This window comes from Corapipo altera, unplaced genomic scaffold (genome assembly GCF_003945725.1).
Source record: "Corapipo altera isolate COAL_440 unplaced genomic scaffold, ASM394572v1 0, whole genome shotgun sequence".
NCBI classification, from domain to species: Eukaryota; Metazoa; Chordata; class Aves; order Passeriformes; family Pipridae; genus Corapipo; species Corapipo altera.
The window spans coordinates 4497964-4554331 of NW_020884872.1; the positions used below are offsets into that span (position 1 = coordinate 4497964).

The window sequence follows — 56368 nt, forward strand, 5'->3', positions numbered from 1 at the left end:
CCCGGCAGGTGAGGAGAGCAGCTCTCCCTGTGCCAGGTCTTCCCAGAAAGGGATGCAGCAAGAGGCCCAGACACAGACTGCACCCCCAAACCTTGCCACCTCTGTAGGGAGAGCCGGGTGCCAGGGCAGGGTGGCACCAGGCAGGCAAGGAGCGGGACAGAGCATTGCCTACGTGGTGCCAGCAAAGCCCCACGTGAGGCCAAAGGGCAAGAATTGAACTGGGAACTTCCTAAGAACTACAGCTGTTGTTGATTCATACATGGACTTCCCCTTTGCTGTCTAGATAAGGCTGCTGGGTTTCCCAGTGAGCATAAACAAAAGCAGATAGAGTGAAAAAAAACTCTTGCTTTTTGATTTATTCAACCCATTTCCAGTGTCTTCCTAACAATACCCACTGCTTTTTTAGAGTAAATGAAAATGCAGCAGCAGCTTTTTCATGCTGGTGCCTGACACATCCAAATGGAGCTGCTACACCTGACCACCTGAGTGCTGTGACTGTTCAGGGGACTCTAAAGCTGCCAAGGTGAAACAAAAGGATTTTCTTTTTTTTTTTTTTTTTTTTTTTTTTTTTTGTGTAGATTATGCCTGTTTTGGGTTACAAAACCAAATCAAAACAAAGAGTGGCTGAAATTTCCTCCTGGCTGCACCATGGAGAATAAAGAAAGGACAGAACCTGATATGACTACTTCTGACAAAAAATTTGAAATCTTACATAGATGGCTTTATGCTGAGCAGAGGATCACTGGGGTTTTTTGTTCTAAGTTGGCCGTGGGGGTTTTGTTTGGTTGCTTTTGGCTTTTGGAGAGATTTTTCTTTTGTTTTTAATAAAGGCAGTGGCAAGGGAGGGAAAAGGCTTAAAATTCAATCTTATGACATAATGACCAAAGTCCCTTTGTCTCTGCATGAAAACAAGCAGATAGGAACTGCTTTCCTCTCTAAAAAGACTCAAGAGATTTCAGGAAAACTGAGTAGTACTGGTTGATTAGTACTGTTCTTCCTAGAAGTTGCCTGACAAAAAACAGTTCTGCCTCGTTTACAAAGAAGAATTTCTTGGCAAAGTATTCCAGGAAAGCAGAACATGCAAATCTTAAAGACAGTGACTAATTAATACAATCATTATTTCCTTGAAGATGAAGTTTTCACTTTCTAGTGGCTGGTTTATTTGCTGAATACTGTTTGCCTTAGATGAGATGATGAGTTATTGCTTTAGGTAAACCAAAATGTGCATAGATAATAACATGAATCCTTCCATAGATGAGGAAATAGGGAAAAAACCATCACAGTAACGTTACTTTAATATAACTGGTGTGTCACACCCTGCCTTTCTTGAGCTTTGAAATATTAGAGAGCAATGAAATACTGCAGCTATAAAGGGGAAAAGCCAATGGAGAAATCCAAGACAGCCAGCACTGAAGAAAACTAACTAGAATTTACATGGGATGCTGCCATCTTGACAACATGCTGATGAGAAAACACAGTAACAGAGTTCTTATTTAAAAGCACAAAGCCCTGGTGGGAGGCAGCACAGCTGTAAAGGCAGTGAATCAAGCTCCACGCCTGAAAACCTGCACAGATGGGATGCCAAAATGGACGCTTTAATTGTGTTTTCACACTGGATATTGTGTTTCATAACTGCCTTCCTCCAGCAGCCACTTCAGAGAGGATTAACAGCAACAGCTACTTGTATACACTGTACTCTCTTTAACACAAAGCATGTTCTGCTCCCTGGCCCCTGTGCAGGATTTAGGTTGTCCCCTTCTCCCACAGAGGTTAAGAGAGGTGAGGGTCAAGTGCAGTATTGTTCTCTTCCCATGAATAAGTGAAGTTTATGCCAAAGGATGACAGCAAGATACAACATAGGGCAAGGATCTCCTTATTTTGTGTTAGGAAGCAGTTTGGGTGTCCTACGAACGGTTGGGTTTTTTCTGTTTGGTGTGGGGTTTCTTACATATATACTTTTATATTTATATAAATATATATGATTAGGTCTAACAGTCCAAAAATCAAAATTTCCATTCCAGATAGGACTATTAAATTTTTATTATCCCTATGGGCAACATGCAGAAGTACTGTATGTTGCTTGAAGGTGTAAATGTGATAGATCTGAGACAGGTGAGCAAGTGTACAGACCTTTTCCATTGAGAGCTTGAGTCTTGCTGTTTAGAGAAGCAGGGGGGGCTCCATGGCTGTGTTCATGTCCTATTTGCTTCTACCTGTATTTGCTTGCTGCTGATTCTCTGGAGCTAATAATATTAGCTGTAATGTGCTGTTCAAATTAAGAGATGAATCAAACAACTGTACCTAACTCCCATATCCAATGGGCACTGACTCACCAAACTTACCAAAAGCTGTTGAAACTCAAGGCTGTACTGATTAGGAAACGAGGGGCAGCCACTCCTGGATGTTCAGGTTGTGCACATCAGAACATCCACCTCATGCCTATGCAAATTATCTCTACTAATGGTAAAGGGGAAAAAAATACAGTATTAAAAGAATTACATTGCTGATGCTGTGAGCTGTCTCAAACACAAAGCATCAGGTCACACAACACGTTCTTCATCCGTGTTCATGGTTACTCACAGCTGTGGTCCAGCCTCCGAGGCACTCACAGCCAGGGTAGCTCAATCTGGAGATGAGCTCTGATGGATTTTAGCTGCTCATCCCCGTGGGACATGCTGGCCTGGTATCACAGGCTTGCCAAATGTCGTGCACTACATGGGACTTGCACTTGGTCCCTACCTGCAGGGACAGTTCATCTCCTTGCTGCCCCTGGCAGTTCCTTTGACTTCCAGAGTCATAGAATCATAGAATCATAGAATAGATTGGGTTGGAAAAGACCTCCAAGATCATCAAGTCCAACCCCTGATCCAACTCCAATTACTATATCATGGCACTAAGGGCCACGTCCAATCTCTTTTTAAAAACCTCCAGGGATGGTGAATCCACCACCTGTCTGGGTAGGCCGTTCCAACGCCTGATAACCCTCTCTGTAAAGAATTTCTTCCTAACATCTAACCTAAACCTCCCCTGGCAGAGCTTGAGCCCATGTCCCCTTGTACTATTGTTGGTTGCCTGGGAGAAGAGACCAACCCCCACCTGGCTATAACCTCCCTTCAGGTAGTTGAAGAGAGTGATGAGGTCGCCTCTAAGCCTTCTCTTCTCCAGACTAAACAACCCCAGCTCCCTCAGCCTCTCCTCATAGCATGCTAGTCACAGGATTTCTTTCCACACAATCCCTGCTCTGACCTTAACCTGCCTGAGGGAGGGAGATGTGCAGGTGACTGCGTAAAAAAAGTGCTGATGTGGGTTATCAAGCAATGACCACTTCAAGACTGGAAGAGACTTTACTTCAAGTCCTTGAAGGACTTTCCAGAACCCTGGTATTCAGAAGTGGATGATAACCTGTGCAAATACGTTGGGAAACAACATTCAGTCCTCCAGTCCTTTTTCTTTCCAGCCTCTGCATCTACAACTATTGACAGCCTGTTTTTTCCCCATTTGTGAACCACCACACTCCAGGTCATTCTGCTCTCATTCATGCCACATCTCCAGGACAGATGGCAGCAGGGACAACCAGCAAGACTTCAGACTGTAGGGCTTTTCCTTCTCAGATCAAAGCACTTCATACAAAACAGTTCAGCAAAGAAAGCTGAAGCAGATTTTGGAGTGTACTGAAATTGGCAGCAAGTTTTTATTAGCCTGAAGATAAAGAAACTACATTGTATTGGTTTTTTTTTTTCCAAGAAAGGAACATTTTTGTTTACAGATTTTTTTTGTTTATACAATAAACTGGCTTTCAAAGTTTTGTTAAAAATATAAAGAATGTTCTTAAGCATTACTACTGGGCTGTATTTGGTTAGAATTCCTTCCTGTTATGACAGATAAAAGGTCACACTGTTTAACAGTGTGTTCCTCAAGGGGGTCTGGTGAAATCCCAGCAATGGGAGTAGGAAGCTTATGTTTTGGTTTAAAATGCTGAGGCAAAGAAACACGTTATTGTTTCAACTTTTTCCCTACCTGCATTTTTAAAAGCTCCTGGGATTGTCAGTGCTCAGGACAGAAGCAGGGTAGCTGCATAACCACCACAAAAAATTCTAGTGTAATGTGGGGTGAACTCCCATGGCCTGCAAATATCCCTTGCAATGGTTTGAGAGCTTCCAGTTCTGCTATAAAACTACACCCTCCTTGACCCATCCCCTTTTTGCCAGGCACAGATACAGGCTTTGGTTCAAGTTCAGAAAATAAACACAATCAAGTGACATCAGGTTCAACCACTAGAAAGAAATAGTTCAAATACCAGGGAGAGGAGTGTTGTCTCCCTCTGCAGCAGTGGTATTCACTCCCTTTTAATGATCTGCGGGTGTTTTCCAACCAAGGCACATTGGAAAAATGTCTAAAAGAAGGATTTAGACCTTCCAGCAAGTTTCATGGATCCCTTCAAAGCAATCCACAGACACACAGATGGTCTCAGCACCGAAGCTCAGGACCTGTTGTGTGCAGAAAAGGAAACATGAAATGAAATAGGAAAGGCGAGGAAAACTTGCAGGAAAAAAGAACAAAAAGGCCTGAACCATCTGCCAGATATCACATCTCATGTCACTCCCACACACCACGATCTGTCATGAGTTCAAGCACTGGAAGAAATTTTGGGTTTCTTCCAGGACAGCAGGCAGGGTAAGGATCACTGTCAAGGTCTACCCTGTGCTGAGAAAGCGGCTGGGGAAAAATATCCCTCAGGGATAGGAATTGCCATGTCAGTCTCTGACCCTTTAGAAGTGTAATAATATTGATGTTCACGCTGAAACCTCACATAGGATCTGTCACCAACCCACTGAAAACAGTTACCTGTGTTGTCCTCAGACGATTTTCCTCCTCTCTAAGTAAATGGTTTTGTTTATGCATATGGACTCCTAACACTCAACATCAAAGCTGCTAAACACAAGGCAGGATTGGGCAAAAACCTCTGGTGAGCAGGAATGTCACAGAGAGGAGGCGACTTGCTGTGTCAGCCCTGCATGCTCACAGCTTCCAGCATCCCTGGAAGTGTGTCCATGCCCTGGAAGTGTTCAAGGTCAGGTTGGACAGGGTTTTGAACAACCTGGTTAGTGGGAGGTTCCCTGCCCAAGGCAGGGTATTGGAACTGGATGATCTTTAAGGTCCCTTTCAACCCAAACCACTCCGTGATCCCTGCATCTATCTTGTGCTCAGGATAGAGCATCAGAGCAATTCTTGGGACCAGCCCACATGACCTCAGAAGACTTGGCAAAAATAATGGTTTGTTGACACAAAAAAGCCCTGCCTTTAGCTCACACCACCCCCCCAAAAACAGCATACTTGGTGACATGCAGAAGTGATCCAAAACAGACTCCTGCTGCAGATTCAAATTTGTTCAAAAATGTTGCAGCTGGCATTGTACCAGCAGGCTTCATGAGGGGTAAAAATTCATTCCTTTATCATAGCTAGCAAAAAATCCAATCAGAACCTTTTCCTCCTGTCCTGTCTGGTTCACAGGCAGTGTGAATACTGGCCTATTTCTGGTATGATTGTACTGAACCTGCCCAACAGCAAACTCTTCTCCCAAATAATCATGAAGTTTCCTTAATTGACTCCCCAGCTGCTTTCCCTAGAGCTGCTCTCAAATAAGATAGATAAATAAAAGAACTATAAAGCTTTAACAGCCACCATCATATAGCAGGTGTTCCAGTCTCCAAGCCACTGTTCTTACCCACTATCAAGCACTTCAGATTGCAATTTCTCATCCCTTCTTGAGGACCAAGAAAAATACTCGGCACCAGTGTTGTACCCCCATAGTTACTGTTCCAGATACAATCCTAAAGGTTTTCACCTCATACCATCCTGGATTTACAGGGTTTTTAATCCTAGCTTCTCATCAGCGTGGGATTTAGGCAAACTACCAGCATTATCCAGAGCACTCAACTGCTTTTGAGATTCCCAAACAAGATGCTTCAGATCCCTGATACATGGATATTGGACAGAGGGGCTGAATTGCTACACTGGACCATGATCTTTATGGACATGCATTCTTATGTAACTGCATGTAATAGAAACTACACATTTTACTCTTGCCAGGGCAGCTCCTGCCAGAATTGTGACTTTTAACCAGACCTTTACCACCCTTAACACTGCAATTTCTGTCCAAAGAGACCTTTGCCAAGGCAGAACGTTCTTTACCTAAAAGGAGTTACAAAAAGAAATCACACCTCAGAGGTGAAGGAGTGGCTCTGTACTAATGCACCTGACATGCTTTAAGGGGCACTTCCAAACAGAAGGAATGTGAAAATCCATGTGACATCCAACAGCACAGAAGAGTTGTGGCCTCTGGGACACACAGTGAGGACAAGACTGGATTTGAGCAGACATGAACAGAAAGTTCTGCTTCACACCTGACAACCTCAAAACAAGCTACATCTCAAAATGTCTCAAACATTAGTGTAGCTAGAATTCGAGTGCAAAAATTTTAAGTGTCCAGATACTCCAGAGGGGAGAGCTACATAAAGAGACCTACAGAACTATTCATGGTTCATAGGTTCATTCTGAATACTTTTAATGGATTGTACAGATTTCTACACCTGGTTTTGTAAAGTACATTTTATTCCATACAGGACATGATACCATCTGGTAGATGAACACATCTTCTGCCCCATGATGAAGCAACAAGTGATCCCCTAAGGTTCTGGTTGATAACTTTTCAAAAAGATGTATTTCTTGGCTAATTGCAACATGGAAGAGTTCTTGCTGAAGAAAGCAGGATGCACTCCAGGTTTTGCTCACAGGCCTCTCAAATGATTTTTACAGACACAGCAGGATCATATTGCAATAGAAGGGTCTTCCAATAACACAAAAGTTGACTGACACATTTTACTTTTACTTTGTAAATAAAAAATCAACTTTTTCACTTCTTCCTATAGAAATATTTCACAAGTAAGAAGCAATGGATTAGAAACTAGGCAGAATCCCAACCATGTAAACTGAAGGGAAGACAAAGAGAAATTCTCAGCTAAAACTTCTCATATACAGCAAGAATTTTGCTACATTCCCTTTCCCATAGCCAGGTACACTAAGTTAGATATATTAACTAAGAAAACTTTTAGAAAGTTTAAAAAAACCCAAAACCAAACCAAAAGAAAATCACATCAGGTGTGTTTCCACCTGAAGAAGAAAGCCTGGACACAGTAGGCAAAAAGAAGATCCTGTTTCAAGGAAAATACCATCTCCAATATTCATATGTCATGCATCAGAGATTCCCAGGACTGAACCACTAACACTGAGTGCTGCTAAAGCTCAGGCATATTGTAAATGCATTATGTGCTGCAAGCAGGATGTTGTCACATCAGGTTACCTGAAAACCTGAATAAAAGTTTAAACCAGTCTTCTTCCAGAATTCATTTTACATATAAAAACAGTCTGCAGTTGGATCACCTCCTTTCATCAAGGCAAAAGGTACAAGTTAACAACAGTCATAGTGATGACTCTTCAGCCTTCATCTTTTTTTTTGTCTGTCCATTGGAACCACATTGCAGATTCTGCCTTTTCTTTTTCTGCTGCTGTAACCTTTCCTCCTTCCTCTGTAGATATTCATCCATGTTATCAAATGAAGCCTTGTAGAGGTGTCTGTAGTAGCTTCCTGCACCAACAAAACCTGCAGTTGGGCAAAGCAAGATGACAAGTGTTAATTCCCTTAGCAGTCTCATCAATTACTTCCTGCACTGTAACTATGGATAGTGGCATTTCAACTCATTTACTGTGGTCCTACACAGGACCACAGCTTTATCAGTTTTCCAGTACCTATAGGGGGCTTACAAGAATGTTGGAGAAGGACTTTCCACAAGGGCATGTAGTATTAGGACAAGGGGGAATGGTCTTAAGCTGAAGGAGGGAAGATTTAGATTAGATGTTGGGAAGAAATTCCTCCCTGTGAAGGTGGTGAGACACTGGAACAGTGTGGCTGCCCATCCCTGGAAGTGTCCAAGGCCAGGTTGGACAGGGGTTGAAGCAACCTGGCCTAGTGGAAGGTGTCCCTATCCATGGCAGGGGTTTGGAATGAGATCATCTTTAATGTCCCTTCCAACCCAAACCACTCTGTGATTAAATATTAATATTTACCCTGTGTAAGCCCCATTTGTGTTGGCAAGCATCTGTTCAGCATTCACACAACCAGGCATAACCTCTATTTTTAGGCTAAAAAATTCATAGAGAGGCAAGCACCTGATGTGGAAGCAAAGAGAGGATGCAGCTCTCCTCACATGCTGGACACTTGGAGACTTCAAGGCTTCTGTTTTTGAAATGACTGCAGTCCTGATGTCCCATTGGAGTTGTCCCCCAAGACAACTCCCCCCAAGGTCGTTGCTACCTAACTGTGCTCAGCTACTTTTCCCTGGAGTACTAACTTTAAAGAAGCCCAAAGGAGTAGACTTCAAGCAGTTATGTCCTACAGCACACACACATTTCTAAGCACTCACTCCAATGATTTTGTTACATCTTCTGTGAATTCAGTATAATATTCCTCACACTGAGGCTGTAGATTTAGATGAATTTAACAGGGAACTAACTGCTATCCAAAAATCCCCAACCAGATTGTGTCTGTAGAGAATATAGGAAAAGACTATCTGGTTAGGTCCACATTTCTAAAAAAAGCCAGTTACCTCCTGTTCTCTTTGTATTCCCACCCTTTCCCACATACCAAAATTCATGATCTTAAAGGAGAAATGCAGGGAAACCCATGATTTGCTAAGGTTTGGTCCTGAAGCTACTGTAATGTATATACAGCATCCCCCTGTTTCTCGGTAGACAGACAAAGCAACTTTCCCTTGCTGGTTCTCAGACTTTCAGGGGTTTTGCACTCACACAGTAATGTCTTTTTTGGCCTTTTGCCCTGGGAGACATGGTGTGCTGTCAGCTAAAATATTCTTGCTACCCACCACTTGATCAGCCTGCACTAAATCTCACTCTACCTTTTTCTGTTATAACACAATTTCACTGTTCAGTGTGAACTAAAGGGAAATGGCTTCAGACTGAGAGGAGGTTTAGATTAGACATTAGGAAACAAATTGTTTACTATGAGGGTGGTGAGGCCCTGGCACAGGTTGCCCAGAGAAGCTGTGGCTGCCCCATCCCTGGAAGTGTCCAAGGCCAGGTTGGACAGGGTTTGGAGGAACCTGGGATAGTGGAAGGTGTCCCTGCCCATGGCAGGGGTTGGAACAAGATGATCTTTAAGGTCCTTTCCAACCCAAACTATTCTATGATTCTGTGATACTTCCAGACTGACTGATGTATCTTAAATCCAACAGAATCCTCAGCCAGGTTAAACAAGGACAATATGCAGGCATTAAGACTGGATTTAAGCAATGTAAGACTGGATTTAAACAACGTAATGATCACTTTTTTTAGGAGATGTAACTACCTTTGAATCACTAATTATGCACTGGAATAAGTGCTCATCAAGTGAGCCTCCCCTTACTAATTAGCAATAATGAACCCTGTCATCTGAGCCGTCCTCCCTCTCCCAGCTGCAGACACAGCCGGGTACCTCCTATCAGTCATTTGTTCCACGGGCTAATTATGCTCAGAACCTCTTCCCCTGCCTGCTCTTTTTCCTTCTCTGTGCTCATTTTCACTCAGACCTCATACTCCTAATTATCTGCCTGGCTGTGAACTATTAAGCCTGCAACGTCTACATGCAAACACCTCCCTTCTAGAGGAGTACCTGACTTAGATTTCAAAGACTGTACCAACTTAATTACCACTTAATGACCAACTTAATGACAGCTACATGCTAAATCAACACTAGATATTAAGGAGACTTTACACCAGACTGCACATTCCTGCAACTCTTCCATCTTTACATATGGCCACCATGAACAGACCAAAAGACTGGGGAGAACTGTAACACTTTCTTTAAGGAAGGCTCCCAGTCTCCCAGTGAAGTACAGGAGAGAAATTTCAATTAATAAAGTCTCAATACATAATTGAGACTTTAGTATATACCACAACCCTTCTCTACCCTGCACCACCACTGCCATTATTTCAGCTTCTAAATAAAGCTGGGTGTTTTTTAAACACAAAAAAATCCTGGAAACATTGGGTGCTTCTGAACTAGTAAAGCAGGCATTATTTTTTTTTCTGCCAGAGACTGGAAGTGGCGTAGAAATTAAGAACAAAATGAGCCATCCCTGGTATTAATCAATGTCATCTGTGATATCATCCAGGGTCACACCTTCCAGCCACAGCAGGCTCCACGAACTCTGCCTTGCCAAGGTGGATCTGTATGGCCCATTTTTACAGCAAAGCTGCTCCTCCCATGGTTATTCCATTCTAACTGGCTCCACTGTACCTCTGATAAAAGTGTCACACCCAGGCAAGAGACAGGACAAACAACTGTACATGACATGACAGCAGGAAGACAGACTCCAGCAGCTCTGCCACAGGGTGTTGAGACACATCCCTGTGATAAGGTGTCTACGGGAAACACTTATAATCCTGCAATTCAGCTCTAAATCCCTACATCATTTTGTGATAACAGTAACCTGAACACACTTCATGATCTACATTCACTTCCCAGTGATGAAACTGAGAAAACACCTGAACTGACCTCAACTCTAATCTTGTTCCTAAATCATGTTCTTTAGCTGCAAAAAATTGCATTCCCTGGGCCTTCAGGCCAAATTTCTCACCTTCGAACACCGTCCAGTTGTCTTGAATATATTTTGACATCTTCTGCAATCCTTTGTCATCAGTTACAGCCTGGGGAAAGAAGGAATGCTGCATGATATTCTGGGATTATTAAATGATTTAATGTTTCACAGCACAGAGAAAAATGCAACAGCTCTCAGAAGAGTATAGTGACACAGAGCAAGTGTAAGCCCTTCGTGATCTCTTTGGGGCTCCTTTTTCCCAGGACCGGTATTGAAACCCAGACTGAAATCTCGTGTTCTGCTGGGAAAGCTTTGGGGCTCAAATGAAAAGAAACTGGATGCTCACCTACTAATCTGTGAGGAAAAGGAGCATCACAAGAACACATAAGGTCAAAGACCACATTGAAAAGTTTCATTTAAAACCACTTCACAACTAGACCATAATTAGCTGTGCACTCACAAGCATAACAAATGAGTTTCCAGTTGTTTAACAGGCTGTTACAGAGAACCTGATAGCACATCCCTCCAAATTTATTCCCTGTTATAATTCCCTTAATACTCCCAGAATGCCTTGTCCTTCAAAGGATCCCTCAGAGGCAGCCACAAGGAAGGCTGTGTGAAAAGCATTCCTGAGCAAACCAGAAGGGATTTGGTTGTTCCATGTTTTTTTTCTTATCTAACACAGGAAACAGTTTAAAATACTGAGTGCAATGGTTGACAACCACTCTGCTTGATCCTGCTGTTCCAGATGTCAGCTTTGCTGGAGGATACACTGGTATTCATAACAAGCTTCTGACACCTTTGAGTTAAACACAGGTGAGAAACAGAATGAGATGTGCATCTATGGCTTTTATCCTTCTCAGGACATAGAGAAAAGTGCCTTTCATCTTTCATGAAACATAATTAGCTCCATTTTCGTTGTGGTCTCAAGACAACACAAAACATTTAGGATGTTAGCATTAGCAAGGTACCTTCCACTGTCCATCACATGCTCTGTACAACTGAAGAGGAGCTTCCTTGTCTTCCTGCAAAATCCACAGATCTCCCGTTTCCCCAAAAGCAATGTCCCAACCTTTATGCTGCAAAGGGATTTGCTGCTTGTAAACGAGCTGCTGGGCAGTGGCATCGAGCTGAAAGATGTAGACTGTGGGAATGCTTTTGAGAGGGAAAACTTAATTAGCATCATTGCAAAATCCACCTACATCCATCACTTGTAGAGCAAACTATGGACACCCACTCTAATTCCAAGCAGAGCCAAAGCAAAGTCATTAGGAACTGCAAAAAAAAAAAAAAAATACTCTAGCACTTCAAGTGCAGTTTGATTACATGATCTGAGTCAGAAGCTGTAAATACCCAACATGTCAAATGGCTTTTCAAGTGTTACCTGAAAAAAAAGCAGTCAGTGCTGACTTCTGTTTAAAAGAAAAGGTAGTAAAGGGAATTTCATAAGGATTACTAAAGATTTATGTAAGGAAAGTTGTATCATGGCACACTGACCTACAGGGCTTGAAGGAATATGTAGCTGAACACCAGTCAAAATAAACCAGGAAAGGGAGGGGAGGAAGGAATGAAAGGGACAGGACATCTTGACACAGCTGAAGAACACGGCTCTGCCATTGCTCTCTTTTCCACCTCTCCCATCAGCACTCTCTCCTCTAACCACCACAGTCTCCACATGATTCCTGATCTCCCTTGGACAGGCAGGACACTTGAGCTCCCTCCTGAGTGGCCCACCAGGTCCCCATGACAGCCCTGTTTAAAACCACTGGGCTGTGGAGTTGAAAATAAAAGCCTGATGCAGAGCACAATGTGGCCCCTGGCCTAAGGAACAGGGCTTTCCCCTTCCAGGGCCAGTGTGGATGTCCATGCAGAAGGTGCAATGGGAAGCAGCTAAGGCTCCTTACTTTGGCAAAAGAGCAAGGGACAAACTGCCTCTTTCACTGTACAGGCAGCTCTGGCAATCCCTCCCTTTTCCTGTTGGCAAGCTTTTGTCAGGAAGAACACCTTCCTTAGCAGACTTAAGGTGATGTGGAAAGAGGGCTTGTCCATCCCCACAGGACATTGCCCCACCAGATGCATCTGTAAGGCTCCCCAGTGCTCAGGCCCATCAGCTCCTGAGCACCCTCTCCTCACACAGACACACATCTGAACCCAAAAGTCAATGTGGCCTCTCCACAGTTTTAAACAGAATGGCTGAACTCATTTACAGGTAACAGAAGTTTGGCTGCTCCATTGCCACAGCACCCTGAACAAAACGGGACCCAAACCACAGGGTCAGGCACAGCAATTTGGGGAGAACGGGACTCTGGTACATCCAAGCCTCGAGTTTCCTCCTGTGAGGGAAAAGCATCACAAAATCTGCCAAACTGAACCAAGCAGGGTAACCCTTTCGCTCACCTCTGTGCTCAGACCAAGCAAATAAGGACTCAGATGTGCTCAGACCAAGCACAGTAAGGACTCAGAGGCTCCCTGTGAGGCCACAGGCAATGCCTGGGACATTTGGAGATCCACAGTACCAAGTACTGCAGGCTGGGGAAATGCTGGGAGAGCCAGCAGGGAAAGCTGCTCTTGCCTTTGCAGGAGCTGTGAGGATTTTGGGCATTATTCCATTGATTCTTACCTGTCACATAGAATGGCAACATAACCACCTTGACAGCAGTAGGTTATTCTTGACACGGTGTATTTCTATTAGGAATAGAAAAAGAAACATCCTTGTAAGTTAAGACCACTTATGGGCAGAAAATTCACATTCCATTTCACACCTCAGCCTTTAAAATTTAGCAGATGTCTTAATTTACAGCAAGTTAAGCAACATCATTACCTTCAAACTGCAGCCCAATTTATTTTTGTACCAGTGTTTGCTGGTTTATAAACTTTTCCCTTCCACGCTCTCCAGAGATCCAATGTAAAGGTTTGAGTGAACTACTCTTAGCAGACAAACTAACACATGAAGGAAAAGTACACCACCTTCAAATATTCTCTCCTGCAGTGCTGTCAAATGACAAATGCTGATGGCAAAAACATTGACATTGAGCCTGCTCTGCCAGAATATCACACCAGCAGCTTAGATATTACAAACACAGGCTATTAGCTGCTGTTATGGTTGTTAAAAAACAAAGACAGTGATGCATAGCTAATATCCCTAATATCCCTGCTGTGCTGTTTTCAACCTGTGTCTGGGTGAAGCCACACTGCTCCACAGAAAATGTGTTCTGAAGAACAAGGAACAACTGCCTGAGGCCATTTTCCTCATTAAAAAAAACCCCAAAACCAACACAACAACAAAAAAAACCCCCCACATCACACTCCTAATTTAGAAGCTATATAGTTTTGTTTGGGAGAGAAGCAGAGAAATACCTTTGCTGCACAAACCACACTACTTGAAACAAATAACAACTGATTTGTGGTTCCTTGAGTGGGAAGTAAGAACTTGAGAGGAGCAGAGAACCTGCAAGATGATGTCCTGGGGTGCCTTTTTCAGAAGTATCTGTTATATAACGTGAAAGACAAAACTGCAACAGCAGAAGGCAGGTTCTCAAGAATATTTAATAAGCAGTGACAACACCAGCACTTCTGATGACTAAAACCTTACTACTGGAGCAGCAGTGAATTATTTCCTTTAGGGCAGGGAAAATATATCTTCTTGACACTCTGCTGGCAGGATTCTGATGCATCCTCAAGTTTTCCTTACTTTTACCCCCACCTCCTTCCCTAACACAACACTGGTCACTAGACAGAACCTCTGGTTCACTAAGTGAAGCTGAATTTGGGAGTAACCATGGGATTTTAGCCTTGGAGCTACCAGCTGATGTACAGGCATTGTCAGGGTGCTTGCTTTGGAATTTTGCAATCAGTGTAAGGAAGCAAAGCAAGCTGTACAGCTTCCAAATATTCAAGTCTGGAGGTTTAACAGCAGAAGACAACTATTTTGTCAACATTACAGGATGCAACTACTAAAAGATAAACCAACCGTGGGAAAGAAAGTTAATTAGTGGTATAAATACAGCTGAAAAACAGGGTTCCACCGTGCATCTCCAGCAAATGAGAAGAAAAGATCCTCTGTGAGATACAATCTCATGGGAGGGAAGCAAGAACAGCAGGCACACACTTTTCACTCACATGCTCAATTGCCTGCTTGTACAGAAGAGGAGCACTTTATAAAAACCATTATCAAAAGGACTGATATGTTTCAGGGCTCCTGGGAACAGATGGGACTAATCTCTTGCTACTCTGGAGAAATACAAAGTTGTTAGTCCACATTTAGCACCGGGACCCAGGACCCCTGTTTCACACAGACATAAAAAATGCTTATGGTTCCCAATACCTGGTGGGATGAGTGGGCTGAATCAGAAAGGTTCTCTGTAGCTAATAAGTCTAAATGTACTTTCTGCAGTACAGAGCCATTTACACCACAGCTCTGGAGTAGAACTGACAGCTCCTATTTATTGTAAACCACCAGTGAGTTCCTCAGACACTTGAGGGAAGAAGCCAAGAGATACATATATTAACAAAGCTGAAGCATGTGATATTTATTTCTAATAATAAAGCTCTGCCTTTCTACCTGTTGCCTGACAAACATGCAGGAAAGTGCCCACCTACACAGCCAAGTGCTTTGTTAGAGAGACAAAGGGCTCTGTGAACCTCAATTAGGCAGCAGCTTTCCCCCACCCTGACTGGGGGAGGGAGGAGGAGGAGGATGATTTTTGCTTTGAACCAAGTTTTATTCACAGCTGGAAAGAGACAAAAAAAATGTAACTTCTTTCCAAGCTCTTTCCTTCCCATGTGTGGGCAAGTTAACAATCAGCAAAGGAAATGCAAGACCTACAGTAGTATCTTGGTCAAGGACAAGCCTACGAAATCAGTTAAGGAAGAGCTAAAGGAACAGTCTGTGATAAACAGATGTTCACTTGATACTCTCTGAACTAATCAGGGTTTATGCAACACTGTTATCAGCCTGGCAACATGTTAAAATTATATTTTGATGTCATCTGGGAGAAGAGGTGACCCTATAAGAAATTACTGTACTGGTGCACTGGGGTAGAGTTGTGCAATTCACATTCTGGACTTTAAACAAGCTTCTGCTGTCAAGAGGATCAGATGAGGTGAAAGCTCTGAAGCAGGAAAAATATTTATATAGCACTATGGAATTAGAGAATTACTCCCATTCTAGTGGGAAAATGAACTGAGGATCTGCAACCCATCAGCTGAAACCAATGCTACACTGCTCAAAACACTCCTACATTCCCAAAACAGACACATATTCATCATCTGCCAAGCAAAATAAGCCCACATTTTTGTGCTCACATGACCCATCATTACTGATGATTCCATTCTCATTGTGCTTCAAGCTGTGTCTCAAGCTTCAGAGCATTCACAGTGTTTATTAATGGTAAAAATGAATTATAACACTAAAGAGAAGAAAAAGCACTTCCATCCCCACCTGATCTTTGGTTGCAGACTCATTTGCAGACAATGTGCTAATTACAACCTGTAAAGTGCAGACTCAAGAGGTTGTTTCCTTAAATTCAGACTGTTAAATGTCTCACTAGGTTGTGAAGATGATCTGTGATACACCTGGATGCACAGCATGACTAAATACTGTCACCAGACGTCACCTCTGGCATTTCTAGCACTATGATGCCATCAAAACACAAGTCTCCTTTCCCTCTAAAACACCTGTGAGGGTGGGCAGCCAGCAGGATTTCACAGATTCAAGAAACAGGACAGCCTGGGGCTTCCAAAATCACCATCAGGAGACACAGGGAAGTGGATGGAACACGTGCAAAACACTGCAGGAACGGGGTTTATTAACTGATTGCTGTTTATATTTATTAGCTCACAGTTTGTGGGCTTTCCCTTTCTGTCTTTTGCTTACTCACACTGAGGTAAAGAAGCTAAACAGAGACTCCTCAAACAAAGGGCACCCCAGATTTCTCCTGAGACATCAGCATAAAATATATCCTTTGGAAGGCACTTTATCAGGTGTGTTAGGAGACAAGGCAAATGTTATTAAACTGCATTCAAGAGCCTTCAAAAACATTCTGAAAGAGTCAAAAAGTATTTTTAAATCAATTCCTGCCTGCAGTAAGTAAGTTTTTTGAAATTTGTTAGTTTATCTGATGCTACATTTATAGTCCATTACATAGCTTAATATTATTTTGATAAAATTGTAAACAGTGAAGTTAAGATTCAGTGTGAGACCAAGCACTGTTAATTTACATGTAAGCCATCTTACTAAATGCTAAGCCAGACTAAGCAACAAGCAGCAATTTTAAAATTAATCATTGGATTCCCCACTTCACAGCTGGTTGCTTACTAGTCCTCAGTGCTCCTATAAACCTAGAAGGCAAAATATTTTAAAATAAAACCATTATTCCCTACAAAAGAAGTGCCTTGCAATATTGCTGCAGACATGGATTGCATGGCTACCAAACCACATTGTTTCAACAAAGCACTCTTGTTAGCTACTCCCTGAGCCACTTATTTCCAGAAGGTTGTACATGGTAATTCTGTAGGTATGCCTCACACTCAATTCTCCTTTCCTCACTCAAATCCTGCTGCACCCAGACTATCAGTGGATACCAACTAAATGGGCTCATCACCTCATTTTGGAACCCCCGTTTTTTACTTGTGAAAAAACCCAGCAACAGCTTCTTCAAATATTTCAAGCGCCAACATCAAGTTGGAATGAGCCAGAGACCTTGTGAATGTGCATGACAGGTACCTGTGCTTTAAAATACACTTTCAAGCTCAGGAGCAGGTTGAATTGTCCATATAGATACCACCCAGAATCCCTGCTAACAGGAACTCTGGGCCAAACCCAAAAGATTTCCAATATCTGAGCCTTGAAAGCTGTGATCCAAGCGGCTTCCAAGTGTGTGGAGAGGCCAAGCACAACATACTTTTGACTACCCAAACCACAACATAACACAAGGGAGGGAAGACAGAGCTTGTCAGTTCAATTCCAGCTTGGATATGGATTCCACAGTGGATCTGTCTCAAAAGCCATGCATGGATACAGGCTTCCCATTACCTAACACCTGGGAAACAGCTGTGGTCTTCAGGGAAAGAAGTGTTTTTAGACATTCCCACGACAAACACACCCAGCAGGATGGGTGGTAACTCTTAAACAACCCAACAGGTTAGCAGCTGGTTTAACACCAGCCACACAGCAGGGACAGGGACTGGTGCTGTTTGACTGCTAACAGGTCTTCTGATAACCACAGCACAAGAAAAAACAAAACCAGAGATCAAACACAACCAGAACGACTGCTCACATCAGAGTAACACCTCAGATCACAGCAGCACCCCAAATTGTGTGTGTGACACCACTCAAGTACAGGCTGGAAGCTCAGGAGAGCTCCTGGGGTATTCAGTTTTCACATAAGACTCATAGATTTTAATTTTGGACACTATCCAGCTGCAGAACAACCTAAAGGAACAAGCCCAGTTTTGACTCCACAGGGCAGTACTGCAGATCACTGGTTACAAATATTACAAAGCTGCTTTTTTGCTCAGAAAAATTGCAACTTTAACACTTCATTTGAAATTTTAAGCATTTTAAAAAAATGGGTGAATGTTTAGATCTTTCCAACATATTGCCTGGTTAACATAGCACCTGTGTTTTTGGAAAAAAATTCAAGAGAAGGCTTTGTCCACCATGCAGAACTTGTATTTGGGAAGAATTACAAGCAGCTTCTTCTGGTCACTGCTTGGTACTTTTTATAAATGCACACAAGACACAGGAATGGATTTCAGGGACTTTCCTCCTTTCCCAAAATCCCAGGCTACTGTAACAGTTTTTAGGTCTCACATAAGTTCTCTACTCACTGACTGGAGACACTTTTAACAAAATTACCTGGTCAGTTTTGGCTGCCTCAGGCCCACAGATGCTGCTTAGCTGACAGCAGTGCACTTCTTCTCCACTTTTATACTCCCAGAGTCTCAGAGTCGAGTCCTGGACAGATGGCAGTGGACACAAGTCTATTACTAACAGCACCTCAGGCAAAGAGAAGTCACTCATGGCCTTCAGCTAAACCTTATTTCCCTGAAGAGCTCCCCACAGAAGCTGCTAAATAGTCACTTAGTTAAGACCTCAAATTGCAGATAAAGCATTTTAATTAACATAATTTTCCCCTCTCTTCTAAATTATTCAATCATGCTAATTTTAATTCCCCTTTTGAAGTGGAAATTGGGTAGCTGGAGAAGTGCATTTCAAGTCTGTCTCCAATAACACAGTAACACATGTGCTCAGCATTCTAATGGCAATTCTTTCAGGCTGCCCTTCTCTGCCCCCTGCTCTTGTTATCATCCAAATTCTCATTTGATTTAGTAACCTCCTGGAGAGAAGTTAAACACCTCTCTGGAAAAACAGAGTCATGAAAGGGCATTTGCTAACAATGAAATATGCTCGTGCACAGCACTAACACTAGAGCTGCTTAAATAATTAGAGGGACAAGAGCCTTAGGGAAGCAAATGCTAAGAATTATTATGATCTTCACAGAACACACTGCTTGTTTCCTATGCAGTTTTGGTAGTCTGGGAAACAAAGAATATTGTTTCCCTTCTTTTAGACCAACACCATCTACCTGCTCTGTGCAGATCTGGCATGGCAGCAGGATGCCATCAATTTAGGAAAAGGGCTGGGGAGGGAAAGGAGGGAAAACTCCCTTCTTCAGTCCTCACCCAAGCACTGTGCAGCACTGCACTGCAACCTCTACACAACATGCTCTGGATGAGGACATACTGACAAGAACATAATTCAGAGCAAGTCTCACAAGGGAAAGCACACGGGAGGGTGTAGAGAGGACAGTTGCCTCATTTTAAAACCTCTAAAAAACAATAATCTTTGATTCTAAGTTGTTCATTCTCAAGACACTCATCATCATGGCAGGCTGGCACAAAACCCATTTGATTCAAAGTTGTTCAATGGCCCAATGATTGAAGTTTGTCTGTGCTCCAAAGCAAGCATTCACGTTGAAGAAATACTCAGGACATTGATTTTGCCATCCCAGAGATATTTTTACTATAAGCACAGTAAAAGGTTCTTATATGATCTACCAATAGAGTGGCTGAATACTGAACAGAAAGCCAAGAAAAGGAGGGAAGGAGAGAAGAAGACTGTGCTGTAAACTAGGAAAGATTATTCCAAATATCCCAAGGTACTTGGCCAAACCACTAGTCTAAAGTTTAAAAAAAAAAAGAAAACAAAACACTTTTTTCAAAGAAATTGCAATACATACCCCAGAGGCTGACAACAGCAGATCAGGACAGTTGGGTATTACAAATATTTTGCTTACAAACCTAAAGGGAAAGCAGTCAAAAGTTGAACTCTCTTGCATGACACTCTGGTCTTTAAACACACACAGTAAGAAAAACCACCAACTTTAAAGAGAACCTTAAAATAAACAGACTTTCCACATCAAGATAATGAGGAGGAAGAAAAAAACAGGTCTATGGTACTTAGTATATATGCACTACACAAACTACTGACTTTCTACTTAATAAAGAAATATATTTCCCCATCTGCACTCAGGGAATTCTACTGACTTCCTCCCAGCTGAGAACACTGTCATTTAGAACAAAAAATGCCAGTGGAGACAGATGTACTCAGGTAGCATGTTGCCCTTTCTCAGTCCATGATGCACATTAAAAACATGAACCAACAGATTCTTTTAAAACACACCAGTGATAGTTTTAATACTCTGTGTCTACCATGACTTGTCTTTGGTGAGTACCAAGGACCTGAACTTTTGGAGTTCATCATTATCTTAGAGCTCAGCAACCTAAAGTACAGTGACCTGAGCAGAACATTACCTGAGTGGAACAGTCTTGCTTTTGAAAACAGGCACAATTTTGAGGCCATGGAGTAAAAAAAAACAGAAGAGATTTGGTCACTGTAATACAAAATTTCGTGTCAAAGCAGAAATGGCAGCTGCATGCAGGCAGAATAGATCCAGCAAGAATCACCACGTGCCCCGTGGAGAGGAAAAAATTCAGGACTGTGAAACAAGACAATCACAGCTGCTTTGTGTAACCCTTTCTTATGCATTCCTAATTTAAATATTGATTTTTTTTTAGATGTATTTCAATCATTTCACACTAAGTGCCTTTTCACTCTGCAACCACTGATGAACTCCTTGTGCAGACACAACAGCCCCCATTTAAAAGTGTCTTTCTCATAGAAAGTACTGTGTACACAGTAGGTGGAAACATCAGACATGGATCTGTAAATATGCTACAGACACTCACCTGATCAAAGACTACTCGGATTGTTAATATTATTTTTTTCTTTTATACAATTCGACAAATTCAATTAAATTCTACAGTTTAACCCCCCAAATTATGTTATTAATATCAAACTTCCACTCCAAATTAATCTGTGTTTTAAATGCTCTATTCAAACACCTTAGTGGGCAAGTTTAGATAGGTTGCTACTCATCACTCAAGCTTCCCAGTAACACTCTTTGTTTAACTCCTGTTTTTGACAGAGTGAGTTGACTGCACCATGCTGCATCATCTTAGAATGTGAAGAATGTGAGTGGAAGGGTATTGTTATCCCCAAATAACTCAGCAGCCAGACAAGCAGAATGACATGCCTTCTCCAACATGTGCAGTGGTAGGTATTCTCTGCTACCTGGTCAGTGTGGACTTCAAAATGTAGAAGTAGTCAAATAAAAAAAAACATTGTATGACCCACCTACCCTACTCAAAAACCCACGAAACCACGCAGAGCTGGAAGGCAAAGTCAAAAGAATTTGAGAATACCACAACTGATAGACATTTTAAGCAGTAAAATGTAAAAGAGAAAAGACTTAAAAGCTTATTTGCCTTTTGAGTCATGGGCAGGGACCCCTTCCCCTAGACCAGGTTGCTCAGATCCCCATCCAACTTAGCTTTGAACAGTTCCAGGGATGGGGCATCCATAACCTCCCTGGGCAACCTATGCCAGGGCCTCACCACCCACTTTTTCCTAATATCTAAACTTACTCTTTCATTTTGAAGCCATTTCCCCTTGTCCTGTCACTCCAGGCTCTTATAAATAGTCTCTCTCCATCTTTCTTGTAGGTTCCCTTCCTTGAATATATTTAATGGGATCATACTTCAGTCTCCAGCACACTACAGTCCTACTGTCCAGGCAGAACCTCCAAGTCTGAGCTCTGCATTGAGATGCCATTAAATTAATTATCATATGCTTAGACCACAAAGACTTCCTAAGACTAAGGTAGGCTCCATCCTGAACCAACAATCTCTATGCTCTGAAGCCTCCTGTGGCCAACAGGATTCTGCTCCTCTACTCTGGTGAGATCCCAAAGGAGTGCTGTGTCCAGCTCTGGAGTCCCCAGGTCCAAAAAAGATATGGACCTGTTGGAACAGGTCCAGAGGAGGCCATCAAAATGATCAATGGGCTGGAGCACCTCTGCTATGAAGACAGGCTGAGGGAATTGGGGGTTGTTCAGCCTGGAGAAGAGAAGGCTCTAGGGACACCTTACTCCATTCTAGCACCTAAACGGGGATTATAAAAAAGACGGGGACAGAGTTTTTTAGAAGGGCCTGCTGCAACAGGACAAGGGGTACTGGCTTTAAACTAAGAGCCTACTTTCAGACTAGACACAAGAAAGAAATTTTTTTTACAGTGAGGGTGGTGAAACACTGGAACAGGCTGTCCAGAGAGATGGTGGATGCCCCATCCCTGGAAACATTCCAGGCCAGGTTGGACAGGGCTCTGAGCAACCTGATCTAGTTGAAGATGTCCCTGCTTATTGCAGGGGGTTTGGATTAGATGACTTTTAACCCTTCCAACCCAGACCATTCAATGACTCTATCTCAGACCAGGGTGTTGTTTAATATGATTTGAGGAGACAATTTCATACACTGAAGGTGGATGTGCAGGCAAGAGCTGCACACAATGACTTTTGCCCAAAGTGAACTCACTCTCTGTGCCCCATACAGTAGGATACAATACTGTAAGGAGCCTTTGTCAAGCTGACTCTGATCTTCTCATCTCTGTCTGCAGAGAGGATGTACTGGTCATCAGGACTCAGAGCCTGTTGGTAAAGGAAGAGTTTTAGTGCCCAGTAGTTCAATGCTTGTAACTCTACTTAACTAAGAAAACAGAAAAGCAGTAAACTATCTGTATCTCCTCACTCCAAAAGACAGCTGAAAACACTAAGCCTCTCTTTTCCCCTGACAATTTAAGCATAAATCTTTATGACAGTAATTTTCTCCCTCACTAAGACAAGTGATGTTGACTTCCAAGTCCAGTGAAAGCCACTGTTCAGGTGGAAATCCCACTGATATTAAAAAGAAACTTATCACATTGAAACAGCTCAACTGACATGACAGACTGGGTGAATTCCCATATATATTCCATCACCAAATCTTTTTCAATATTCCCAGAACACATAACCCTTTTGATAAGCTTCTTTCCTTGCCAAACTTTGATGCCATGAACTCATCTGAGAAGTAATCAAGTCCACATACATTATATTAAAAAAATCCCTCATAAATCTGGGACAAAAGCAACAATCCCTCATAAATCTGGGACAAAAGCAACAATCCCTCATAAATCTGGGACAAACACAAGCAGGAATGCAGGTTTGTACAGCAGATACACAATGCACACACTCACCACATCCAACAGCAGAGACACATGACCCAGCTCAAGTTTTCCATCTGCCTGAGGTTCTGTTATTGAGTAAGAATAGACATCACCAGACTTGTCTGCAACGAAAATCTTATCCTCTGCAGCTGTAATAACCAGGGCTGTGCATCTCCTGTTCACAAACCTAAAAGAAAAATGGCACAGTTTGAACAGCTCTGGAGGACAGATTCAGCAAGTCTGAAAGTAAAACACACCAAGAGACTGCACAAAAAAAACCCCTCTCAAATGCAACATTCTCGAAATGGCAGCAATGAGAATAACATTATGGGGCTGAAATAGCACTTTTGAGAACTAGTGAATGTCTGAACTATGTAATAGCAAACACCTGGGGGGAGAAAAAAAAAAAGGAGATCATTAAAAGCTGCATGACTGCATTTTGCTTTGGTACCTACTCAACTGAGCACTTGGCCTAGGCAGCATGCCAGGACTCTAAAGAAGGCCAATGATCTTTCTTGCACTCTCCATAACAAAAATACAAGTTAAACATGCAGAAAAGACAAGGTAGGATTTGTCCTTTGGAGCAACACATTTAAAAACTGGGTAGAAACTACTTTTCCAGTCGCCACTTTGTGCTGTGAAAAGAAGCCCTTCCTCACAGCCTGAGTCAGAGCCACAGTCTCAGGGCACCTTGTTCAGGCAAAGCCCTGAACTTGAACTCTGACTTTCCCTCATCATCTGCCAGCATCTTACAGTTCCAGTTGCCAGTGTAGCAGGTAACAGTTTTCTTACAACTACTCAGGTAAATGTAAGGACCATATATGCCAGAAAACTTATGTCCTGTTTGTTAACACAGGCCTGTGGATGCCAAGGATCATGTGGAATGGACATTTATATTCACCCACTCTGAAATTCAGTGGCCATCTGGAAGCAAAAAACCAATATACTACACTTCAGGTAGGAAGACAGAAATTCTAATCATTTTTAGGGGCTGTTTAAAGGAACACCACAACAACAGGAATTGTATAGGACAAGAATGCCTACTAACACACTGCAGGCCAGGCAACACAGTCCCAAAACAGGTTACCTTGCCAACAAGAATAAGTCTCGCTCCAAATTCATTGTTCTACTCGGGATCTTAAGCACAAAGATTCAACAGTTCCCCTTTGTCTGAAATGAGCTGACTACAAAAGGCAGCACCACGCGAAACTTATACAGCCTGCCACAAAACACAGATGAAAGTTACAGAGCTCAATTTTGGCATTCCCTTATCCATGCACACAGCCTTTAGTCTGTTTCCCAGTTTCCTAATAGGAGGTAATGACGTTCCCAAAAATATCCAGCTGTGGTCCTAGTTGGCCTTTTCGCAGAAACTAAACCACCCAACAATTATCCAAGGGCACGTTACAGGCAAGACACACAAGGCAGGGCAGCAGGGAAGGCAGGACACAGAATGAACAGAATTTGCCATTTCTGGCTTTGTCACAGAATCACAGAATATCCTGAGCTGGATGGGACCCACAAAGATCATCAAAGTCCTACTCCTGACCCTGCACCTTGAGCTCTGCCAGCCTTGGTGCCGTGACCACTGCCCTGGGGACCCTGTTCCAGAGTCCAACCACCCTCTGGGGGAAGAACCTTTTCCTAATATCCAACCTAAACCTCCCTGACACAACTTCATGCCATGATTACTTCCTCACTCCAACACTGTTTAACCCACCAAAGGTCCATCCTGTACCCTACACACACAGCCAAGCTACAGACATTCCATTTTGGCTTGCAACCAGGGCCTCACATTTGTCAGAGACCACCAAAAGCAGAGTTGTCACAAGCTCAGCTACTTTCTCATAAAGCCCTTCCTGGTCCTTTTTTTTTTTGTACAGACAATTGTCACAAGTAGCAGCAGAAAACTTGTAACTGGAGGACCTCTGGTGGACAGCTGCAGGCTGTTTCCTCAGGAGGAATGTACAGAAGGAAAAGAGCTGCAGCACTTCTAAAGATGTGCTTTAAAAAAAAGTCACAAACTCCCCAAAACATCTTCTCCTCCAAATCAAAACAGACAATGCACTCACTGAACTGCTCAGCATCACTATTACAGACCCCAATCTTAAGTGTTCACGAGGAGTGGGTATAGTTTCAGTTCTTAAAGACGTAAATACTGTCTTTTGGAATAAGAAAAGAGATTATCCTCCCTTGGCCAATGATATAAATATCTGCAGTCTCACTCTTGGTGTGGGGCAGACCATGCATCATTTCTTAACAAATATCTCTGAAGTCCCAAAAACATTCAATTCTTTTGAGCAAGGGAAAATAAAAAACAACCAGAAAACCAAAAAAAGCTTAGTGATAACAAATATCAACAGACCAAGTATTCCTGTTTTAGAACCCTGAATCAATCAGCCATAACTCCATAACAAAGTGACATTCAACATCCTGCTGCCTTACCTGACACTAACACATTCCCAGGAAGGTTTTGTCCGGAACAGGATCAGACGTTTGTTGTCATCTGTCAAGGCAAAATAATCCCCTGATGGGGAGAAGGCAAAAGCCAGGATGTCATCAGTTCCTTTATCTGTTGCTTTTCCATCCTGCCTAAGAGAGAGAAGGGGAATAGTTCACAACAAGAGACACTAAAGTCCTTGAGAAGGTTGTTCTTACACCACCACGAAGGCTCGTGAAGAACAAAGCAAAATCCTAAAAAGTTTTATTTATGCTTAAAAGGTTCAGCCAATTTGAACATTAATACAAAGAAAAAAGCCAAGGAAAAGAAAACTGATATAAAGTCTAAGCCTTGCCTGAATACCTGCTTTAACAAACAAACAAACCATGCTAGAGTTTGTGCTTTCAGAGCTTGATTCAAAGTTAGGTGAAATCAGTAAGACTGGCTACAGGTAAAATAATGTCCACTGGTTGAATTTAAACTAAGAAAAATACTTTTTCAGTTTTGAACTCTCGTGACTTAGAGAATGGACCTGAAGGAGAAGTTATGTAACTGGTCTGTGGGGTCTTTTTTTTTGTCTTAGATGGTATAATAAAAAATGCAGCATTTTTACATAAATGTCTTGAATGAGAACAATCACTGGGATTCATTTACTACAGAATCACAGAACGGTTTGGGTTGGAAGGGACCTTAAAGATTATCTCATTCCAACTCCCCTGCCATTTGGGCAGGGAAACTTTTCATTAGACCAGGTTGCTCAGAGCCCCATCCAGCCTGGCCTTGAACACTTAACAGGGATGGGGCATCCACAGCTTCCCTGTACTACTGGTGTTTCTCTAAAAAAGAAAAAGGAGTACACTGACGCCTCTGGAACAAAACAAAGAAAAACATACACACAAACCCATCAGGGTTAGCAAAACCAACCCATCACCTGCTCAAGGAGTCATCCTGTGACTCTTTTATTGCCTTCACTGCCACACCACCTCAGGAGGAGATGCCCCCTCCAGGAACACAGAGATTGCCAGAGCAGATTTCCTCACCCTTTATCTCCCAAGGTCTTCTTCTCCGCGCTGACACAATCGTACACGAAGAGACTCTCACCACTGCAAAATAAAAACAAGACTAAACCCACTGGGACTAGAACAACCATGAGCTTAACTAAAAAGGGTGCCAACTCTTATAACCATGCTCTTATTTCATGGTTTCTTGCACAGCTGACCCCCATCTTGAGGGACAACCTCTGCCCAAGGGGGCTCCCAGAGCGCTGCAGATGTGGCCGAAGCTTAAAACCTTGGATTGCACACAGATGCCAAAAAAAGAAATCATCATCCACTGGCAAAGTAACCCTGTATTTTACATATATTTCACTTGTGTCAGACTTGACCCATCTGTCAGCAGCATTCACCCAGTCACAGAATCATAGAATCGTCAGGTTTGGAAGGGACCTCTGGAGATCATCCAGTCCAAGGCAGGGTCACCTGGAGCAGGTGACACAGGAACTCCTCCAGGTGGGTTTGGAAATGTCTCCAGAGAGGGAGACTCCATGTCCTCCCTGTGTAGCTGCCCCAGGGCTCTCCCACCCTCAAGGTACAGAAGTTCACCCTCATGTTGAGGTGGAACTTCTTGTGTTTTATTTTAGGGCCGTTGCTCCTTGTCCTGTCGCTGGGCACCACAGAAAAGAGCCTGGTACCATCCTCCAACACCCATCTTGGAGATATTTATGTGCATCTTACTCATAGACACCAAACACAGTTATTTTGTATGTGATTCTTGTGGATGGTCCTTTCCAGGAGCTGGACTGGATGATCCTTGTGAGTGCCTTCCAACCCAGCATATTCTGTGAGATATTTATATATGCACACACATATCGATGTACTCTCTATATAATTCTGTATTATATATTATTATATATATTATATACATTTATAGTTTTAAATAAAAGCTATATGTTACATATATTATATGTGTGTGTCTATATTATATAACTGCATATTATTATATGTTCTGCTACATATGTTGTATACATTTATCACTAAATACATAATCTATGTTATGTGCATACATGTATACTTTATATATATGTATATGTGTACACATATATAAATGTGCGCATTTATATGTGTACATATATATATATTATGTACGTAACACATATATAATCTATATGTTACGTACAGTCGTTCACGAGGCAGTAACCGGCACCTGGTGGAGGAAAACCGTGAAAGTATAGAAAGTTTAAAAGCCAAGTCTCTGTAGCAGAAAACGCCGACAAGGAGCGCGAAAAAGCCACAGAAAGCAGCTCCGGCAGCGGCTCCGGGGCTCTCCCCTCACCTCCCACCGCAGGGCACACGCACGGCCGGACAGGCCCCGCCGCAAACCCGCCCAGCACTGACCCGGGCTCCCCACACCGCGCCGCCAGCAGCCGCCCCCCGCCGCTGGCCACCATCACGGCCCCGCGGAGCGCCAGGGCCGGGCGGGCCGCGGGGCTACGACCTCCGCCGGTGGCTCCATCGGTGCCTCCATCGCCGGTGGCTCCTTCTCCTCCTCCTCCCTCAGCGCCCGCCATGCGCCCGCGCCGCCGCGTACGCCGTGACGTCACCGCGCCGCGCACCGACGTCACCCCGCGCCGGCCCCGCCCACCGCCGGGGGCGGGGCGGAGCTGCCGTGAGGGCCCCGGGCAAGATGGCGGCGGCCGCGGCGCTGAGGGGCGGTGGGAGGGCGGCGACGCGTCAGGTACAGCGGGTCCTCGGCACAGTTCCTTCCCCCCCCCGTCCCCAAATCTACTCAATTCGGGGCATTTCGTCCCGCTTTGTTAATTCTCGTTGTATTGCGGCCTGCAGGTGTTGCAGCTGGAGGCGCGCGGGCTCTGCACGAAGCCAAATAAACAAAGCGGGACGCCGCCAAAAAAGAGTAAGAGGGTTCTTTTGATTCCGAGTGGTATCGGGGTGTCAGTAAAAGGGATAGGTGAGGAGAGGTCTCGGGAGAGGTGGGTAAGCTGGGAAATCCAAGGAGTGGAAGGTCATCGCCATGTAAACAAGGGTTTCTGATAAAATGTACAATATAGTAAAAGTAAATGTAAAAGTACAGTACAGTAAAAAGTAAAAAGTACAGTAGAAGTAAAGGTCTCGTAGGAACGTGGCTATGTGGGATGTATTTCTATTTATAGGCCATATATGTGTATTTTTTATAAATAATATAAATGCATATATATTTGTGATTTTGACAACTTCTTTCCTGTTTGCCTTCACCGTAATACTCAAGGCCAGGCTGGGTGGGGCAATGTCAAACTGTGTAACGTGTTCAAAGGGGAATGGCCTCAAACTGACAGAGAGGAGATTTAGATTAGATATTTGGGAGAAATTCTTTACTGTGAGGGTGGTGAGGCCCTGGCCCAGGTTACCCAGAGAAGCTGTGGCTGCCCCTGCATCCCTGGAAGTGTCCAAGGCCAGGTTGGAGCAACCTGGGCTAGTGGAAGGTGTCCCTGCCCATGGCAGGGGGTTGGAACTGGATGATCTTTAAGGTCCTTTCCAACCCAAACCATTCTGTAATTTTATAATACGTTAACTGCTGTGATGCCTGACCAGACTTAAGGAGAGATTTAATTACATTTGTCTTAATATAAAGAAGCTTTGCAAGCTGCCTGAGATTTGATGGGAAAGAATGTACCAAGTCACTCTTTTTAATGAGGTGCAGAATTTAGTTTTCCACTTTAGATGTTTGCCCTCGTCCTTTGAAATGTTTGGATTATCAGGGTTAAAAGGCAGCAGGTTGAGAAGCTGCCACAGCCCTGATGTGTTAAATTTGGTTGTAATGCTTCCTGCCCCATAGCTTTTCCAGGCAGGGCAGTGCCTGAACCTGGGTTTGAGTGCTGCACTGCATTCCACATTCAGGAGTTTTTGAGCCCCTTTTGTCCCTGACCAAAGTCAAAACAGGAATACAATTTTCAAACAAGGGTATCTTGTACGAAATGCTGGTTTTAAGTGGAGATGCACTGGTTCAGTGAGGATTCCTGTCTCAAATTAGAGATTCAGGGACTTTAACAGCAAAGCTTCATGGAGCCATAGGTAGGAGTGGCCAGGCTTGTTGGCTGCTGTTGAAAGGATCACTGAAAGAGTTGAATGCATCCTCTGAAAAGCAAATAAAAGCTTGGCTGTTCCATTAAGAAAACCTTCACTGCATAGATTGATATAACCTTCATTGAACAGCAAGTTGTTTTTTTATTAGAATTTATTTTTTTGCATTAAGTGTATTTAAGATGTACCTCAGCTTCTGGATTCACTGTCCTGCAGCTCTGATTTGTGTCAGGAGACTTCTTAGGCCTCCTCTTCCAGCTGCTTCCCCTGCAATTACTTCATGTTAATTAAGATGGAAAGGATTCAGCTGCCTTTTCCAGATTCTGGCTGGAACAGGATGTGCAAGTTGTCCTTGCTTTGATAAAATGATCATGTTCACAGACAGAGTCAGTGAAGGGCAGTAGACCTGTCATTTCTGCCTGTCACCTCTCCGAGTGAGAACGTGCTTCAAACACATTCTGGTGACGATGCTGATGTTAGAGGCATCAGGAAGAATGCATCTGGGAGTGATATTCCTGGTGCTGAGTTGGTTGTGTTGTTCTTCTGGCAAAGTGGTGCAAATGCAGATCAGCTGGTGCAAAGTTTGGAGTACCTAATTAAAGTGGCTGTATCACTTGTATTACGTGTTTTCAGCTTTTAATCATAAAGTCTGTCTTTTTCACAAATCCAAGCTTAAGTGTTTAAAGTACTTTTACAGTAGCACCTACTGTTAATAGGCAAGTTGAGTGTCACCTGCCTTCTTGGTTTCTTAGGATGTTTTAACATTAATAATTCTTCAGCTTTTGCTCAGCTTTCCCTTGTCTGCCCTCCCTTTGGCCAGTCTTGTGTTAGTTTGGTCTCCCTGTTTGCTTCCTTGAAGAACTCTTCAATGCTGAGTGATGTTTCCTCACGTGTTAGTTCCTCCAGGCTGCTGTTTGGCTGGGTCAGGCTGTGCAGGGAGTCACACCTCTTCCAAAGGTGGCTTCCCATCCTCCTGCTTCCCTCTGCTCTTCCTTCCTGCCCTGCACCTTCCAGCTGACAGAGAGAAGTATGTGCTTGAAATTATTCCAAATATTAACTGTAGAGTAAACTTGATACTTTTCTTCATTTGTATTTCACTATGATAAAACCTCTTATTTCTTTCTTGAATACTTTGCTTTTAATTTCATGTGTTTGTCTTTTCTGTGGTGTTTTCATTTGGACATTGCTGAAGCTTTGCTTCTATTCAGAACTGTGTGGTAATAACTCCTTGAATCACACAAGGTATTACTGTAAAATACTAGTGAGGGGGAAACTGCATGTGTTTTATGGTCTTACAAAGTAGATCTGAGTTTCCAAACTGTGCAGATAAATGTTCATAACAGGCTGGAAATCTGTTGGATTACTCTGCTGGTTGGAAGTGGTGCAACTCATAATGGAGTTGGCTTCACTACAGCCAATCTCAGCCACGGTGAATCTTCTTGCTGTGGTCCCAGTCCTCTTTGTACTCCTGTTTTCTACAACCACAACAGTATTTGCTGTTGCTCAGCCTCTTGAGGATGATATTGGCACAAGCATCCAAGGGGTATTGGGTACTCTCTGAAATGGCCCAAAAATTGCTGCTCTCTCTTCTCCTTGTCTGGAGAATTTAACTTACTGCAAGTATCCATGAGACAGGAGAGAGAGAGAGAGGCCACAGCCAGGTGGGCATCAGTCTGTTCTCCCAGGAACCAGCAGTAGGACAAGAGGGCATGGCCTTTAGCTGTGCCAGGGGAGGTTTAGGTTGAATATTAGGAAGAAACTTTTTACAAAGAGAGTAATCACACATTGGAATGGGCTGCCCAGGGAGGGGGTGGATTCACCATCCTTGGAGGTTTTTAGGATGAGCCTGGATGTGGCATCAGGTCTGGGAACCACAGTGGTGTTGGATCAAGGGTTGGACTTGATGATCTCAGAGGTCTTTTCCAACCCAGTTGATTCTATGATTCTATGAAACATGAAGCATCAGGAGATCTTCTAAGTCTTGTTTTACAAAGAGGTCTCAAATCAAAAATATGAAGTGAAGACTGGAGGAGATTAAAGTCTCTTGAGGAAATAATGTTAAACCATGGAGACACAATTCAGTTGGCAGGTCATGTGGGCAATGAGCAATTAATATTGTCATGTATGTCCTCAGGTGTCTCTTATTCCAGTACTTTGCCTTTTGGGAGTCCTCCCTCCCATCTGCTTTCAGAGTAACTATTGCCAGCAGCTGTTGCTGTGTCTGTTTACTGTGGTTTCTGCTTTGCTGCCTTGTTCACATACAAGTTTTGTCTCTGCAGCAGCATATTTGAAGAGCTTGGCTAACAAGCCATCTTAACACTCACCTGAGGTAGGGAGGTGTCTGCAAACCACTTCAGTGATGCAGAGCTGAAGCACAGGGAAAAACAGCTCTTGGAGGGGTCTGGCAAAGGAAGGAGCATAAGGATTTATCTCATGAGTTTCAGCCTTGCAGCAGCAAAAACTGTTGAGTGCTACTAGAACTCCAGCTTCTTTAACTTAGAATGTCTTAAACTTGCTGCTTCGCAGTGCCTGTATTTAGTGTAACAACTCTTTTCAGCTTATTTTTGTGCCAGATTGTCTTGGAAAGTTTGAATTGTGTGACTGAGATCACTGAGTAACAGCAGTGTGGGATATAATGATGATAATCCTCTTTATGCCGTTTCCCAGATGTAGTGGCACCACAGGGAAGCACCAAGCTGCTTGCCACCAAGGCACCAGGTGAATTTCCTAAAATGTTGTCTTCTAGCTCTCTCCTACTGTCCACAGACAAAGATGAGAGCATATCTAGTACCAGCCTCGAGGAAGCTTCAAAACCTGCTGAAGACACGAGGAGGTTCATGTCAAGAAAAACTGTGGTTGCATTTCCTCAGCGAGGAGTTGTTTCCTCCCCTGAGGAGGGAAACCTCACTGCACCTGCAACAAGAGGCTTGAGGAAAGAGTTAGTCGAGGAACAGACTTCATCCTCATCCAGCTCAGAGTCAGATTCTAGCTCAGATTCTGAGGAAGAAAACGAGGATTCAGGAGTTGCTGTTAAAACTAAAGTTGAGTTTCCTAAGCGAGATCCCATCTTTTCTGAGAACATAGCAGTAAAGGCATCAATGCTAGCAAAAGAGAATTTGTTCCAGAAATCCCACAGAGAGTATGGACTTAAGAAGCTGTCACGCCAACCAGAAATAATTGTGTCTCCTGTAAAGCAGGTCCAATTTTCTAAAAAATCAGTCAGCCAGGAAACATCAAAATCCAAAGCAAGAGACCCCAAAGTAAAATCCACGCCAAAAGCAGCAGATTGGCAGAAGTTGGTCTTAGAACCAGGTGTGGTGAGAAGCCAAGACCTGACGGGTGTCACTCATAAATCTGATTGTTTGGAGGAAAAGTCCATCGGAACCCAAGTGGCAGCAATTCAGCTGAAAACTTCAGCAGCTACACGGGAAGACAAAGAGCAAAAACTGGTATCCAGAGGAGAGAAGAAAAAGGTGAAGGAGGCACAGGAGTCAGAAGCAAAAGAAGTAACTGCTCCTGAAGTGGAAGAGACTTCTGGAAGCACAGTGTCGGTGATGGGCACCACGGCAAAGGAGGAGACCATTCGGGAAGCAGGAGTCCAGGCTGGAGAAAGCAGCACAACAGAGGGTACAACTTTAAATTGTTTGAACTGTATTGATTCATCTGGGCTAGGGTTTGACTTTTTTAAAGGGTTTCCACATCTTCTCTGATCTTTATGCTGAAGCTGACAGGGTGGCAGTGACTTTCTGGAAGATAAATTGTTGTTCATTGCTAATTGTTATAAGCTGTCAGTAATTCTCAGTTTCCAGCTATGTTGTGAAAGGAAGTGGTTTCATTTCTCTGTATTTATAGTTTCATAAACCAGTTACTTATAAAATGAAAACAAGATTGTTTCCACTGTGAGCAAAATCATGGGGTTTATATGACAAAATTTTTTTTCACTCTTATTTTTTCTCAGAAGTATTTGTCTCACGACCTGAATTCGAGGCCATCTGAGTGTTGCTTAAACTCTGCTGTCTTTCTGGTTTTGTTTTGGGTTTTTTTTGCATTAGGCTTTGGGGGTTTTTTTTTCAGTCTTTCAGTGTTTCATATTCCAGTAGACTTCAGGAAATCATAGCATAAAGCCAGAAACAGGTGTTGATTCTGAGACTGGAAGGTTGTAAGTAACTAGTGTGGAAGCAGTGAGTTAGCTTTTGTACTGAGTTGGGAGGAGACAGCAGTATGTTTTTAGGAAAGACCATCATGCATCATATAATCATCTCCTTGGCTTTGCTTCCCTACCTAATTTACCCTTCTTATTTACTACCATCCTGTTAACCTACCTCATTTTGTGTTTTTCAGTAGCAGGTGTCCCTCTTTCCTGATCTGTCACAGACACCATTCCTGCCCTTCAACTTAGGCAGTATAGAAATACCATTCTTAAACCACCCCTTCTTGCTGCTACTTTGAATTGAAGAATTTACCTACTTGGAATAAAAGCAGCATAATTGTAAAGCTGCTGTGTTTCATCCTTCAAGTGATATAAAGGCCCTGGGGGTCCAGGGGAACAGCAAGTTGAACCAGAGCCAGGAATGTGCCCTCTCAGCAAAGGCCACTAAGGGTGACCTGGGTTGTGTGGGGAGTGTGGCTGAGGGAGCTGCATCTCCTTTTTGGTGAGGGGCACCTGGGGTGCTGTGTCCAGTTTGGGGCTCCCCAGCACAAGGGAGATGTGGAGCTGCTGGATGGAGTCCAGCAAAGTGCCACTGAAATGATGAAGGGACTGGAGTGTCTCTCCTGTGAGGAAAGGGGAGATCTGAGAGATCTGGGGCTGTTCAGCCCAGAAAAAGAGAAGGTTCAGACAGAATATCATGAATGTATAAATACCTGAAGGGAGAGTGCAGAGAAGGCAGAGATAAAGCTGTTCAGTTGTACACAGTGATGGGACAAGAGACAGTGGGTACAAACTGAAACAGGGTTTTGCCTGAACATCACTAAACACTTTTTTTTTACTGTGAAAGTGGTAGGACTCTGGGCACAGATTGCCCAGAGAGGTGAGTCTGGATTTCTTTCCCCATCCACAGCGTGGGGCTGGCCCAGTTCTAGTTCCGTCTCCATCTGAAGAACCATTGCGACGCTTTGAGGGATGGGGAAAGGGAAACTCCAGGGTTCTCCCAGGGGTTTTTTCAGGCCCTGAGCCTGGAGGGGAGAGGTGCTCCCCCCTCCCCCCCCCCGCACGTGGCCCCATGGCCGGCAGGGAGACAGGACACAGGACACCGGGCGTGGAGAGGAGGCAAGAGAGAGTTTATTGTGGGGGATGTTACATTTATAGGGTTTAGGAGGATTCACAGAGTAACCAATTAGAAGTCTCAAGGGGCTTACAGGAACACCCAATCACAGGAAGAGGTTAACAAAGGCCAAATGGGAAACACCTCAGGACACCTTCCCAGGACATTCCTGCATGGATAACAAAGGGGGTGCTGGGAAGAAGAAGCATGTGTTTGCAAAGACACCACCAAAAGCCATTTTAAAACCTGTTTAAACCACAGTTTTCCCATATAATGCAGGTTTAATGCTACAGGTGAGGGACTCTCCATCCTTGGAGACACTCAAAAGCTGTCTGAATGTGGTCCTGGGCATTCTGCTCTTGGCTAAACCTGCTTGAGAATTTGGAGTTGGACCAGATGACTTCCAGAGGTGTCTTCCAGTTTCAACCATTCTGTGTCTAACCAGGTTACGTGATAAATAATTGCTTTGGTGCATCAGTTTCCGGAAGATAGTGCTGAGTAAAAGACCTGCCTTCTGTTTTAAGATGTTAGTTGGCTCTTAATTTGATTTCTTTGCTTACCTTCTTCCCTGATGGCAGGGAACAACTGGATGTGGCACTCAGTGCTCTGGTCCTGTTGGCAAGGTGGTGATCAGTATAAGGCTGGACTCGATGATCTCGGAGGTCTTTTCCAACCAAAATGATTCTGTGATTCAAATAATAAAATGCAGTGCTGTTTGCAAGTGATGTTTTAATTTGCTTGTTCCTCCTTGCAGCCAGCAGCAGAAACTTTCTTTAAAAAAATAAAAAAAAAAAAAATTGGGAAGGAGTATTTGGATTTATCTACAGATGATGCTTTTCTCCCTGTTCGTCCACAGTGGAATTCTAGATTCTTAAGCATCTTTTTTTTTCTTCCACGTTGAAAGAAACACAAAGACACAAATGAGTTCAGTTAACTTCAAGTAAGGGAGGACTTGGTCTTAAAATGTGCTACTGATTAAAAGTGCAGGTTATGACACATCACAGATCTATGGAACAGCCTCCTCTACTCTGATGCTGTAAATCCAGAATAAGGTCAGGCCCACATGACAAACTTTTCCTGCAGATTTGTATCAACAGGGCAATAATCCCACTGTGCCTCAGACCCATCATCACCACTGCACCAGCAAAACCTTTTTGGGTAGGACTGGTTTGCTAAAAAAGGCACTTCTGCTTTGTGAAGGTGGTCAGGCTGTGGCAGCAGGGGAGTTTCTGCTGGGTAGTGCCAGAGGAGTGGCTGTAGGAGAGCTGGAGGTTGGCACAGGCAAGGTCTGCACTGCTGGTGGGATGTCTGTGGGTGCCAGAGGGTCCCAGCTCAAATCCAGCTACACTGTGTTCAAAACCAGCACTGTTGTCTCCAGGTATATCCGGTTCTCTCTTCCTTCTTTGAGAACAGCTTCTGCTTTTCCATGTTTAATGTTCACAGCTCACGATACCACCTGCAATTCGTGCTTCTGTCCCGTCCATGTGTTCGTTTGCTCACCTCCAAACTCTGCAGCAGGCACAGGGAAGGCATACAAGGAATTTTTCTCATTACAAACCTGGATGCTCAGGTGATGTCATCCCTTTGTAGAGCAGTCAGCAAAAACTGCTGACTTGAACTGCTGAGTAAGTAGCAAAGTAGTAGCGCGGTAACTCAGAAATGTGCCTGTGATTCATTTCGGAAGAACAGCCTGGGAAGTGCTTTGCTCTTTAAGAGACAAAGCAGAGATGAAGACTGAAGTGTGGGGAGGATGAACCCGGGAATAAATTTTGCCTTTTAGGAGCTAAGTACAGTGTATTTGGGCAGGAAAAATGAGACTCCATCTGCTTTTCTTCCTGAGCATCTGCCTCTTGATTTGGAACAACTGTCTCTTGCAGGTTGAACGTACACTTGCCTACGCTTGCCTGTTCTTGGGGCTGTTTGCAGCAAAGACTTCATCTGGCTTTTCTCTCTGCAGTGCTGTCTCCTATGAGCTGGCTCAGCAGGAGCTGAGCAGTAGGCACAGGGATATTTCCTGTCACAGGCTTTGAAACCATGGCTTGCTATGTTGGGATTTATAAGCAAGTCTTGCTAAATGTTATGGATTCTGCTCTTAATCTGATCACTTTACACTGCAATAATTATGTCATAAGCAAGGGGAAACCCTGGTGTTCAGTTGCTCAAGTTCTTGTATTTTTATTATGGATGGACACATTACGAAAAGAGCTTTGTACAATCTAACCTAATCCACCACATACAAATTTATGTGGTGAAGCTTTTCACTAGATTGTGTGTCTTGCCTACTGTTAAAACTCTGGGTATATGAGAATAAATTATTGTTGGGAAGTAAAGTTTTATTTCTTGCAATTTCCTTGGTTGTAAAATCAGCCTACACCAGGAACCTTTTATGTAAATGATTCTGTTCCCATTTGCACAATAGTCTAAAAGCACAAGAATTAATGTTGACTTTAACATGAAGTAAGGAGTTCTAAATAACTTTATTGGGTTATTCTTTTATGAAGAAGAGCTGATGCAAAATTTAGGAGAAAGGAAATTCACATCAAAGGCTCTTGATGCATCACTGTTTGGTATAACCACATTTGAAATTAAACTGTGGAGATCTTGCTAATTCCCTCACTTTTCCCTATGGAAAAAGTTCAGTCTGTAGAGTAGCTCTAATGGCTTTATCTCGTGGTCTGGAGTGATGATAAATCATTTGTACTGCTCCTTGCCTCTCCTGGCTTGCTGAGAATGTCACCTACTGTTCTGGCTGGAGTGAAAACCAAGGCAACGATGGAAGAAGCCAGGAAATGCAGACATATGCCTTCAAAAGATAAATGAAATGTTCTGCCCTGTCCACCCCCAGCATTAGGGGGTAGTTTGGGTTTTAAGACCTTGCTGTATTAGATGCCTTGCACTGATTCCTGTTCCCCACTGCACATTAATGTGCTGCTTTAGGACCAGACAAGGAACCAGCAGAGCTCAGTAAATTCTCCTTTTGTTGTAGTTGATCTGGCAGTGTAAGAAGGCTGACTGTGTGCTTAAGAACATTGTCCTCTGGTGTGGCATCGTTATAGTCACCAGTTACTGTTTGTTTTCACAGAGACCACAGCACTGGGTGAGCCTGCTCCAGAGGAAATGGATAATTCCACCTACAAGAACCTTCAGCACCACGAGTATCACACTTACACCTTTGCTGATTACATTACTGTTCTCTCAAAGTTCAGGCAGCCTCAGCCATCTTCTGGAAGACCATCACCAAGGCACTGAAAGAACCACGTTTAAAGCAAATGCCCAGGCAGAATGGTGAATTGTTCTATTTAGCACTGTTGCTTCATCTGTATAATTTAAATCAGATAATAGATAATAAATAATAAATAAATGCATAATAACTTGGGCTTTTGAGCAGTTCTGGTTCTTAGAGTCCCTCACTTGCTGTCAGATGCTCAAGGGAACATGCCGTGGTTTCCTTTGGTATTGTTATCACTGGAGTGCAGTGGGCTGTTCTCCTTGCACACAAACGTGTCCCCAGCTCTGAAGAGGTTATGTTTACTCTGGATTTGAAGTTAAAATCATTGGCTGGGAGCAGCACAAGAAGTGTTTGTCTCCTGTGGCAAGAGTGAGTGTTCTGTGTTAGTGGAGGAATGCAGGTTTATGTGATGTGATTGAAACATCTCAAAAACCTCCGCTGTCGTAAAGGGAGAACAGAACACACAACTTTATTTAATCATCTGTTGGGGGTTCCAGCATCCAGGTTCTGCAGTAATTGAAATAATTTAAAATGTAAGAGAATCTCAGTGGGCAGATTCTGATGAACTATACTGCATTGATTAAACTCTGAGGAAAAAAAAATGTATTTCTGTGGATAAAAACGCTTGAACGTTATTTTTAAATGTGATGAAAATAGCATTACAGTAAAATTACCTCCTGGTACTAATTGCTGGGACTGTGTTTCAGTTTCCACTTTTTTTTCCCACACTGAAAGTTAAAATTGTTGTTCAGGCTCACTCTTGCTCTGCAGAAAATGTGAGAAATGAGGCATTTCTCAATATATGTTATCAGCAGTTCCAGTTGGTCTCAGTAAATTCTGTATTTCCATCCTATTAGTAACAGTCTTCTGCCTTCTGGGAAAATCGCCTTGATGACCACCAGCTGTTGTGGGTTTAGTTCCATTTTGGCTTCTTGTTCATTCTGGGTTTTTTGGAGTTAATTAGTGCTTAAGCAGTTCTTGCAATAGCTCCAGCATTTCCCATCACCTGTCTGTATTCTTTCAAGCAACAGACTAGGCAAGATCAAAGGGTAAACAGAGTCAGCTTTAGGAGTCTATCTGGATATTGGATGTGAATCCCTGGGTGCAATTAGTAGAACAGATATTTTATACTCTAACATGGCAAAAATGTGGTAAGGAGGATCAAGAGGCCTACCTCAATCTGCTGTGTAGAACTTTTAAGTCAGAAACCCCTGGCAAGCAATTTTATTGTCCTGTAAAAACTCAAAAGCATGTTACTGACTCCAACTGAAATTTAAAAATCAGCTCGTGTGTAAACCCACGTGCTGGGGAATAAAGAGCAGAAAGTCACTTGGAGACACCAGTGGTACCACGTACACTGTGCTTGTAAAAGGGGGAGAAACTTGCTCTTGACATTAAAAACATGAAAGAATCGGGGTCTTCCCTTGTTGAGGGCCCCAGTGAAGCCGCTGTGTTTTGTTATTACCTGAGACTCCACGTTGTAACCTGAGCCCTTTGGGTTGGAGCCGTGTTGGTGCCGAGCTGTGTTCTGAACTGTTCTGTGGTTATGGAAGGAGGCTGCAAATTGTCAGAACCTAAACAGTAAAAGTGAAATGTGTATTTACTCAGCCTGCCCCCAGTAGCTGTGACTCTTGGCAGTTTGGAGTCAGACTTGCTCACCTTGTGCCGTTTTTACTTCCAAGGAGGGTTGGTGTTATAAACACAGACTGAATGCAGTCAGGAGTGAGTTGAAACTGTGTGTCTTGCTTTCAGTCCTCTCCTGAAGAGAGGGCTCCTACTGTCAACTCCTGCTCTCTCCTCAGCTGTGTTTTTAACTAAGAAGATTCCAATCTGTTTCTGGGTTGGGCATTTTGCTGCCCTCGTTTCATGATCACAGCAGAAATTAACAGTGAATGCCTTTCCTGTCCGTGCAATTCCATCTCTGTGTCTTCCAGTGATCTTTCTGCACCTCTGAAATGAAACTGGAAGTCTTAACAAACTTCACAACTCTGGTGGTGCCCGTCTTAGGTTTGCTCAGTTCAGTGAGCCCATCTGCTCTGGGAGGGACAGATAATGTGAGGAAGGGCACTGAGATTTTTTCCCCACCGTTGGGTTTTCCTGGACTTCAATGAAAAAGGCTTCGTTTTTTTTTTGTCCTTGGCCATTATCAGATGTTGCTGTGTTTGAGTCATGTGCTAACATTTCAAGGGGGGTGTGACACAAAATGCTCAAATTCTGTAACATTAGTAACTTTGTCTTGCTGTGCTGGGCACTTGTTAGATACAGTCAGGGACCTTGTTTGGAAGAATGTAGAATCCAGGATATTAACATAATGCCTGGAAAACCACAGCTGTGAAAGAAATTGTCTCAGCTTATTTATTGTGAAAACCAGCTTTTCAGAACCAACACAAATTTCAGAAGAGAGGTTCTCAATGTAAATATTGTTAATGGAGGAGTACATGAAAATCTTGAAAGTGGAATTCACCAACCCTAAAAAGATGAAGCAGCCACTTTCCTTTTCAAAGGGAATGGTTTTTAAACTTTAGATCCCTCGATTTATTTTTTTCTTTTTAAATGTAGCAAAGTGCTAATAAAATTGCTTTTCATAATTCCCTTCCACTTAGATCTTTTGAAGTAACTTGGAGCCCAGAAGGTTCTGGACACCTGTTGAAAACCCACTAATCCAAGGTCCAGAAGTTATAATGCAAGCAGAGCTTGTGGTGATCAGTTTAGTTCTAGACTTTTTTGGTCCTTCTGGTGCTTGCCTTTGCCTCCAGTCATGATGAGAACTGAAATATATAAGGATCTCTTCAAGATTTCTTTTAAATTTGGGAAATTAGACTTTTAACTGGGTGCACTTACAGATCTTCCACAGTATGTCCCCAACGTTCAACAATCAAAACACATTCAATAAGCCCTAAAAACCTGTCTTTTCTCTCACCACATGAGATGCCATCACCTAAGCTGCTTGCACTGCTTGTCTGCTCCAAACAGATTTAATACCTGGTGAGTCTAATCAATGAGTGCAGTGAGCAGAAAGCATCCTGAGTATCCTGTAGCAGAATTCTGCAAATTGAGGTCAGAAGGGAAGTCCTGAGATGATCAGCTCTGCTCTGTAACAGGTGCAATTAGATCAGGTTGTCCTGCACCTTGACCAGTTGAGTTTTGAATATCTTCAAGAATGGAGACCATACAGTATCTCTGGTCACCTTCTCCAGCGTTTGGACACTCTCATGATTTAAAAGACAAAAAACCCAGAAAACAAAACCTTGACCTGTTATCTAACTGCAATTTTTGGTTTTCTGATCCTTACTACGCACCTCTTGACAAGCCTGGCTTTTTTCTTTTCTAAACCCTCCAAGGAGTAGTTAAAGGCAGCAATAAGGTCCCCCTTACTCTCCTCTTCAGACCAGGTAACTCCTGTTCCTTCAGGCTCATCTTGTGCAACAAATTCCAGGCCCGTTTGTGTATTTATGTGGTCACGCTGTACCTCCAGCATTTTCTGTAGCAACACAGGTTGCCTAAGTGGTCTCCGATCTCCCTAGAGCTCCCCAGAGCTTATGCTTCAAGGTATAACATGCTAGAAGGGGACTTATATTAATTTTCTTAATTTTTAGTGTGGAATCTTCCACACTAAAGTGGTTGGGAAGAAACCTGGGAGACTCCTGCTCCTCAAGTTGCTCCGCAGCGACAGCATTGCAGGGGCAGGTTCACGTCCCCTCTGCTGTAAAAGCAAACAAAAAATCTTGGAATCGTTCTTGGCCCAAGTTTTTGCCATCTGCCTGGGATTTACAGCCCTCCTGTGCTGTTCCAGATTGGTTTCCTTGCTGCTGTTTGCACACAGAGTTAGGCACGAGGAGCTAAAACAAGGATTAATACAGGTCATTTGGAAGTCTGAGTGATCAACTTTGCAACCAGGGCGTTCTTGCACTGCAGCTTTGTTTGTTTATTTGTTTTAATTTTATCCTTTTAAGAGAAACTCCTCTAAACTCTGAGTAATATTAATTAAACTTAGGACTCTAAACACAATACCCCATCAGGTTTCCAGATCGTCTTTCTCCTCTCAAGTGGTTTTACTTCACTGAATTGTAAATACTTATTGTCTTTTCTATGATTCCATGGTCTCAATGCTTATATATTATCCGTTAGTGTTCAGCTCAGGATGGTACCACTCCTAATACAAACTACACATATTTTTGAGCTCCTTTTTTCTTTTTGGTTTGCCTACACACATTCAATTACACTTGGAAATTCATACCCACCTCTGGAAGTCTTAGGATATGTGGCAGCTTTGGGATAGAAAAGAAGAAAAGACTGCATTAATGAAAAGTTAGGGACATAAATATGTGTGTTTATAATAAAATATCCCCAAAACTTTGGCTCAGTGTATGGAGTCAGTGGGTCAACTCTCAAAATGTATTTTGGTCTCTCTTGCGCTCTCAACAAATTTTTAACTGAGAAATAGATGAGCAGGAGCATGGTTCAGTAAATCTGCAGCATCACAGAGTACAGCCTTTATGCAAGTTAACTTCTAATACTGACAGAACCTATGCCATGTGTTTTAGTTAAAATTAATGCCTAAAATTCTTAGTTGTCTTTGTTATTCCAGTCTGAAACGTGGTTAAATGGCAGTGCCCCTTTCCAAATCTGAGATATCAAGCCTGGATAGTCAGTTCCTAACGCAGTTAACACACAGTAATGTAAAGAATGACCTAATTAAGATTATTTATGCTTTCTTTTTTTTGTTGGTTGAGTTTGTGATTGGTTTTCTGTTTCTGTCTCATCTCTCTCCATGGTTATGAGATGCTCTTGGCATTCCATTTGGCTGTTTGTGCAGTGGAGGGTGCACTTGGTTTCTAAAATCTGTGACAGCATCTGTCTAGCACAGGAGAGGGAACGTGCAAACCACAACACACCTTGTGCTTGGCAAATGCTCGTGTCTTGTCTCAAAGAAGGGGGCAAGAGTTATTTTTCCCTGGAGGCTTGGAAAGGGACTTGAGAGAGCCACCCCATCATGCATTCATTGCTCATTTCCACGCTCTCCTTTTCCGAAAAGCGTATCCTATGCTTTTTTTTTTTAGTTTAAAATCATGCCAGGCAAGGCCATCCTGAACTGTATGGATGTTTCCCAAACTCTCCTGGGGTATTCCTGAAAGTGAGATGTATCCAATTGTTTGAGGGCTGGGAAAAACTTGAGAGGAGCTGGGAACAAATTCAGAATACAGAATACAGAAGGATAATGTGGAAACTGAGAGCAAGGATGGTCCTTCTGACTCAGGTATTGTGCTGGTTCTGGATCATTTGTGAGACCTCTGGTTGCCTGTGTTGACAAGACACATAATTCCTTGAGTTCTCATCCTCGCTTTATAGATGAGGAGAGTAGTCCCAGCTTTTTCTTCGCACATCACATGTATTTAGCAAGCAACTCAGAATAAAAATTAGTTAAAAATGAGGAAGCTTTTTTCCTCACATCTCCTGTCTCGAGCGCGCACGTCGTTCAGGAACTCGGAGCGAGCTGAGGTTCTCCCAGGAGACACAACCCTTATTAACAGCGTGACAAAAATACACTTCAGATAGTCTGCACAGCAACGCCAGCGATTCTGAAACTGCGCTCAGGCAATGGCGAGGCCGCTGAGATACAAAAAAAGCTTTACAACTGTTCCAAATACTTACTAGTGGAAGACTGTTAACAGACAGGAAAAAATGGGGAGGTGTCCAAAACCAGCAATCCACCCTGGTGAGAAATCCAGCTGCTGGGAAGTGGAATGGTGCTGGAATTCATACCAGGTTGTTGTCTCTGGACACCAGTCAATGGACTCCATCTTTTATATTGCCCTCCCGTTAGCCATAAGAGATCGGTGTTTTTCAACTCCTTTTCTCTTGGCGGCTGGATATGGAGAAGGAGCTTTTTCTCTCAAGTTCTTGCTGAAGAACTGTTTCAAAGCTGTTGAACTTTGGAGTCCAGGGAAGGAACATCATTACTCTGCCCCACTCCTGCTTCTTGAAGGTCGCCACTGGACAGAGAAAAATGGACCAGTTCTACCCTTCCTCCAGCTGCTCCTGCTGTTTGGTTGTTTACTGCTGGGCCCTGAGCTCCTTATCTTCATAGCCTTCCTCCCCTTGAATAACCTCAGGATTTATCTCCAGAATCAATGACTGCTTTCTTCTGCCCAGTCTGGGAAAACCAGCATCTTTAAGAATCTCCAGAAGGACACCCCCATTCCCGCTCCCTCACCCCTGAAAATTTGAGATGACCATAAAAAAAGAGAACTGAAGGAAGAAGTAACTGGGGGCTCTTTTCCTTGATGTTAGTCGCGCTTTTACGGTTGTGTTTTCTGAGATTTTCCACACAGCCTCGAGGAATGGGGAGGCTATTTTTTTGGACGTTGAGATCCCAGGTAACAACTCCAGGATTCCAGCTGCTCGGGCCTCGGGTTTCGTGATACTCGCCCGAGGTTTACGTGTGCTGATGTTAAGAGATTTGGCAGCACTTCAAGCGAGCGAGTGAAAACAACGTGTTTATTCTAAGCTTTGCTCTTGCCCTTTGACTCGACAGCGGCTGTGCAACTGGCCTGGCTGCTCAGCTCCGCTCCGCTGGAGCATGGGAATAGCAGGAGCAGCAGCAAGGAGACAGCTGGCTGGCTGCTGACTTAGAAAGACATCATTGCGTCACGTCAGGCTTGGTAAGTTATCTTTGTGATCAGAAGAGCCAGGACTTCCCCCCACCCCTTTTCTATATATATATATTTTTTATTTTATTTTTTTTTTTCTGGTGGGAGGTAGGTGCTCCACAGATTGACCACAGGGATTTGGCCATGTCAAGTAAAGTGTCCCATCCATCGGGGGCAAAGTGGTTTTTCAGCCCTGAAATATAGTGCTTTTCTGACCCTCAAAAAGAAAGATCTCTGCTGGACTCCTTTCAAATCCCCTTTAAATGAACTGTTTGTAACCTTATTAGGATTTTAGGATGTTAGGATCCTTCTCATATTTAATGTGTGGATTGTCTGAATGGCAGTGTTAAAGCCAGCAGAAGCAATAAAGATGGGATTGCCAGTAAAATAAACAGTTTGGCCTCTGACTGCACTGAGGAAGCAGATCAAGTCAAGAAAACATTTCCTAAAAGTCACTTCTCTGACTGTAAGGCAATTCTAATGTCTGATTCTTACTTAAAACCTACACTGTTCTGCAGTTTACTAATCTACACATTTAACTCGGTGTGAAAGTGCAAGTTAATGGACACTGTGCTTCCAAAGCAGTGCTGGTGTTATGATGGGCACTAAACTGCTCCATGAAACACAGAGTAGAAGTGAATGGGAAACAATAGGGATGTATTTCTGAAAATCCCAAAGAGTTTGCAAATGATACATAATAAACAAACATGAAATCACGTTGACATGCATATGGATTGGTAGTAAAATTCTGGCTCTGGGTGAATATCACGGAAAATTTATGATAATTTCTGTCACGCCAGACTTTCGCCTTGTCTCTTTAAAACTCTTATGGTGAAACTCATAGGGAGGTATGTCTTGCCCAGTTCGCATTTACTGTTGTAAAAGTGTACATATGTAGAAGACTCACTGGTAGGGAATCACATATGGGACTCCATCCTTGAAGTCACTAAGCCGGTGAGTGTATTTTACACCTATTTATGTAGAGCGGGCTCAGCAGCTTCCACGAGGAATGTAATGTCCTGGAGGGCTGACTTCATAATTTGCGGCTCTGTATACATTTCCTTCATGAAACCACATTTATGCTTCTCTGTTCTCGTTATTATTTTAAAGGATTTTTAACTCCTCACAATTCCAGTTTCTCTTTCCATGAGCCCTGCTGCCCCGCCGTCGGAATTCTGACTTTGTAGATTTCAGATCTTGGCTGTGCTGTTGAGGATCGTGTTGCTGGCTGGAGACATCTGGATGGGTCTGAGATCTGTGCATAGCATAATCAGATCTCTTAACTAGACACTTTGAGTCCATGTTCTCTGCATTTCTCATTGTTTTGTGTCCTCTCTATTTTTGCGAGTGTATGCAGTCTCATACAATTATATAAAAATGTTTTCCTTATGCATGGTATGAATTTTTATAGCTTTGCATTCACTTTCTTTCTTTCCTTCCATCATTTTTTGTTTAAATAGGTAGAAAAGTTAGGTAATATGTACACAGGGACTGCTCCACCATGGACTGGAGCTCTGAGTCCCTCTGTTAACATGTGCTGCAGCCAAAGAAGTTTACAGCATGCAGAGGGAAAAGGTTATTGTTAGTGTAACTGAATAAGTATTAGGGTTAATATATAATGTATAGTTCTATGTAATGGATAGTTTTTATTCATCATAAAATGTTCAAATGACTTGCAGATGTATGACTGCTGCAGCTGTTGCAGACCTTGTAATGGCATTAGGCTCTGACTCAGAGAGCAGCTCGTTTGCCAAGAGATTCTGGCAGTGGCTGTGACTCTGATATTCCCATTGAAAAAAGTATTGTCAGCAGTGGAGGTGGTGATACAAAACTGAACTGGAGTATGAGAAAGGGGCAAGGCTGGGTCTAGGCACGACAGGAAAATGGGGGTTCTGAAAACTTCCCTTTTTTTTGCATGTTTAACTGTCTCAGTAGTGTCCTACCATTCCGTGGTCTGCTAGGGGAGCAGCTGGAATTTATAGTCACCACAGATTCTGACTACATGCAACTTATGTTGTACTAACTGGGGGGGGGGGAGGGAACACAAAACACCAAACCTTTGATAATGCAAAACTTTGCTCACAAGTTTTAAAGAGAAAAAGGCAGTCCCAGTCCCTCCAAGGAGACAGGATTGAATCTCACCGTGCAAACGTGGTCTGTCACACAAACTATGCAGCAAGGGGAGCTGTACTGCTGCCTATGGAGGCTGTGAAGTCAGGGAATACACTTACTCTAGCAGCCAAAGGAATGCCAGCATCCTTTGGATGCACACAGAGGAAGGGGGGGAAAAAATCCCCTGAGTGTTTTGTGATTGTTTTCCTGGGTCTGATTGAAGTAGAGAAAATAATGAAGATTGACAGCCAAAATAGGCACACGTTTTGTACGTGGGATGTTGTACTGAGATAAACAAGCTGGGTTTGACACAGCTTTTCAATTCCTGTGCGACTGGAAAAGCAGAAACATGACCATTTTTAGAAGAGAACTGGAGAAGGCAGTGCAAAACAAAAGCACAATTTTGACTGGGTTTGAGGATAATAGTCAGAAAGGAGAACTGAGGGAAACAAACCCTGGAGGCAGCTGAACTGTAAATCTCTGCAATGGTGAGGGAGCAGAGAAGGAGTCACCTCTCGATGAAGAGCATATTTCATCACTGCCTTTTCTGTTGCTTTAAACTACTTATGGAGTGTAGGGGTTAGTTATGAAATGGACTTCAGTGCTGATCCTGCTCTCTATGAACAGCTACAAAGCCATAAGCAGTATTGTTTCTGGCACTGTTTGAAAGGTCTCTGCTGATTTCACAGTGTTCTGTTTGACCCTGATCAATGCCATATTTATGAAAGTAAATCTATCAAAATATACAGATTATTAGAAAAGATATACAATCTACACGAACTTAACTTACTAGATTTAAGAAAAAAGAAAAGGAAATTCCAGCCGTTACTGATGTGACTTATGCCTTACATGAGTAAAAGGGAGTGAGTTGTTAACAAGTCTCTTCTCCAGGGCTCAGAATCACGGAATGGTTTGGGTTGGAAGGGACCTTAGAGATCATCCAGTTCCAATCCTCTGCCATGGGCAGGGACACCTTCCACTAGAACAGGTTGCTCAAAGTCCCAGGGATGGAGCATCCACAATTCTCTGGGCAAAACTCCTTGGATAAGAGAGGAAAAAATCCCCCCAGCATGACTGCACTGGCTGTTGACCGGGGAAGTGAGCTGGGGCCGAGCTGTCCCCTCTCCCTAGTAAATGTGCTGCTCACCAGACTAGAGTTACTCGTTCAATCTGGACAAGTCTTGACCAGGAGAGCAAGATCTGCTGGAGAACCTCAGGAAGGTCCCATGGGTGGGAAGCAGTGTGTGCCAGTGGTGTTGGGCACACCAAGCAGTTCACCCTGCCTGTTTAGATGGTCCGTGGGGGAGGCGGGTCTGTATCTCCAGAGCTTTGGGAGAAAGCCCCCTGGGGTGTGCCATTGGGACACAAAGCATCTCTGTGCTGCTGATCCAGGGCTGAATGGGCCAGTTTTCTCAGAGGAAGAAGCAGACCTTGGCAGGGATACAAGCCTGGATCCCAGAAGCAGCACTGCCTTGCTGGCAGAGCGTTCAGGCTCAAGCCAGTTTGCCTCCCAGCCCACCAGCTAACCAGGGCACAGCGTGAGGTTGGTATTTCTCCTACTGCTTCCAGATCCAAAGCTATTTCATGCAGAGCCAGTATGGAGATCTCTGTACCTTATTGCTCTGCAAGGTGCTGACAAAAGCCTTGCTTTCCTAAAATATTTTCTCAACCATGAATCTTAGAAAAATTGTCCAGAAAGACTCTTGTATCTCCTCTGTCTTATGAAGAAAGGCTGACTTAGGTAATATAAGCCACTGGCAGGCAGAAGGGCATTATAGAATTGCAATCTTTAAGTGGGTTCAAAAAAAGGAATAAAGGAATTAATGGAGGAGGAGTCTGCCAGTGGCTATGGAATATGATGGTCTGATTGCAACTTCTGATTTAGAAAGGTGCAAGCTGTACCAGGGGAGGTTCAGGTTGGACATCAGGAAGAATTTCTTCATGGAAAGGGTTGTTATGCATTGGAAGGGGCTGCCCAGGGAGGTGGTGGAGTCACCATCCCTGGAGGTGTTCAACAAATGCCTGGATGTGGCACTAAGTGCTGAGGTCAAGTTCACAAGGTGGGGATGAGTCAAAGGTTGGACTCGATGTTCTTGGAGGTCTTTTCCAACCTAAATGATTCTGTGACTTTGTAAACTATCAACCCCAGGAGCTCCTAAGATACACCAGAGGAGGGCTGAGGCAGTTGTGGTCACTCTTTCACAAAGCACTTAACTACTGGCTGCTGTTGGACTCAGGGCCATGTGACCCTTATGTACACGTGGAGGAAAGGATTGTCCTGCACCTAAGAGCCGGGTGCCAGCTTTGTCCATCCGATCTGTCATGCCTGGATGTGGTATCCTTGTACTCAGATGACAGCAGCCATTCTGTTGTGGAAGAGCCCGAAAGCATTAATGGGAATGCTGCCCCAAGCATAAACCATCAGCTGATCCGTAGCCTGGTCCAGATTCCTGGCTGCTCCAAAGAGGAAGGGCTTTGACTAGATGTGGTAGAAACACGTGTCACCTCTGGAATGACAGTGTGGATGTGGGCCTGGAGGATATGGTGCAGTGAGGACCATCAGAGACAGCCTTGGCTACTTTCAGCCCAGGGGTGGGAGTGCATGGCAGCTACCACAAATCCCAACTTGGCAGAGATGAGGAGGGGAATGTTTGTGGAATACTCCTGCCCTTGGCATTTCCTATTTGCTTTTAGCTCTGTGCAGACATCTGTGTGGAGCTCAGCTTTTCTCTTGTTTTGTGCTGGAAGCTCAGGTGCCTGGCTAGACAGTTGCATTAGGCAGCAAAGCACCTAATCCTCACTGAAAGCCACCTAATCCTCTCAGCTTAATGGCCTTCTGCTCCTTCAGATAGTCCCTTCTTTATTTCTTCTCTATTTGCTCAGCAGTTTGAATCCTTTCCTCTTCCAACTGCAAAAGATCTGACTTGGCTGGCCGGCCATTCTCATTCCCTGTTCCCAACACCTCTTGGTCCTTCTAGGCTCCAAAACGTAGAAACCCATAAAAGCAGCTGTAAGTAAGTGAGTAATGGAGAGGAAAGTCAGGTCTCTGTGGGCTGAAGAAAGTGCTCTGTAGACCAGTGTTTGAGAACCTCTCATTAATGCTTCCTGGTTATTTTTTTCTGCATTTCACTTTGCTGAATCCAAATCCTGCTCAAGCTGGTGGGAATTGTTCCGCTGACTTCTGCAAGAGCTGGATCTAACCCCTGGTCTGAAAAGTAAAACTAGTCTCACTGGTTTTCTTTTATTTCAGTTGGTTTCACTTTCTGCCTCTCAACTCCCAGAATAACATGAATGCATTCATAGTCCTCCATGGTGACATTCATTCAAAATATTCTCTTTTTATGTTTTTCATAAAATAAGATGTGTATTAGCAATTCCACCGCTGTCCTTCTGGCTCTGTTTTTTGCCTCCCCTGTCCCCCTCCCCCAGTGAGGTGAATAAAAATTTCTTTTAATGCATTTTTTAAGAAACTTTGCAGTCGAACAATAGGATACTCTCAACTTTTGGCATCACTAAAAGCAGGCAGTTTGCCCTCGGAAGGTAATCTGTTCATAGTGTCTCAAGTGGCAAAAAGATACCTTGGGTGGTGAAAGATGTTTGTTCCAACACCGTGGAACTCCTCGCACAGTTCCCAGGGCGAGGCATGGCACGTGGGGAGGTGACAGTGGGTTTCTACATCACAGCTCGGTCTCCAGCCTTTAAGTGGAAGCTGTACTTTTACGATAAGCTCTTCTCCCTAAAATAACAGTTTGTTCCAATTAACATCTCCGATAGCAGAAAGGGAGCAATGTAGAGTATGGTGCTACAGAACACCGAGAAGGGAACATTATCTTATAGAGCTCTGGGGGTTTATCCTCCAGATCACCGAAAATTCTTTCCAAGTAACGTGTTAAAATATTGGTAATGCAGTGACTCAACCATATAAACAGATGGAGTGAGTAGTGTGCAGCCAGTGATTCAGCTAATGTACAGCTCTGGAAAATTCAAATTTGATTTAACATGAGGAGAAATATTGAATAAGACATTTATAATTTTTCCTTTTTTTTTTTTTTTTTTTGAAGGAGACTTTAAATTTTTCTGCTGAATAGAGAAGGTGGAAAAACATAAGAGAATAACAGCTCATCCAAAGGATGGCATCTTGATCCCTACACAGAAACTCCATGCAGTAGTGCTGCACTGCAGTGCCAGCTCTTGGTCTGAGCCCAAGTCCTGCTGTGGGACATGAGCTCTTAATTTCTCCAGAGGGAGTGTTCCCGGCTGAGTTATGCAGATCTCCATGATCTAGTTCAAGCAAAGCTTGACATTTATTTAGACTGAGTTAACTCATTAATTTCGGCTTTAAAATCTTAAAAGCTATATCCATTATAAAGTAAGTCACACATTTTTTTTCCCAGGCTCCTCCTAGACCATGTAAAGTTGTGGCTGCAGATGTGAATGTGCTGTGCCTGCAAACAGGGCGCACCAAGGCTGCTCTTTGGAATGCTCTCCAAACAGCCAGAGGACATCAGAGCTGTTGACATGTCTTACTACATCCTTTTTTCCCTTGGAGTGACGAAAGGAGAAACTGGTTTTCTGCAGAGGCCTCCCACTGTCAGGAGATCAGCACTCAAAAACTCACCTGATTTTTATGGAAATTTGGGGAAAACCCTGCTCTGTTTAGATTATTCCAGTCTTATCACTGCAATTACAATCTCTATTGCACGAGTTATGAGTACAGATTACTGCCACCTGTGTGGAAGCTCATCCCTTCACCTCTATGCAAATATTTCCTTTGAAAACTTAATTATGGAAGAGTTGCAATTCACACAGTCAAGAGCCATAAGAAGTGATCTTTTTCTGAACAGGTTAAGTGCATGTTAATGTTATATTATGCACACAGTTGTAATATTCAGATCTTGAAAATGACTGAAGGATGTCAGACTAAGCCTAATTCCTCTAGCAGCTCTATGTAGGATACAGTTTTGCCCTCCAATACACCTACGCAATCCTCCTGTCACTAAATTGCTACTGAAAGTGTGTTTCAGTGAACAGATTTGGGAGAGTGCCTGTCTCGTTTGGTGAGCTTAGTGTGTGCAAATATTCAGGCCAACTGTGAGGAATGCTCTTGTATATTAGGGGCTGTTCTCAGTAACCAAGTGAGGTCCTGACCCCGCAAACATATCTGGGCATGCTTTAGGTAATGAGCTATATTTTATAAGCTTATTTAATATGTACAATGTAAAGAAGGTAACAGAAGTTGGAGAATCGGAGTGTTCTGTTATTTGCCTGAATATTACCCAACCTCATTTTTACGTACTTGCAACTTGCTATTACAAAATATTAAAATGGCATTTTGTTCACCCTGGAATGTGGCTTTTGCTTTTTTAGAAAGAAAAGCAGCCCTCTCACCACTGCATTGAAGTGAGTGCACCCACACCAATGGGAGTTCAGAGCATAAAACTCATCAGTTGTGTAATAATCCTTACGAGATGTGTAGTAGGGAGAATTTCCTCACGAGTGCTGTCTTCCATCCTATGGGTTGGACTCTTGTTCTTTTGCAGAAGTGATGAGGGACAACACAGTTTGAACAATCAAAAACAGAGAAAGAAAAGGGCACCTGTCCTATCCCTTTCTGTTGGGAGTTTTTGTTGTTTGCCTTTGAACCACACACCAGTTACTTTATCATCCTTTTCCACTGCTGCTCCTGTTTTCCAAGTTGCCGGCTTCTCTCAAAAGCCCTGCAATTTCTAGTGCCTTTCTTAAATCTTCATCTCCTGGAGCCATTTCAGCTGTGACATTTTAAAAATTTAAGCTTAGCTTTCATGCCTGCAGAGGCTGTGTGAGAGACAACTGAAGACAAATTGAAAAGCAAGGACCTCTTGACAGCGGGTGGGGTCAGTTCTTTCAGCGAGCTGGAAGGCACGAGTTGGATCAAGAATGATTTTTAGATTACTTTCTTGTGGGAGTGAGGTTTATACAGTCATGTCATGTAGGTACAGGTATATTTGGGGTGTGTCCATCGGTTAATAACGTTTTAACCTAGTGGCTTGCTCCAGACAGGATTAAAGCTGTCAGAATAGTTTAGTTTCATGAAAATAAGTTGTGGAGCAGGGAGGATGTGTCATGTACTCCCTGAATGATGGAAAGGCTGCAGCAGGAGCTTTTTAGGCAACAGCATCCACTGTCTAAAGAGAGACCTTAAGTACATCTCAACTTTGGAAGAGATTTCAGTTCAAGCTTGTACCTTAGACCCTAAAGTAACAAACCATGAGGCAAAGATGTGTGGGGAACCAGGCTTTCTTCATTCTGATCACACGCTTTAAGATCGAGGGAGTTAAAACATCTGTTGAGATCACAAAATGTGTAAGAGGCTGAGGAGAGTAAAGGATGGAGTAACTTTAACTACAAAGGAGACCAAAAGATGGGATTACTGGGGTGAGGGGGAAACAGAGCAGATGAGGAATTCCTACACCTGTTATGTGTGAGGGGGGAACTGGGGAAGAGAAAGTGGCAGGCAGGAAGGGAAGGAAAAGCAATGGGAAGCAGGAGAAGAAAAGAAAATTCAAGTTAGGAAAGGCATCGAGAAAGGCTTTAAAGATCATTGGGAGAAGAGATGAAACAGAAACTAAATTAGTTTGAATTTAATTTATGCATTCTCAAAAGAAATCGGTGAACTCCTATCTAAAGAAGTGCAGGCGAGGCAGAAGAGAACAAAGGGGTTGCAGGGAGAATCAAATTTGAAGAAGAGGCAGGTCTGGGCATGGGAGCCAGTTAATTTTAAGCACTGTTTAGTGAATGTGTCACTCATGAATGTGTCAGGGATAATGGGAGCTGAAACTTGCAGCAGAAGATGCCAACCTGGCCACAGGAACTCTATTAGAAGTGTTGTTACACAGCACAAGAGCGGAAACAGAGAAAGAGGCTCTTGTGAATGAGACAAACTAAGAGTTTGGTTGTTTGGTTTTTTTTAATCTTGTTTATATAAATCATTCCCATTAACTTTGAGCCCCGATTCAGCCATCTGAGCACTCTGGATGAGCATGGTTCATTTCCATTCCCACTCTCTCTGTTCCCTCTCTGTTGACAAGCCTGATGTCTGCACGGTTCTGATTGTACGGGGGAAAAATGGCTGGAAAAGGAACTCCTGTAAAGGCTCCAGGCGGTCTGAGGATGGAGCAACTGTTTTGTCAGTGGACAAATGGTGGCAGCGTGAACAGTGACCAGATTCCTGAAGCAACTGTGTTGGCTTTAGCAGGGTCTTGACACAGCAGTGATGTGCACAGCACTGAGGGCAGACCTGGCTTACAGGAACATTTATGTAACTGTTTCTATTGCCAAACTATTACCCAGATTTTTAAAAAGTGGCCTGGCCCAGGAAAGTGTTATATATCGGAAAAAAAATGAAACAGGTCACTTGCTACTGTAAAACCATCAGGAAGAGTGGCATTAACCATGAAAAACAGGTAGGGTATTCCCAGTTTACCAGGTACAGGATCAAGTAGATTCACAGTTGCTGTTGTGCAGAAGGGCTACAAAACCTGAAACTAAGCCTGCTTTGGTTTTAAACTGAGCTTCCTAATATGAGATTTGGTCTGTATGTGTCGGCTTCTTTGTCCCCTCGACAACCTCTGCCCTCAAGGACAGCAAGGGGTGGCGGAGATGATCTTTCAGAAGTCTTGGGAGTGAGGAACAAGGTGGAGACAACAGATCACCTGTGACGCCACTGAGAGGCATTCAAGCCCTTTTGCACAGCAGAGAAACTTTTTAAATATCCCAACGGCAGAATGGCCAAGCCACAGGGCACCTGTCTGAAACCACATTCCTGCTGCTCTCCTGCCCCTTCCTGAGGAACAGCTTGGGGGAAAGGGGGAATGTTGAACAGTGGTAACTCATGAGGGATGGAGCTGTGACAGCGGTGGTTTCTTCCAAGTGGATTTTCAGTACGAGAAAAGTCATGTGTGCCCAGCAAGCAGCTTTACTGGGGAGCATAGCAGGACCTGACTAGGACCTGGTCCAAGGGGAGGACCTGATCCATGGGCAGGATCCTGAGGAGATAGTACAGGGTCTGCCCTCACTCAGACCGCGCAGTATGGGGGGTGTTTGGAGGAGCAGGGGGGGGCGCGGGTTCGGGGCTGGAAGGGTCCCAAGGCTCTGCCGGGCAATTTAACCCCACACCCGGCAGACGAGAACCTCCCCCCGACTTTCTGGGACAGCCTTTGCGGAGCCCCCACCACGGCAGGTCCCGCACACTCGGCACTTCCTCGGAGCCGATACTCCCGGGGGACACCCCACAAAGGCGGGGTGACCCCCACAAAGGCGGGGTGAACTCCACAAAGGCGGGGTGAACTCCACAAAGGCGGGGTGACCCCCACAAAGGCGGGGTGACCCCCACAAAGGCGGGGTGAACTCCACAAAGGCGGGGTGAACTCCACAAGGCGCGGCGACCCGCAGCCCCAACCAGGGAGGCAAGGCTCCCCACAAGGCGGGGTGACCCGCAGCCCCAGCCAGGGAGGCAAGGCTCCCCACAAGGCGGGGTGACCCGCAGGGAGGCAGGGAACTCTGCCGAGCCCGGGGAGTGCCCCCTGAGGCGACCCCGGGGCGAGTAAAGGCGAAAGGCGGCGAGACCCCGCCATGGCGGCCGCCACCTCTCCCTCATGGCGGAGCCACTTGGTACCTCCCTCCTTCCCCCCCCCCGCCGCCAGTAATGGTTTCACCCCCTCCCCACCTCACACAGTGTTGAGGAGGGGGGCGTGGCTCCGACTTAACCCCGCCCCTAATTAATATTCACGACCGCTAACCAACGCGGAGTGGGCGGTGCGCCCGAGCCCCCCTCCCTTTCCCCCCTCCTCCCCTCCCGCGCTCATGAATATGCATGAGGGCGCGGCGCGTCGTCGCGGGGCGGCGCGGGCGGCGATTGGGCGGGAGCGGCGGCGCGCGGTGACGCGCGCGGCGGCGGTGCGGGTCCCGATTGCTGCAGCCGCTTGTCAGTGTGACGAAGATTGGCACCCGAGGTAGGCGCTGTCACTCAAACCCCGCTCCAGCCCCGCCGTCCATCACGGCGCGCCCGCCGCCGCGCCCGCCGCACGGGCAGCCGCCAGAGCGGCTTCCCCGGAGGGGTGGAAAAAAAGCGGGGAGAGAGAGCGGCGGCGGCGGCGGCGGCGGAGGGGGGAGGAGGGTTGGGGGGTGGCGGGGGGGAGGAGAAGGGAGAGAGAGAGAGAGAGAGGGGGAGAGACGGGGCTGCGCCGCCCGTAGCGGAACGGGGGGTTTTAAAGGGGCGGTGGCGGCGGGCGCGGGGAGGGGAAGGGAGGGAAGGAAGGAGACGGGGGGGGAGGAAGGCGGGGGTGTTGTGTGTGTGTGTGTGTGGGTGG

General features: G+C 44.0%; 3 protein-coding genes and 1 long non-coding RNA gene across 5 annotated transcripts in view; 3 read left to right on the forward strand and 1 right to left on the reverse strand.

Moving 5' to 3' along the window:
- Window positions 1-3675: 3675 nt before the first annotated feature.
- On the reverse strand, window positions 3676-28267 carry WDR4 (WD repeat domain 4). Its single transcript, XM_027635306.1, has 11 exons — window positions 28087-28267; window positions 26734-26796; window positions 25699-25845; window positions 23284-23440; window positions 22587-22699; window positions 19895-19955; window positions 18511-18609; window positions 13273-13337; window positions 11624-11807; window positions 10692-10761; window positions 3676-7660 (listed from the first exon to the last, which is right to left on the reverse strand). The coding sequence occupies exons 1-11, from the start codon at window positions 28257-28259 to the stop codon at window positions 7479-7481; spliced, it is 1314 nt and encodes a 437-aa protein (XP_027491107.1). The 5' UTR covers window positions 28260-28267; the 3' UTR covers window positions 3676-7478.
- A 73-nt stretch (window positions 28268-28340) lies between these two features.
- On the forward strand, window positions 28341-38404 carry NDUFV3 (NADH:ubiquinone oxidoreductase subunit V3). Of its 2 annotated transcripts, XM_027635318.1 has the most exons (5): window positions 28341-28426; window positions 28534-28603; window positions 30664-30793; window positions 32513-33393; window positions 38113-38404. In XM_027635318.1, the coding sequence occupies exons 1-5, from the start codon at window positions 28376-28378 to the stop codon at window positions 38277-38279; spliced, it is 1299 nt and encodes a 432-aa protein (XP_027491119.1). In that variant the 5' UTR covers window positions 28341-28375; the 3' UTR covers window positions 38280-38404. The 2 variants fall into 2 exon arrangements, with proteins under 2 accessions (XP_027491119.1, XP_027491125.1); XM_027635324.1 differs by lacking the exon at window positions 30664-30793 and having other exon boundaries at window positions 32434-33393.
- Window positions 33402-36360, forward strand: LOC113943485. The gene is made up of 2 exons (XR_003526340.1): window positions 33402-34796; window positions 35324-36360. It is a non-coding gene; the product is annotated as an uncharacterized LOC113943485 (long non-coding RNA).
- A 17503-nt stretch (window positions 38405-55907) lies between the features above and the next one.
- The window catches only part of PKNOX1 (PBX/knotted 1 homeobox 1), a 41300-nt gene continuing 40839 nt past the window's right edge, over window positions 55908-56368 (forward strand). Inside the window, exon 1 of the mRNA XM_027635429.1 lies at window positions 55908-56011. The gene's annotated coding sequence lies outside the window, so the exon portion shown is untranslated. The remainder of the gene's footprint in view (window positions 56012-56368) is intronic.

Coding starts and splice junctions, on each gene's coding strand:
- NDUFV3 (XM_027635318.1), top strand. CDS start 28,376: ATGGCGGCGGCCGCGGCGCTGAGGGGCGGTGGGAGGGCGGCGACGCGT. Junction 28,427..28,533: donor GGAGGGCGGCGACGCGTCAG/GTACAGCGGGTC, acceptor TGCGGCCTGCAG/GTGTTGCAGCTGGAGGCGCG. Junction 30,794..32,512: donor CTTCCAGCTGACAGAGAGAA/GTATGTGCTTGA, acceptor GTTGTCTTCTAG/CTCTCTCCTACTGTCCACAG.
- WDR4 (XM_027635306.1), bottom strand. CDS start 28,259: ATGGCGGGCGCTGAGGGAGGAGGAGGAGAAGGAGCCACCGGCGATGGA. Junction 13,338..18,510: donor AGGCAGCCAAAACTGACCAG/GTAATTTTGTTA, acceptor TATTCCTAATAG/AAATACACCGTGTCAAGAAT. Junction 7,661..10,691: donor CAACTGGACGGTGTTCGAAG/GTGAGAAATTTG, acceptor GCCCAACTGCAG/GTTTTGTTGGTGCAGGAAGC.